The sequence below is a fragment of the Phytophthora infestans genome, genomic scaffold, assembly GCF_000142945.1.
Source record: "Phytophthora infestans T30-4 supercont1.7 genomic scaffold, whole genome shotgun sequence".
NCBI classification, from domain to species: Eukaryota; Oomycota; class Peronosporomycetes; order Peronosporales; family Peronosporaceae; genus Phytophthora; species Phytophthora infestans.
In genome coordinates, this window is record NW_003303752.1 from 1,945,096 (window position 1) to 2,016,129 (window position 71,034).

The window sequence follows — 71,034 nt, forward strand, 5'->3', positions numbered from 1 at the left end:
TAGTAGTCAAGTCTGTGAAAGCCATTAGCCACGTCAATTTAAGGGATCAGGCGGCAGCCCGTCTATCGTGCGATATCAGCACAAATATTTGCTCGTATATCGCTAGCAGAAAAACAAGTTGGATATGACACCCTAGTCGCGTTTTTGAAAAGGTTTGCAGTTTTGAATCCTGGATCGCGAGTTTGCTGCCAAATGGACAATAAATGTCTATTTTATCGAGGATTTATTGCGATCGGCTCTGTCATTTTTCGTATAAACAATTTGCTGCCTGTGTATAAGATCGATGGAACCCACATGAAGCACCCTCAGTATAATGAAGTTTGTCTGACTTTGATTGATATGGATGGAAACAAAGAAGATGTGCTCGTTGCGGCAGGCTTTGTACCAAAGGAAACGAAGTGGAATTTCGCCTGGTTTTTAGCAAACTGTATTGCGGCAGGGGTGAGTTTGGCCGACGTCGCGCTGTTCACAGACCGTGGCTTTCAGCTAGAAGCGCAAATGTTACTCTCCCAACTTGGCCTTCAGATACATCTAAAGTTCTGTGCGCTCTACATCGTATTTAACGTCTGCCATCGCTTTAAGATCACTGATCCTGACATTAAACGAGTTCAACCATTTGTTTTTAAGTTACAAGCTTGTAATTTCCGCCGTGGGTACGAGTCAGTACTCAGAGAGATTCGAAAAGAATTTCCTGTTCCCATTCACGCTCGCTGCGCTAAAGAGGAATATATATATACGATTACCTGCGCAAGATCCATCCCACAAGCTGGTCTCGGTTCGGTAACTTTAGTCATGATAAAGACGACATTGCTTATATTAAAAAGCATTGGAGCAAATCCCCTTCATATGGATCTCCAAAGCCATTGTGTGGCGTTCGCGGGAATTATCAAAAATCAGAGAGCTTATCTTTACATAACATAACAGTTGGGATACTAAAATAAGAGAAATAACACGCGCGATAGACGTACATGTATCTCTAGCTCAGCCACGTCCAGACGCGACAACTAACATTGTGGCTCTGCGTTGGGGTCTCCCTTTTGCTTGCCCTCACCTGCTTGTTCGGGCTTGCCGGTGCGATTCTACTGTCCAGTGCATGTGGAGCTTGGCGACGCGTTGACTATGGCTGAACCTCCTTTGGTTGTCCTTAACTGCTTGCCCGGACCGGCCGGTGCGGTCCAGTGCATGCGGAGCTTGGGGACGCGATGACTACGTAAAAAACGACTTTGCTTAGGTGATTACCCATTGGCTAAAACTAAACTTGAGGTGTTTACTGCAGCATTTGTTGATATTGAGTTTACTCCTGATAAATATCCTTCACTGAAAGCTTCCTTTTTGCTTACAATAATGTAGTGATTGGCGCACGCAAGTCAAATTATCAACCTTTGATCTAGCTCTATATTTTGTATGTGCTTTTGGTTTCAAAATTAGATCGTTGCAAGAAACGCTAATCCCAGTACACTGTCGATTAATTTTATTAATAAGTTAGGCTTGCTCCAAATGGCTATTTCAGCGATGTTTTATTCTGATTCTTTTTTTAGATTTTGATGTTTTATACCTAAATTTTAAGAGAAAAACTCAGATGCCTCGAATCGCTTCTTTTCAAATTGGCGGTAGACTTGTTTTTCACGAAATAGCTGTTATCGCTCAAAATAGAAAGATTATATGAATTAGCTATTTTTTTTTAGCGAAATCATGTTTATCAAGTTGAACGTGACCTTATCTTGTACTTCCTCCGGGACGAAATAAGTGCAACATTGTACTATCCAAACCTATAAGTGCCGCAGCAGCTTACCTTCCTTTAGCGCGTCGCGAATGACCGAACGAGACACACCCACCTCTTTTGCTTAACGGTCTTGGGTCATGTGGCGTCTGAAAAGGACGTCTGCTATCTACTCCAGCAGTGCGGAGCGGACCAAACACGGCTGATTGTGCTCTTGTCGACGCCAAAATGGTCAGATGCACGGGTCAAGCAACCCCAGTCAGGTTTCCCCCCGCACGCTGTGCATGAGGATGAAGAGAACGACATCCTGGCGTTCCCGGTTCGCTAGGTTTGGCCTCGAAGTGGCCCCAGTTGAGTCGGCTGCGTTGGTCATGCGGCTTAGAAATGGGCAGTGTCTGGTGTTAAACATGCTGAAAATTGTGAAATGGCAAGCTGCCTGCGGTACATTTCCGTCGATAACCCTGGCGTCTGAGCAGCGTTTTTCGCGCGCAAACCAGCGTTGAAAAGAGGAGATCACACTGCGACGATTCCGCCAATCAGCGCTTCTAAAGCGAGTCTGTAGGAAAAACCACGTTCTTGACTAGGAGACTGTTGCAATTATTACCAACGAGAGGAAGTAAGAACTGGCTGCGTTGCCTATCTCGTATTTAAATCGGCCGTGTTGTAGATATGAATCAACGACATTAGTAAATTCAAAGTAACGGCTCACCACCATCATAATTCTCAAGATAAGAGGACAGAAGTCACTTACATGGTAAGGATTTGCTCCGCTACGCTCCTGCGATAAAAAATTTCTCTCACCTGATGAGTGCAGTGCTCGGCTCACTGGATAGCTCGGCGCTGGTCCCGCCTCCGCAAATACCGCACGGGTTTGCTGCGGCTACGCGACCTCGCATCCGGTCGCCTCAGTTGGTCTTCTCCGTTTCGATTTGCGCTCAATTTCACCCCCTCCTTCACCAGCCGGAAACCACAGTCACTTTCTCGCACTTGCAAGACGAAGAGTCCTTACGTCCTGCAAGTGTGGAGCCGTGGCGACGTCCAGATAATTTGCTCGGGGTACTACTGTTCCAGTGTAGCCATTTCAGCTACACCCTCATTTCCGAGTCTGGTGCGAAAGCATACGCTTTTCCAGCCGTAAATATACACTTTTTGGTGAACGGTAGACATAATTTGACACGACCAAACACTTATGCCTCGAACTGACCGCTGGCATACACTTTTCTGACCACTAGCGAACACTTAGAGAAAAGACGTGGGATTTCACCTCTCTTACGTACAGCTGCTCTTTCCGCACGGAACCTGCACAAAACGGGCGAAACGCTCATAATTACCTGACTTTGTCAATTAATTGTGAACTGCCCGGTCATAACTACCGCTCCACAGTTCAGTGCAACCATTGAACATAATAATGCTAACCACCAAATCGATAGAAAAGGTATTAACTTTGCATGGAAAAATGTTTGGTGCTAAGCACAATTTTTATTTGTCTTAAAGAGCAGATTTATAGGGATATAAAAAACTTAAGCCCGCTTACGCTGAATTTGTCTCTACTACTCCGTATGGCGAATAATTCTGAACCTCAGCCTAAAGGGTCAGATACTCTCCTACCAGACCACCACCCAAACGTCTACACGATGCCCCCCAAACTCTTCTGGACCAAGCGTGCCGAGCTGCATGTCGAGTCCGACTTCGTCAAGTATCGATGGGATCATTTTTGCTGCTCGAGCCTTTTTTCAGTGAGAACAAAATGGTGCAGCATTTGCGCAGGCGACAACGAAATGGCCGAGCGCCGCCTGCAATGTAAGAGTCCGACTTGCGGAGGATCGGGGTTGCCGAAGAAATGTGCAGTGCAATGGAAAGTTCAACACTGCGAAGTCTCGTCGACGTGGGTCGTCCTCGAGAATACTTAATAGCATTCACGTGGCGATACGCCGTGTGCTGTAGGGCCACGCCCACGCGTTACTCCTGAAATGCGGGAGTACATCCAACGCATGGATGAGAGCACAGTACCACCACGCTTAATATGGAGTAATCTTCTGCGAGCACCGGAGATTCCTTCCCCAGCGCTAGGATTTCCATCGTGCGCCCAGGTCCAGCGAAACGTTCGTTACAATCGATGGCTGCACGGGTCAAAGAACTCAATACTTAAGACACGCGAGCTGGTCATTTCGAAAGCACTCAGAGCCGATATTGACCCAGAGTCGGCGTTCGTTTTTGGAAATCGATAGGACGAAGGGGGATTTCCGTTTGTGGGTAATGGCGAGGACGATGAACCTTTGATTTTGGGTATAACCAGTCTGAAACACATGCAAACTATTCTGGCGCTACCGCAGAAGGAGAACTTCTTGATTTTTTACCTCGATGCAACTTTCAAACTCAGTGAGCTGAGGTATCCAGTTATTACCTGTGGCTTTACTAACCGGCGAAGAATCTACCACCTAGCCAGTATGTTTATTGTGAGCCAGCGAACTGAGCGTGAGTACTATGAGGCTGTTGGTAGTTTCGTCAGGAGTTTTCGGGAGCGATTGGGTGTAGCACTGCGTATCGATGCTGTGATGGGAGCCGCGGAGAAGGCTCAAGTTAATGGACTAGTTGCTATCAGTGGGTTTGAGAACAACATTTACCTGATGTGCTTTTTCCACGTACTATACAACGTACGTAAGCGTATCCAGCACCTTGCCGCAGCCCTTCGAGCTGTTGTGTACCGCGGAGTTCTAAATATGCATTACACGCTTAGCAGGGACCATCTCTATCTGGAGTGGAATCGCATTTCTCAGGAATGGCTCCTGGACGGAAGACTAGAAACTTTCACGAACTATTTCTACAGTCAATGGAGCGCTAGTCGCTTCTGGCGGTGGCAGAATTTTCATTCGCCGGGGGCTTTTGCAACTACGAGCAATCCCTGTGAAGTTTTTAACGCAAGCATAAAGAGATACACACAACGCAAGGCGTGTGACACAAGGAGGTTGCTGATAAAACTTCTGACGATATCGGAAGACTACTCTGTATGCCTTCCCACGTCTGTAGTGGGCGATCGAATTACACCGCCCAAGGAGGCTACACGATTGGCAAAAGTATTGGTCTCAACGAGTCGAGTGGCTATCTACGCTACGCTCACGCCTTTGGTGGTACGCGTTTTATATGTTGGCGATGATCGAGAGATCCCTACAGAGGCGAATGACATCTCGCCGCTTTCAGACGACGTTCCTCTGAGCAGAGAGCGTCCCGGGTCGTTACTTTCCCCCGAGTGCCTTCAAGATGAGGAAAAACAAAAGGCGGCGAGACTTTACAGGTCTGCTGTTAAGTGGTCAGTGCGTCGGGCCCACCACGTTGGTATGCCCAGAGAGGGGTGGGTGGTGCGAACAGACTCCAACCAGTGCTTCTGCTACTACTATAAAACGTTTTTGTCTTGCGCGCACATTATTTGCGGTCGCGCTGCGTACGGTCTCAGCGTTCCTGGCGTCAACGGATACCAACTAAAATTTTAAGATCGACGGATTCGACGAAATGTACAAGGTCAGGGTAGGTCGGATTAAGAATTCGGTGCCAATGTACAGCGGGTATAGATGACATTGTTGGGAGGTTTACCCGCACTACCCTTAGCTATCCCGGATCATTTGAATTGCGGTCCGATACGCTATCCCTCGGGTCTTGTGCTAGATTCTTACGTTCCCAACCAGATTTGGAGTGGGAGTAAACCCCGAGACATGGGATACGCGCCTTCCGGGTAATTACCAGTACGATACGTGGAACATCACCCCTCAATACCCGACACCAACGGTGGCCCTGCCCTTGAGGCATACGCGTGGTAGACCTCCGCTAGCATCCCCCGCGCTAGATGTTCAATACGTACTACGCTGAGTTCAGCATACGAATAACATTTCCTTAGTTGAAATGACACACTGCTTTGAATTCTTTCGTGAAAAACTCTTGTACTAGCTGTAGTCTTACCTAAGCGTGGCATCACGCTCGATAAAAACAAACCTCTGTTACGAGTTGCTAGTCTACAAGTACATGTTGCCGTAAGGACAAGTAATTGTGAACTTCTAATGTTCACAATTAAGGTACATTGTTAAATAATTGTCAACATTAGAGCTCACAATTACGTGCCAGTGTCCCTTAATTGTGAACTCTCGGTCCACTATAAATTGACCAGATCGCATTATTGTGAGCCGCTGCCCATCTAGAACTTGACACATTATTTTAGCACTGTCATTTAGTTATGAGGAGCTTCATTGTGTGATAGTATTAGAAATTTAAAGTACTTAACCGAATAGGATCGGTCACTATAAAAAATCCTTCGGACCGGTTCACTTTAAAGAAACATTTAATTTCCTCACTTTCCCCCCCCCCTCGGCATCCCCTGAGCTAACGAAATGACCCAGAAGACGAGAGTTAGGGACCAGTGAGCGACCATTCAGTCCTGGAAGGGTCACCCCGAGTGGTCAACTGCGGATGCAGTGCGCCATCTCGGAATAGCCCGACCGCAGCTCCTTACTTGGAAGAGAAAATACTGGGACATGCTGGAGCCACCAGAGGAAGATGGCCAGTGCTATCGAGTGAAGGGAGCGGGGCGGCCGTACAAGTTGACAAGCTACGAGTTTCAGGCCTTGGAATACTACGACAGAAGTTTGCGGGAGGACGGAGTGGTGCACTACGCAGACTTCCTGCGATACCTAAGAACTATTCCTGAATTTGCCATAATACACAAGGAAACGCAGCGATCGCGAGGAAGACGCTTCATGAAACGATACGACCCCGGTAGCGAAGAGGCTGGGGCCGCAAGAGCTGCTGTGAATGCCGGTGATCCTAAGCTACACGTGGAAGCTGGTACAGTACAAGTGGAGATGCAAATGCAGACGGATCATACCCGTATCAGATGTCGCTCTCTGCGAACCAGGCGAAGGCCCTGACCCGGAATCAGTCGGAGATTCCGCTCCAATTCCATTCGATGCATCAGTTTTGGAATCAGACTTGAGCTCCCAGGACCAGTGGCTAGCGTTGAATCAGAGGTGGAATCAGAAAAGAGAAAAAAAGCCTCAAATTTGCCTTGAAAATCCAACTGGAGTTACCGACACCAAGGTCCTGCAACAGAGTGCCAGCTGCGGCCACGAAATAACCTACTTGCCCCTGTACGCATCTACCCCCACGCCGCAGGTAGGTCCACAGAGCTTGTCTCGATTCCACTCTTCGCTGATGATATCGCCAGCGTAAAGGAAGGAGCTCCGATTACTAGCTCCGTGGTGGACTATTGTATCTCTCGTTACACGAAACCCGAACCAGAGCTCATGTTACCTGCAATATCGGCTGTATTTTCCGCCATTAACTACGCCTACATCAAGCACTCGGGTCGGGAGTCCAGCGCCCCCGACACAATTGGTGATTTCGATTGGAGTGGATACAAATATGTATTACTGCCTGTGTGGTTTAACAACCACTGGAGCGTTGTAATTATCCAGAATGGCAGTGACGCAAAAAATATATATTATCACATCGACTCGCTTCACAATGGTCACGACAAGGAGTATATTTTCGCGTGTCTGGACTGGTGGTTTGCGGTTCTACACACGAGCCGTGGAAGATTCAAGGCAGCCAGGGGTTTTTCCTACACCTGCAAGCCCCGCCAGACTAATGCGGTAGATTGCGGCATATTTATGCTGCACTACCTTTACAAGGTCGCCCAGCATATCAAGCAGCACACGCCAAGTTCCATCCTGCTGCAGATTGAGACGCTCGTCAAGGGTGGCTTCTATGTCAGCAAGGCCAACCAAGCCAGGACGTCTCTGCTTTCTCATCTCACAAAGACTATGTAGAAGCTAGCTACTAGGACACAGTTTTACTGAATTAATTCATTAAAAATGACAATTTTTCTCTTCTCCGTTGATGTTCGGCTTGCGAAGGCTAGGTAGGTGTAACGGGGTACGTAGCACTAAGTGTACCCTGGTTACATGAAGTGTGACACTTCACACTTCAGGAGTATGACATGTCATACTCCGGGATATTTGGTACAAGGTACCAAGGTCATTCAAAACCAACCATTGGTTAAATGACATTGCATTTCTATAGGTAACTGATAGTTTGTATTAACCTCAAACTTAACCTACCTATAAATATACTCAGTTTACAATCTACCTTATTTAGGTCACTTCGCTCTCTTTAATTAAAGAGGGGACCTGTGAACTGCCGTTCACTGAGAGTTTGTATACTCTCGGAAGATAACTTCCTCTAGCGCAAGGTGCTGTGTGACCCCGTCACACTTGGTAGCACTTGTAGTCAATCCACGCCATCGCGGGTAGACTACCTGAACCTCCGAAGTTCGTTGCCATGGATAGGAACGACTTCTCCCATATGAACGACTCTCAGTTCGAGTCGGTTCGGAAGATGGCAGGCATCTTCGGGATGGAGGCCCTGCAGAGCCTGGTGGTATCAACACCGGCTGAGCAGCTCGAGCGCGTCAATGCATTCGACGCGTACGAGCAGGGCCTCATCGCGCATGTGCGGGAGAACCTGCAGGCTCCGGCGGCGGAAGCAAACCCGCCTCACCCGAAGCCAATACGGCTGAAGGTAAAGCCGTATGAAGGGAAGGAAGGCGAGAACCTTCACTTCTGGGTCCGAGAAGTAGAGCTCGCGATGGACGCGGCTCTGATCTCGACCGAGCAACTGCGTGTTGCTTTTGCACTCTCCAACCTTAGCGGTCGTGCTAAGAGTTGAGTGTACACTCGGGAAGCGACATCCCCTGGATGTTTCACATCCTGGGCTTAGCTGTGCGAACAGCTCCGAGCCGCGTTCCTCCCGGCGAACTACGAGTACCGCCAGCGTTCGCGCTTCCTCGCGTGTAAACAAGGAAGACGCGAACTGCACGAGTATGTGCAAGAGATACGGGAGCTCACGGCGTCCCTAGTGGGAAACCCACTCAATGAACACATCAAGATGACTGTGTTCATGGACGGCCTTCGAGTGGGCCCCGCACGCACTCAGCTGTTCCGGGTGCAGGCAAGCACCCTTGAAGAGGCGATTCAAGTGGCTCTTCAAGAAGAATACAGCCATCGCCAGGCGCGTACGCCGGCCTCAGCGTGGCCTGGGAGTTCCTTGTCGGCTCCCGGTCGAACAAGCCCCAACGGACCAGTTCCCATGGAACTCGGGTCCGCCGAACAGCGTGACATCCGCTGCTTCGGCTGTGGGAAGATGGGCCACTTCAAGCGCGACTGTCCCGCGGAAAGACTCCGCAGACGGTCCTTCCCCAAGCCCGTCCTCAAGGGTCGCTGGCAGAAGCCAGCATCCCGGGGACAGGGGAACGCAGGGAACCAGTAGGGGCGGGGCGCCCTACTGGGGAAGAACTAAGTCTTCGTGATGGGTGCGCGGGTGGCGCGTACCACGGGGACTTAGCCCCTGAGAGTCTTCGCACTCTCGAATCGGCGAAGAGCAGCGGCGGGTTGCTCGTAGTACACGGATGTGTACGGGGGTACGATCACCCCTTTAGAATCTTGATTGACTCTGGGGCGTCGAAGAATTTCGCACGCCGCCAGACGGTTGCTCGTAACAGCAACAAGTTGTCCGAAGCTTTGCGAGAAAGCAAGGGCAACGGGACGGTGTCAGTGCGACTGGCCGACGGGAAGGTCGTCACTGTCCCCAACGTCCAAGTGGATCTGGCTGTCAAGTTTGAAGACTTTGACAGCCTCGAACAGTTCACTGTTCTCGATATGGATCCATATGATATGATCCTGGGCATGCCCTGGCTTGAGAAGCACGAGCCCTGGATCGACTGGCGAGGCAAGGCAATCGGTGCCAGCCGCCCTGCGCAGTCCGACAGAGCATTGGTGAGTCATGTTCCCACCTCTGTCAGGACCCGGGGCGCCCGCGAGGGCTGCCAGGGTACCAAAGCATTCGGCAGATGCTTGGGAGTCGTCGACGTATATGACGACTCCGAGGATGTTTTGATGGTGGCCGCGCCCAGAAGAGGCGCCGGCCAAGTGGGTAACTTAGGTCCACAGGCGGGTAACTTAGTTCCGCAGACAGCTGCAGCTGTCATGAACACTGAGAACAGCGTGTTCAGAGTGGGTAACAGAGTTCCACTCACGGTCGCCCAGACCATAACTGAAGAGGAAGACGTCGGATACGCTTCCTGTGTGAGTAACACAGTGCCACACGCGGTCGCCCAGACCTTAACTGAAGAGGAAGGCGTTGAACACGCTTCCTGTGTGGGTAACACAGTGCCACACGCGGTCGCCCAGACCTTAACTGAAGAGGAAGGCGTTGAACACGCTTCCTGTGTGGGTACAACAGTACCACACGAGGCCACGAGTGCCTCGGATGTGGTAGCGACGACATCCCTAGACGTGGGCAGCAAAGCTCCCCGTCACAGAAGCCGTCGGCAAAGACGCCGCCGCCGCCTCAAGTCGGATCCGAACTTCGTTCCGATCGACGTCGCTTCAAGCGACTCGGAGTCCAGGGCCCGGGCTCCTCCGACAAGGCCGGTGGAAGAGTGTTATCACATCTTCGATAGCGAGACGGGTTTACCCGTCAAGGCATCTGGTGTCCACTTGGAACCGTTGCCAGAGGTTGCAGAGATACTGAACCTCGAGGAAATGACGGCTGAGTCTTTCCTGGCCAACCTCAAGGCTGGAGAGATCGCTGAGATGGTACTCATGAGACCTGAGACCACTCAGGAGGAGCTGAACTCCTCCTCTGTCTTGGACGAGAACGTCCTGGAGGACATGAACAAGCAGCGTCAGGCGCGCTTGGGTTCTGAGATTCTCAAGAACCCCAAGGATCCGGTGTATCCTTTGGTGACTGAGTATGCGGACGTGGTGAATAAACACCCACCGACCCAACTCCCACCGGATCGAGGCGTACGGCACGAGATTGATCTCGTGCTCGGCACAAAGTATTGTGTCACGAGGCAATGGCCTCTCCCGCGCGAACAGTGCGAGGTCATTGATGCCTTCTTCGCCGCGAAAGCGAAGGCAGGCATGGTGCGGGAGTCGAAATCCCCGCACTCGACGCCGACTTTCTGCGTTCGTAAGCCGAACGGAAAGTGGCGTCTGGTTCACGCTTATAACAAGCTGAACAACGCAACGGTGCCGGCCCAAACACCGATCCCACGAAAGGATGTGTTGTTGAACAACATGGCCGGGAGCGTACTGTACAGTGCGCTGGATTTGGTAGACGGATACTACCAAATCCTGATGCGAGAGAGTGACATCCCGCTCACCGCGGTAAGCACTCCAAGCGGCATGCTTTGGGAGTGGCTCGTCATGCCGCAGGGCTTGTCTAACGCCCCGGCGACGTTCAATCGCCTGGTGACGCAATTGTTCCGCCCTTTGCGTACCTTCGTACAGACGTACTTCGACGACATTTTCGTCCATAGCCGTGCCGAGGGAGGCAAGACGGCCATGGAGGTGCATCTAGGACACCTCCGTCGAGTGTTGGACGTGATGCGAGCGAACAAGCTCTACGCCAACATCGACAAGTGCGTTTTCGCGTCACCAGAGATCAAAGTTCTCGGTTGCTTCGTAAGCAACGTGGGCGTTCGGGCTGACCCAGACAAGGTCAAGGCCATAGCAGCATGGCCGACGCCCCGATCCCAGAAGGATCTTCGAAAGTGGTTGGGTTTGGCCAACTACCTTCACAAGTACAGCGCTGGGTACGCGGGCTTCGCTAAGCCCTTGTCGAGCCTCCTTCAGAAGGACGTCGACTGGCGCTGGGAGCAAGAGCACCAGGATGCTTTTGACAGCATCAAGGCCAGTCTCCAAGAGGCCCCTGTCCTGGCTCTGCCGGACGAGACGAAGCCGTTTAGCGTCGTCTGCGATGCCTCCGATTACGCCATCGGGTGTGCATTGCTGCAGGACGACACGGCTGGACAGGAACGAGTCATCTCATTCCAGTCCAGGCAGCTCAAAGCCGCCGAGCGGAACTACCCTGTCCATGACAAGGAGCTCCTGGCAATGAAATATGCCCTTGTGAAGTTCCGTGTTCACCTTCTGGGCTCTACGCCCTTTGTGATCTACACAGACCACGCGTCCTTGAGGACGGCGACTAACTCGCCTCACCTCTCCCAACGGATGGCGAGGTGGCTGTCCTTCTTCGCGGAATATAACTTCCGCGTCGAGTACAAGCCGGGCAAGCTCAACGTGCTTGCGGACGCCCTCTCTAGGCGTCCCGACTATGAGTTGGCCCACATCACGCGGGTGACAACGGATCTATATGATCGGATACGCATGGCGTATCGGGACGATGAGGCTGTCGCGCCTATCGTCAAGTTCCTTAAGGCCGGAACGAGCGCGAAGTCCGACTGGCTCTCGTCGCGACAGCGCTCACGGCTCCACCGATATGAGTTGAAGGAGGGCCTCCTCTATTATCGGGTGGAGCCCACTGATCTTCCACGGGTGGTCGTACCCAACGACGAGGATCTGAAGTTCGACATCCTCGCGGAGGCGCATGACGCGCCCTCCAGCGGCCACTTGGGCCGCGAGAAGACCTTTCTGTCGGTCTCTCAGTCCTTTTGGTGGACCCACATGTACAAGTGGGTCGCCCGGTACGTCAAGACATGTGAAACATGTCAGCGGGTTAGACCCGCAGGGCACTCTTCGGCTCCACTACAGAGCCTGCCCGTACCAGCTGATTGTTGGAAGTCGATGAGTCTTGACTTCATCTTTGGGCTTCCCGCCGACGGACACGGCAACACCGGAATTTTGGTGTTCGTGTGTCGGCTGAGCAAAGATGGTACATCTTGCTCCAGTTCCCGTCACTGTGACGGGCGAACAAACCGCAAGGTTGTTCGTCGATGGCGTGTTCCGCTATCACGGTCTCCCGGAGACGATTGTCTCGGACCGAGACCCGCGGTTCACTGCTGCGTTTTGGAAAACGCTGTTCCCTTAACTGGGAACTCGTCTGCAGATGTCCACTGCGGATCATCCGCAGACAGACGGCCAAACAGAGCGCGTCAATCGAGTGCTCGAGGACACTCTGCGCAGTGTGTGCGCGGCAGCGCCACATACGTGGTCGACGCAGCTTCCAGTTGTTGAGTTTGCGCTCAACAACGCGGTGCACGCGTCCACGGGGTTCACGCCGTTCTACTTGAACGGCTTCCGCCACCCCAGAGTGCCTCTCACTCTTCGAGGAAACACTGACTCCTCTATTCTAAGTGGGGGAGAGGCTCGGAAAGCCCTTTCCTCCCAGGTCTCGGATGTGAGGCCAGTTTCGCTGCGGAAACAGGTGGAATCCTTTATGGATACCAAGCTGAACATTGTCAGCAGGGTCCGCGATGCCATGGCAGCGGCCCAAGATAAACAAAAGGAGTACTCGGACAAACAAGGAAGAGGAAACTTAAGTATATTTGAGATTGGTGACTTAGTGTTACTAGACACGAGGAACCTACCTCTAGACACTGTTAGCTCTGTCGGCAGCAACAAGCTGAAGCACCGCTTCATCGGACCTTTTGCAGTCCTGGCCAGACATGGTGCGTCGTACACCATCGACCTTCCAAAGTCAATGACGACGCACCCGACGTTCTATGTCGGACGTCTTAAGCGGTACTTTGACCCGCAGGGGGTTGCTGACTCGCAGACCCCCCTTGACCCAGCTCCTCGAAGCGAGGGCCGGTCACAGTCGTCGACGAGGGCGTCGGAGCAGGCACCCAAGCCTCGGTCGGGACGGCAAGGCTGCGGTCAAGACCGTACGCCGGAGGGGCTCCATACGAACGGACCCCGGCGCCATACGCCGAGTACGCTGAGTACGCCGGGTACGCACCATACGCGTACGTCTGGGAGTGTGCCGCAGGCGGCTCCGGACGTGGCAACAAAGCCTCGATCCGTCGGATCATGCGAAAGGCCTCGTCCAGATCGGACGAAGAGGCCCGGCGGTCCACCCGCAGGTGCAGGCTCGCGACCTCTCGCTCCACCAGGTCCAGGCGACCCGCAAGACGAGCGAGCTCGCCCTGATTCCCGGCCTGGGCGGCAGCATTACCGCCAGTCCCAAGGCCAAGTGCAATCTCAAGCACGAGGAGACGTTGACGGAGGCGGTCAACCTCAGGGTCCCGTGTCGGACCCGCAGTCGGAGCACTCGAACGAGAGTGGCTCTCGGGAGGCGCCGAGTACTCGTACTCGTACGAGGGCACCTCCGCCCCTGCTTGACCGGAATGGAGAAGTCCACTTCCACGTGGAGCGGATCCTCCAGGAGCAACGGTGTCGCGGGAAGCGACAGCTCCTCGTGAAGTGGAGGGGTTATGCCCACTCCGAGAACTCGTGGGAGCCGATTGAACGGCTCCTGATTGACTGCCCGAAGGCTGTCGCAATCTGGGAACAGAAGCGGCGGCAGCTTCATAAGTAGTCCGGGGCTTCTTGCCCGAACGGGGTACGGATGATGAATACATACCGTACCCGCGCTCATCGTGAGCGCTAGAAGCCGCGCGCTTCAGGATGTCCCTTGGCAGCATACGCTTGCTGATCAAGTGGGCAAACCTCACACGAAGATCACGCTGGTCCAGGATGTGGGACAGCTGCTGATCTTCATGGAGTTCCCATAACTCCGTGGGCGAGTACTTGAGAGTCTCCACCCACGCCCAGAACATGTCCTCACAAGAACTCCATGTGGGACAGTTCTCGGGCATAACCCAGGGGTATCCCCAAACAGGATAGAGACCACCCCGGGTCTCGGGCTTCTTACGACAAGTCGTGAAGTCCTTAAGGGGAATGCGGTGTGGCGCGAGAAGCACACACCGAGCAGCCTCCACGTTGTCGACGAACAACTGTTCTTTCTGAACAAGGGCTCGCTCATAGATGCCCCTAGAAGTGTGGCCGCCCACAAGGCCACGAGGAGCGACGAGAAGCTCTAAGAAGAGGTCAGCCCCAGAGCTCTCCTCGGGAGGCCAATACCCTCTTGAGTTGATGGCAGCTCCCTGGCTGACGGGTGCCGCCACCGAACCCCCACGCACACGCTGGGCAGCTTGGAAATCCTCCTGCTGCTGGTCGAGGTCATTCGAGACCTCCCGGGGCTCAACAATGGCACCCTCCTCTTCCTCTTCTTCCTCCTTCTCCTCCTCTTCATCCGAGGAGCCGAAGAGACTCTGATAGGAGCGTCGTGTGGTGTAGGGATTTCCAGATTCGACCATACGCCGACCTACTTTAGGTCAAGAATCGGCTCGGTCTGATAACCCAGAGCTTAGGAGCCAAGGATCACGGTAAGTACTCGGCGATCTGTCCGGATATGCTATCCGGATAGCCGCTGAGCTCAACGGCCGCCGGAACTCAGCTGAAGAGTCGGTAGAGATCCGAAACGACTACATTTCACTAGATATTTGTATGAGAAGCATAGGATTAAATAGGAGGAGCCGAAAAGGCTCCCAGAAGATAACAGAGCAGAATTTTCCTAGTCCAAGACACGTGTACACTTTTCCGGTAAGTCCCTGCATAGGGCTGGATTATGCCTGCCGTCAATACTCGAGAGGCATAGCTTGTAGAGTATTGACTGGTAGCGCCAAGAGATTAGGTCGGTCCGGGTAGGACAAAGTCTCGCTACGTGCGAAAGAAAGTCCCGCATACTCAGCGGGCCGGTACGTCGGATAGCCCGGGTGCCGTAACACTTCTAGCTGAGCAGCCTCTGCGCTCGGTGACCTGTAAAAGCGCTCGCGCGCCGTCGTCCATCCTTTGGTGGAGGGCACAGGGTTGTGAACGAGCTCAGCCGAACCAAACTCGGCGGAGTCTCGGAAGTGATTTGACTTGGTTAGTCGGAACCGAGTGGAAGCGAGCCACTCGTCTGTCCCGGAAGGGCCGGGCCGCGAGGGGACCACCCTCTGCGCAGGCCATACAAACCGCCGACCTAACTCGGCGATTCGTTGTGGTTTGTGTAAGGAATCCACATCTGACGATATTTGTGTGTTCTACTACACCACAGTCGAGTCTCCTTCTCCTCGCGGAGTGGAGACTTAGAGGCGGTACGCTTCTTTGAGGGCTTGGCGCCTTCGGCTTTAGAGGCCTTAGCGCGCGCAAGACCCTCGGCAAGCGAGAGACGTTTGCGAGGACTCCCTTCCTCATCGCCACCGGCTTTGGGAGTGCCCTTAGCCTTAACGGCCGGACTCTCAGAGCGCACAGAGGTCCTGGGACTGTGATCACCGTGATCACTAGCGGACGACTGCACGCTGTCTTCTTTGTGCTCACTGGGCACTGGGCTGTGCCCTCCCACAGAGCCCGCAGGAGCATCATGAGTGCTCTCGGACTCGGCATCGTCCTCACTGCCCGAGTTGAACTCACGTTCTACGAACCGAGGGTTCGGACGATTGTCTGAAGACGAGGGCGACGGACTGCGGCGCCTGCTTGCGCGCTTGTCCGCAGCCGCGTCACCCGAGGATCCGATCGCCTCGGAGGCCACCTGAGTAGCCTCCTTAAGTGCAGAGCCTTTGCCGTGAGGCTTAGTGCTCTTGGCCTGCGCCTTACCGGCTGCAGCCTTGGAGCGTGTCTTAGCACCGCTCTTAGCAGTGCCACGAGGCATGTTAACGGTCGAAGTGGAGACCTTGACGAAGAGCGCACAGGTTGCTGCTCGAGGCTCTAACTGTAAAGTGAGCCTCCGCCGCGCTCGCGCGGCCGAGTCGATGGTTTTCGACTTTGAGAATGAGAGTTTGTGACGAACATCTCTTCATTCTGATTGGTCGGTAAACCGAACCTAAGTGGGGGAGGATGTAACGGGGTACGTAGCACTAAGTGTACCCTGGTTACATGAAGTGTGACACTTCACACTTCAGGAGTATGACATGTCATACTCCGGAATATTTGGTACAAGGTACCAAGGTCATTCAAAACCAACCATTGGTTAAATGACATTACATTTCTATAGGTAACTGATAGTTTGTATTAACCACAAACTTAACCTACCTATAAATATACTCAGTTTACAATCTACCTTATTTAGGTCACTTCGCTCTCTTTAATTAAAGAGGGGACCTGTGAACTGCCGTTCACTGAGAGTTTGTATACTCTCGGAAAAAACTTCCTCTAGCGCAAGGTGCTGTGTGACCCCGTCACAGTAGGCCTCTATGCCATGGAGTCCATGGACCATGGACCCGCGCTTAACTCGAGCAAATGAAGACACGCTGCGCACAGGAAACAAAAGCCATGATTTGCTATGCAGCAGCGTGCTCGGCGTCGTGCAAACGCGCACTGGCCCTTCTACGTGTGAAAGTGTATACTGGCGGCTATTTTGTGGTGTCTACTGAGGCCGAATCTCATTCTATTGTGGGCTTTCACACCTCATCCCCCCGTCTGGCCGAGTACACCAAGGAGATTCTACAGGGCGCCAGCTATAAATCCAGCAATAAACACATTGTTGCTCACCTACGCGAAGAATTGCGAAGAATTCCAAGCTACATCTATCCACGAGGACGACAACCTCTTTCTTGCAACCACAAAACATTCTATTATTACGAATTTCGTTTTAAATAGCATATTTAACTTAACTTTTCAACCCATCTATGCTTTTTAACTGTCGCACAACATTTTCACGAATAACGCGTTGGCGGTATGTCTCCATCACCTTCTTTCGCTGCTATTGAAGCCTCTCGGGCGTCTTCATCCACGCCACCACCTTCTCCACCTGCTGTGTCTTCGCCCACGCTACTCGTTCATTCGACTCCACCACCTTCACCACCTTCAGAAGACGCAGTAGACGCTTCCGACGTCACTGACTTGTCCCCTTCGTCCGATAGTGGCGACGATTCCGACTACTCTCCGCATTCTAGCGACAAGAAGAAGAAACTCAGGACAATAAAGAAATCCACAGCCAAGAGACGACGCTTAGTACGTGGAGACGACCGCAACAACTGCGAAAAATTCAGCACAACGCTGGAATCAGGTGTAGACTCAGATGAGCAAACCACCGTCTCCACGCCTTCCAAGCAGAGATCAAAGCAAGAGAGGAAGGCCGCAGCTGCCACATGGGCAGACGACGGCAGTTTGGATCTCTACAGACGTCGACTGCACGAGCTACGTCGAGAAATTAGAGATTCCGTGGCGGAAAATAGGAAAACATTTTACAGTAATCCACGACCTGAAGACTTTGTCGAAGAAGAAGAGACGAAAACTGGAAAACACGATGGAGAAGACGAGAAAGTTGAGACAGGACCCAAGTTTTATTATCCGTGGGACGTCACGGAGACGGCGTCGGGCCTCTTAGTGTCGAGCTTCGTACTAACTCAGCTGTTGCCGCATCAACGAGAGTGTCTCGAGTGGCTACACAAGCTGCACGAACGTGGAGTTGGAGGCATCTTAGGAGACGATATGGGGCTAGGGAAAACAGTGCAACTGGCGTCATTTTTGGGCTCTCTACATGCAGCGAGAAGGCTGCGGACGGTGCTGTTATTATGTCCAGCGTCAGTATTGCTACAGTGGGTTCGAGAGCTACACAAATGGGCGCCATGGATGCGTGTGGTGCTGCTACATGCGTCTGGAACAGGAGTTAGTGCGTCGTCCTCGAGTGAGTGCTATGAACAGCTGATCGAGGACGTATTTCGCTTTGACGACGACGAAGAGGAGGATGTGGGCGATCCTGGATTACGGCAAGACTCACCCACAGGCGGAGGCGTTGTGATCAGCACGTACGAGAACGTCCGACAGTATCAGAGTTTGTTCTTAACGCGAGAGTGGGACTACGTGGTGCTGGACGAAGGACATCGCATCCGCAATCCTGACGCGGAGACGACGTTGGTCTGCAAGCAATTGCGCACTGTGCATCGCATTATCCTGTCGGGTACACCCATCCAGAACAGGCTCCGTGAGCTGTGGTCTTTGTTCGACTTTGTGTATCCAGGACGTCTAGGTACACTGCCAACTTTTGACGACGAGTTTGTACTGCCCATTCGAGCTGGAGGATACGCCACTGCCACGAAGATGCAAGTGCTGATGGCCTACAAGTGTGCGCTGGCGCTGAAAGATTTAATCCAGCCGTTTCTACTGCGACGTACCAAGCAAGAAGTGATGGCCACGGATGCGAACAGCAGTATGTTGCCTGGAAAGCAGGAGCAGATCCTTTTCTGTCGACTGACGCAGCGTCAACGTGCGTTGTACAAGCGGTTCTTAGCCTCGCCCGAAGTGGCGTCTGTACTGCGTCGAGACCTCCGTCCGTTCCGAGCCATCTCTGTGTTGCGACATATCTGCAACCATCCAGATCTGCTGGCTACGTTTGGGGACGGGGGATTGGCAGACAAGAAGAGACAAAGCTACTTCAAGGAGGAGGAGGAGGAGGAGGAGGGAGAAGAAGGCTTTACAAACGTTGCTGGTCTGCTCGATGAAGACAAAGAAGAAGGAGAAAGCGATGAACCATTCGGCGCTGCGTCAGCTAGTGGGAAGATGATTGTGTTGCAGAAGGTATTGACCCTCTGGAAGGAACAGAAGCATCGAGTGCTCGTCTTCACGCAGACTCGCAGTATGTTGGATATCCTAGAGAGCTTCATGTCCAGACTGGGCCACGCGTGCACTCGTCTCGATGGCACAACGGGAGTGGCAGAGCGACAGCAGCGACTCGACGCGTTCAATGCGCCCGACAGTAACCTCTTCGCCTTCCTCCTGACAACACGCGCTGGCGGGATCGGCGTCAACTTGGTGGGTGCCGATCGTGTTGTAGTGTTTGATCCGGACTGGAATCCCTCCACAGACGTACAAGCTCGAGAGCGGGCGTGGCGTATTGGCCAGCAGAAACCAGTCACGGTGTATCGCCTTGTGACTGCCGGAACGATCGAGGAGAAGATCTACCACCGGCAGATTTTCAAGCAGTATCTCACGAGTAAAGTTCTGCACGATGCCAAGCGCAAACGCTGTTTTAACAAGCATTCGTTGCGAGATCTGTTCGTGTTAGCTGACGAGAAAGAAGGGGAAGACGGCGTTGCAGAGACGACGGAGTTGTTTGTAGCTGGGAATGTCGATAGACCCGCGGGCTTGGAAGACGGCGAGGAAGGCGACGCAGGAGAAGACAGTAGAAATGACGCGGATGGAGACAATGACGCAGTGTTGAAGCAGCTGTTCGACGGTGGCGATGTGCGAGGTGTTTTTGACCATTCAGCTGTGGAATCTGATGGCGTTCAGAATCAAGAAGCAGAGCTAGTGGAGATGGAGGCAACCAAGATTGCGAAGGGAGCGCTGAGTGCACTACGAGCCTCTGGAGCTCTTGTGAGGCAGCAACGCGAAACTATCTACACTCCAACATGGACAGGGCGCTCTGGTGCTGCTGGAGATCCGTCTCAACGTCGACCGCAGCCTGCAGCGCGGGGCAGAGGTCGAGGAAGAGCAAGAAGTGGAGTCTCGTCACGCGACATGCTGGCAAGGATCAAGCAGAGACGAGATGGAGTCGCACAGCAGACGACTCGACGTCAGCCTCGAGCTGGAGCTTCATCTTCGGGGCCATCTCAGTCACCAGTGCCTGCTACGTTAAGTGCAAGTGAGATGACGAAGCGTTTGCACGCGGTTCTTGTGGCGAATCCGGCGGGCGTCACGACTGAGCGGCTTCTGGAGAGTTTTGCCAGCGTCATTGCTCCCAAGGACAAGCTCGTGTTTCGACATGTACTGCGTGATATGGCTGTGTGCCGAGGACGCCGATGGACACTGAAGGCGTCTTACTCGGTTTCGGAGGCTTCTTCTGCTTTTACAAACTCTACTGCAGCCACTGTGCGTCGTCGAGGGATTTGGTAAGCTTAAATGTTAAGGTTAAATTCGTTCTCTTAAACCTCAGTACCACATCAACTGTATTAATAGTGCCTAGGTACGCTGAAAGATTTTCTCAAACTGGGAAAGCTCGAAAGTGGCGCTTGGTATTCTGGGCCTCAAAATGTACCCATAATCATCTCGAATGATCGACCTGCACGCGGAAGAAATTCTAAGAATTAAGCTTGCAGCCAATAAGCAGCAGAGCTTTTTCCAACGCGTCAATAGCACTCATCGGCCTTCTTTTGAACACGAATTTCATACCTGGTATAATATGTGATCGATGGCGTTGCGAAAAGTGCTTACATTTTTTATACATCTATTGGTGAGTCCAACCATTGAGGTCAAATATCTGAGGGTTAAAAATCATACGATAGATAATGTCGGCGATATGCAGTTATCCAGTGGCTTCGAAAGGAAGGACCGCGACGGACGATGCAGCGACCCATGACCCTGTTAATGTTAGCACTGCGAAATGTGCAATAACACTAAAAACATTTTTTAAAAATTAAAAAGTATGTATTTTCTGTACAGTTGATACCCTAATAAGTCGTGCGACCTAAATACCAGCCGCGTTCTTAAACCTAAGTTTGGGAAGAGGGAACATTGTTGCTATTTTTTCTAAAATGGCATAAAACTGAGCAAGTTATCACCATCTCTTCTCAGACTCACATTGCAGATTCGGGTGGATTAGAAAAATATGTCGACTTGCTGTAGACTTATACTATGTCGGGTGCATTATTCTTGTTCTAATGGGTCTTCCTTAGGATTGCCTGGCAGTGCGTGCGGCTTGCTGCTTGGCGAGAAGTGCATCGCAATGTCGCGAAAATGACCGAAGCCTGCCAGAATAATTATACATATTGAGCTAAAATGACACATTAGACAGGAGTCGTACCAGAGCGGGTAGTAAGCTTGCAGCTCCGTAAAAGTGAGCGATCTTGCGGATAAATGCCATATAGCTACACCCAAATATTCATGAGATGAATTAAACCACTCAGCAGCAACACACGTCGCACCAGTTGTTCACGACCAGCCCACATGCGCTAGCGTTGGGTGCAGGAGCTGTAGCGGGACTATTAAATAACACGACATATACACCGCAGAGTGACGTCAATATAAATGTGTAAGGTACTAAAGTGCAACATTCATATACCATAACATGCGACTGCAGCAACAGAGACCGATACCCAAGCGGAAGCTCGAGTAAATCACAGCTGCAGCAACCATTGGGGTTATCACTACAGAGACGACGATGATCTGTTGCTTGAAACATACTTTAGCAAGTGGCAATAAAGTCACACACATGTGCTGATTAGCCACGAACTTGATTGCGGGTGTGAAGCTTGAAAACCGGCAAAAACTGGGAAGCCACCATGACAAGTAGAAGCAACTGCGGCACAATAAGCAGCAGAATTCGTACAACATCGGTGCTTCGGGTCGTCTCAGCAATAAATTCCCATCCGCAAGCCACGACGGCCATCTAAAATATCCAGTGCGTCGTGAGTGCCAAATTCAGTACTAGTACGCAAACGACTTGTGTAGTTACTGCCACTGTCCGCGAAGGTACTAGGAGCTGCTCGTTGTATTGGGTTGCCGCGCTACCGAGGTCGACCGAGGTCAAGCGCAATAGAGTCAACATGCTCTTCGCTCCAAAGCCTAGTAAAAAGTGTTTTCTTATTTGGTCTCTGTTCTTTTTTTTAATGTAGCAAGTTAAAAATGTGAGCGTACAATTTGGACTTTCGGGAAAAAAGTAAAAAAGAAAGAGTTTCCCATTTAAAATACTCATTTATTTTTAAAATCTCGAACTGTATACTTCGAACGAGGCGATTGCAGGGCATTCTTTTTAGCCAATCCAGACGAGCTAAAACAGGTTAGAAAACGAGTTATTAATCAAAACGTCTAAGTTAGAGTATGAAGTTTAATAAATTAGACTACTTTTGCCTGTATTTTAAGAGTTGAAAGCACCGTACTCCTCCTACGTAAAAGATCTCTTTATTTTTCATTACAACTAAGGTACAATCACACCTGGCGCCTCAACCTATCCGATTCAGAATGTACCTGTGGCGGGTGGCACGATGAAAAATTTCCTTGTATGCTGCTACAGAGGATGGAAAGCGTATCGAATCGTTGTACGACGCTACACGGACGTCTATAAAACATTATCGCGATACAGTTTAGACCAGACATTCAAGCGTGACACTAACGACCGACATATCCCGCATCTTCAGGTGACACCAGCACGTATCGGTAAGCGTGGGCTTAAGCTGGGAACCAAGCCGAAACACAAGCTCGAAACGCTAGCTGAAAGAGACTAACCTTAGCCTGCTTTTCGCAGTAATTTGCGAAGCTTTCATCTAAAAATATTAATTTTCATTTTCCTTGTCCGATTTTATTTGCATTTATAGCAGAAAATCGGACAAATTTCTGTCCTTTTCAGCAGTCATATAAAAAAAAAATACTAACCCAGCAGTTCTCTTCACCGATACGCTGACAGGCTGCAGAAGAAATTCCGTGCGTGAAAGCGGAAAGTTGAAGGAAGAGATATATCTCTACAAACCGATCGCTAATAGTTAGCCGTCGGTAAATGTGCGATTTCTAATTTAGAAATAAAAAAGAAAAGATGAAGTCAAATTAGGCCAGCTCAAACTCATATTCAAGTGTTCCGTCGGCCGGCCACTCTAGCATTTACAATATCAACCGCTAATAAGAGGAAGAGGCATGTCAGAAACATGGAAAGTAGGCTCGATGACTTATTCTACCGGCTCACTATCGATCCTGTTGAAGTAGCCTCTAAACAGTATGATTTTATAAAAATAATATCTCTAAGATATTATGATGAGATTTAGGAGGTCCTGTTTAAGCCGTTATGACTGGCATTAACTACTAACACTAACGGCTATTAGTGGCTTCCAAAGACTACTTAAGCGCTCACTTCGGCTTTGACGCCTACAAATAACTTCTTCTTCTCTCTTCATCTTCTCTAACTGCCTACCGAGCCATAGGTTATGAGTCCAAGCCAAGCCTCAAGCGACGATTTCCCACGCCTCATCGGCGCCGAGAACTTCGATGTCTGCAAAACCCCTGTGTGCGCAGCACTAGATGGCAAGCACCTACTTGGCTACATGAAGCAGCCTGACTACGATAGTGTGTCTGAAGACGAGAGAGAACAGCGGCAGCGATATGTCTGACGCCAACGATGAACCGCATGACAACGCTACCAAGAACGTCGAAATCGACTCCGACGCTGTGGACTACGACGAGAGCGACGACGACCTCGGACTAGGACGAAGACTCTGGAGCCAGCTCCGATACGTCAATCAAGAGGAAGGACCTCCCGGTTGGTCGACCCTTTAACCAGCACGAGGATCGACGTGCACGCAAACGCGCCAAGAGAGAGAAGCGCCAGTCTCTTAGCCAGCGCGAACGCCGTCGACAAGAAGCCAAAGCCAAAGCCTTTTTGATGAAAACGATGGACAAGATGTACGTGCGGCTGGTCAAGAATATCACGGCATCCTACGAGATATTCGACTTCATCTGCCAGAAGCACGAGGGAGCAGCCTTTCATGGTGATCCGTACCTCATTCAACACTACTTGATGGAGCTCAAGTATTAGGAAGGCTCCGACTTAACCGAGTTCTTTATCAAGCTTGAGAACGCGATGTAAGCCATGCCAGAAGCAACAGAATCGGTGATGACCGAGGGACAGAAGTCTGTGGTGTTGGAATTCCCACGTGAACTCTAGATACAAAGGTAGTTAGGACGTTCCCACAACAATACGTCTACTAGGATAGTAAACGATCGTTCGGGCGGACCTGAAAACCCCAGTTCTACCCTTGCACCGGGACAAACTGGACCTTGTAAACTACTTACATAGGCCAACTAGTAAAAATAAGAACACGCTACTAGCACGAGCAAAGCTAGTAGGTGTTATGAATCCTCGTGGTCCCAACAGCAGAAGGGTACCAGGCACGGGTAAGCCTTTTACGAGATCACCGAGTGTTGAACACTCGGTAGGAAGAATAAAAGGGATGCAATACAAGCACTCCCAGTCGTGCAAATAGGCAACAATACGCCGTCACGTAAAAAACTCCCGATAGTAATCGGCCAATACACAAAGTCTCTTGGCCTTGCCGGATGAACCCTCGCTACAGAGCTTCGAGTTCACCGACAGGCATAACACATTCAAACAAGCTTGACCAGACGCTTACCTCGAAGCCGGACGTCGCTCTGTGTGCTTGAGTGGAAATTCTGTTCTGTATTTAAGCTTACCCTTTCGGGTCTATTCCTAATAAGAAGTCCTAATCAAGTATACAAATACCAAGTGAACAATGATCCGTTATGGATCTTCTTGCACGCCAAGCGTCGTCTGCACCGTCACATGATCATCTTTAACAGCTCTCGCCCTGTCCCAGACGGTGAACGTGCCTTCAAAGGTTCGCGGAGTCTCCGCGAACTCATCCCAACCGCCACTGATGGTTCGTACCGTAGATGGTCCGCTGAATGCGAATCCGGCCAGTCCATTATTAATAATAAGGACAGCCTGGATTCAGTGACATATGAACCGTATCCAATATCCGTTGAGAGTTCGGTATTGACGCCGTCGAGTCCCTTGCACCTTGGCGTCACCGTACATCACATGACCGAGGGTTCGTCGCTTGAACATCTTGGGCGGTGTCACGTCTATGTCGACGGGTGATAATCCGCAACTACGGAGAAATCACTACACCACAACTGCGTTATGGATCTTCTTGCACGCCAAGCGTCGTCTGCACCGTCGCATGAGTATCTTTAACGGTCCGCGTCCTGTCCCAGACGGTGAACGTGCCTTCCAAGGGTCGCTGAGTCTCCGCAAACTCATCCCAACCGCCCCTGAGGGTTCGTACCGTAGATGGTCCGCTGAATGCAAATCCGGCCAGTCCATTATTAATAATAAGGACAGCCTGGATTCAGTGACATATGAACCGTATCCAATATCCGTTGAGAGTTCGGTAGTGACATCGTCCAGGCTCTTGCACCTTGGCGTCACCGTACATCACATGACCGAGGGTTCGTCGCTTGAACATCTTGGGCGGTGTCACGTCTATGCCGACGGGTGATAATCCGCAACTACGGAGAAATCACTACACCACAACTGCCCCTGTCGCAATGGAAGCCACGGTACTGGTGCCCGTTGTGACATTTTTCTTCCTCCAATTCACCATCCAGCCACCGTATGTCCAAGCGTTTGAATCGAGCCGTGTCCGACGCGTTTCAGCATCTCAACCCTCGCCGACGTCGCGAACGTGAACAGCTGGAGGTACGTCAGCTCATCCTTCTCTTGAATCATCAGCGCCTTGCTCATCACCATGCATTACTCGTCTTGTACTTTAGGAGGGCAAGACCGAGGTTTCGAGCGCCCCTCAGCCTGCTGCACTTCCTCCGACAGCGGTGTCATCAGCCGGTCCTCCGGCACTTCCTGCCTCGGATTCTTCACCTCCTGCGGTAGCTCCTGCGGCACTCCCTGTCGCCGCTGAATCCGCGGAGATGGTTCCTGCTGCTCCTCCTGCGCTGGCTGGTGGTCCACCACCACTCACCGAGGATTCGCTGCGCGCCATGCTGGCTGAAAGTACGGAGGCATCGGTCGATCACATGATGACCTCGATAATTCCGTACTTGACTGCAATGTCTCGTCACCAAGTGCAGCTCAGCGCTGCGCCTCCTCTCCAAGGCGATGTCCACGCTCAACGTCGCCTCGAGACTGCTGTTGGTTTCGATGATGTCCTCGCTGCAAGACAACCTATCCCTGACGCGCTGTCGGCATTACCCGAACGATTTGCCAACTTAGAGTGTCAGTTGCGGTTTGCTCAGTCCGAGGTTGCTGCCGCCGTACGTTCGGTGGCACCCGAAATCATGGATCGTGAGAACGCAGAGGCGTTCTTCAAGGCTGCCAACACTGAGCTCGAAGCCCTTCACCAGAACGTCAAGTTTCTCCGCGAGTCGAACGCCAAGAACGATGCCATGCTCCGCTCGCCAGTGTTCAAGCCACCATGGAGCGACACGCGGAAGACTTAGATCGGCTGCACTGCGAGGTCCAAGCTCGGGACGTTTTCATCACCACGTTGCACAAGAAGCTGGCTCGCCAACGCGAAGTGTACAAGTCATCCATTGGATCGAATACCGAGCAGACTCGGAAGGTTCATCTCCTTCTGGTCAAGCTTGCCCAGGCAAGTATGTTGATAACGACACGCTCAAGGTCCTTGAGAACCAGCAAGACCGTAACACTCGCCTCCTCCAAGTGAATCGCACCCTCCGTGCACACGTGAGTCTGGCCGGGATGGATCCCGAGGTACTTCGTCTGGCCGTTGATGGTACGTTCCTAATGTTGTTCTTTCCACCGTGTGTTCAGCAACTAACGTCCGTTCACAATCCTTCATGATAGGTCTGACTGCGGGTGAGCTGGACCTGGACGCCCTGGACCTGGATCAAGAGACGTTGGTCGCTTTGCAGCGCATACAGTCTGCTGCCGCGTCTTCGGACGATCCGCAAGCTCTCCCTGCAGCTTTGGCCAAGGCCGCTCACCAAGTGGCTCATGGGAAGTCCCACAAGCGCCTTCGACAAGGTGGCGAGGATTCAGACGACGAGCCGGACGACTCTGACGAAGGCAAGGCCCCCATCCCGACGGACAAGGCCAGTACTTCGATGGCAGCTGCTGGTCTCGGTGATGCGCCACCTGCCGACACCTCAACTCCGAAGTCGGCTCGTAGGTCGCTATTTGGTCCGAAGGCGTGAAAGCAAGCGGCCCAGAAGAAGCGCAAGAAGACTCGTCCTCGCTCTCCCGCCAAGTCGCCCCGACGTCATATGAAGACTCGGTCCAAGTGTGTACCATCTTCGCCAAGCTCATGGTCGCCACCTCCTACACCAGCGTCTTCCTCGACTCCCGCCGTGGTCGACCTCAGTGGCGACCAGAGTGACGTGGACATGGGAATTGCTGATCCAAGTAGCGTCCCTTCGGTTCAAGAAACTGCTACAGAGCCTTCGGGTAAAGATGTGACCCCTGGGGATCACGACGATGTTCCCGATTCTCCTGACGCGCCTTCGCCCCCGCCTCAGGGTTCTCCCGATGTGGCCAAGCCTTCAGCTTCAACGATCTCTCCTTCTCCAGCCGACATACGTGCCGCTGAAGAAGCTCTGCGTGAGGCCGAGCAATTTCGACTCATGTTCGGCTCAAGTGATGAAGGTGAAGAGTCGGACCACACTGTCCCACAAGGTAAGTCTGCTTCGTCGTCTGTTGCGACGTCCAAGACAGTTGAAGTCTCGGGAGTGGTTTCTACAGCAGGGTCTGCCCCTGTTGAAGCTGCTCCACCAGCCTCCGTGTCTTCAAAGCCGGCTCCGATTATTCCGACAGCTGTCGTACCAAGCGTGTCTTCGCCCGACTTTTCGATGGAGATTGATGACGATGGAGTGCTGATGACGATCGTGGAGATGACGTGGATGGCAATGAACTTTCGGTGGATAATTCGCCTGACGCCCCCAGTGGTGGCGGCGATGTTCCGTCACCTACCGACCATTCGAGCACACTCGATGACGAAGACGTCGAAGATTCCGACGGCAACTGGAGCAATCTTGGCCTCGCTCGAAACCCTTCTTGGCACCTGCGTCAGTAAACTCCATGTCCAAGTACGGAAGAACCCACGGTGGCAAGGTGGACGAAGCCGGCACCGTAGGGCGAGCACCAGGCAACACTCGGTGAGGCAACGGCTCAACCGACGGTGCACCACCGCGACGTGGCACCGAAGTGTAGGTGGCCGTGATCGTGCGCCCAGGTCCAGCATCGAGAGTCCAAGAAGACGGACGAGGAGACACCGGAACAGGAGGTGAAGATGGTGGTGCTTGGTGACTTGCCGGTGACGAAGGAGGCGGACCGCCAACTATGATTGGAGAAGTAGCCATCGGCGAAGGATTTGGCCGAGGTGGAGTCGGAGGACGAGCTGGACTTTTAAGCATGACCCTCCCCGAATTAACTGGTGAGGTGACCGTCCGTACGACGTTGGAGGGTCTCCAAGCGTTCTTTGACTATTCGCATCCTGATCATCCGTACCAGCAACTTCGGAAGCTTTACCCTCTTCAAGCGTGTCCCTTCGACACCGTAGGTTTCGATCCAGCGTCCCCAACTCAAAGCGTGCTCCGATTGAGACTCGTCTCAAGATGATCTGGGCGGACTTTCGGGGTGACGGCGGTAAGCAAGGTGACCTCGGGTTCGCGTTGTGGGAGCGTCTCCACTGGCTTCCGTTGGCTGGTATTGAGCGAAGTCTCGTTGAAGAAGCTAAAAAGGTTGGCCACGACAAGGAGCGCTTGAAGGAACTGAGAGCTCTGTTGAAGAAGCGCTTCAGTGAGCGCGACCGTCGTGCCGATCGTCTCCGTAACAAGTACCGTGAACAGTACATGGCGTGGAGTCGTGACTCGGTTTCCTCTGGTACCTCCGGCGCGCCGTTCATTCGTCCTGAGTTGCTTTTGGAGCCGTCAAAGCCATGGTACCCGATCGAGAACTTGCCGTTTGCACCTCGGACTCCGGACTGGCTTTCCGAAGTTCCGGCTCTCGATGCTCGCCAACCCTGGCGTACTGGATGGATGAATGCGCCGCATCAGCACTCGTACAACACCACGTACTTCCCGTGCCAGTGTAATCCGGAGCTCTTCAATCCTCGTGGTACGCGTTTCGTGGATGTGTACCGAAGCGTGCTCGTTGACCCGTCTCTGGATTCTACTGAAGTTATTCCGACCTGGCGTTCGTTGTTTGACTCGCCACCGGTTACTCCACGTCCCGCTCTGGCTGCTGCTCCTGTTGAAGCTGGAGCCGATAATTCGCAGGGTCCGGCTGCAGCTCCAGATGCCGAGGATCAGGCTCCTGATGAAGAGGAGAAGAAGAGTGGGGACCAACTTCGTTGGCACTCTTGGCTACCGCCGCCAGGCAATTGGATTCACTTTGAAACCTCGCTGCATCTTCCACGACGATCTCCAGCATCTCAGCTAACTGTTGAGGGGTCCAGAGAAGTTTCGTTTTCAGTGGTCGCTCCCCGATCGGCATTCATGTGTTCTTATTCTTAATCCACTTCCAGAGCGTAATCATGTCCATGTTGTTCTTCAAATGCATATACAATTTGTTGTTGCAGTAGCGTTTTTCCTGTGTTACCACAGGCTGCATCGCCGTGTGGACAGCTCACACGTGATCCAGTCACGCTAGTCTTCGTCCGCCACTTGCGCCATCTGTAGCCGATTCTCGCTCTTCTTGGCTCGCAAATAGTCGTACAGCAGACCTCCACATGATAAGTTGGATGCTGGTTCCCAAGTTGGGTCTTCGTAGCCCACCCACTTGACTTTGAACTCGCGTACAGCACGCTCCGTGCTCGTCGACATTGGTGTTCTATCGTCAAGGATGGCCTCGACTTCATATTCACCGGCAACTTGATCTGGTCCCCAGCTGTCTTCAGGCAACAGTTCCTCATCGAAGTCGAGTCTTGCTTCATTAGTCGCGTCTAATACCAACCGAGTGTTCGGTCGACCGTTGAATTTGTTGACAGCCTTGAGTTTCGACACATGCACTACTGGGTAGAAGCGATACCCACTTCGGTCTGGTAGTTCCAGCTCGTACGCAAACTCTTCCACCTTGGGCTTGATCCGAAAAGGTCCATGCCACCGATGAGCTAACTTCTTCGTCAAGCCCGGTTTGACGCGTTCCATGTACAGCCACGCCCGGCTCCCAATCTCAAAAAGAGATCTCGGTGGGGCTCTTGCAGGATCTTCTATCTCTTCCGAAGCTTCTGGAGGGTCCACCGAGTGTTCGTTTCCACTTAGTTGAGGTACAGCGCCTTTTTTCCAGTCGAATCAGGGCATCATTATGCTTTTTTGCTCGTCGCTTCTTTTCGACAGTTTGATAATCTTTGGCCATAGTGAGGGCGATCTCGTCTTGTCGATTAATCTCACGCCGCCACGCCAGTGTGTCAGACTGCTTGCCGAATCCTCGTTTGAGTGATGACGACATCGCCCGCAACGTCGACTGCGCATCCCAACCATGAACGAGGGAGAACGGTGTTTCCTTCCTTGTAGTGTCCTGAGAAGTATTAATAGCAAACACCAGCTTCTCTGCGATCTCGTCCCAATCTTGCTGTAGAGGGTCTTCCGCGTACACCCGTACGGAACCCATCACCGACTTCACCGAGCGTTCCTGCTGTCCATTAGCCTGTGACCAATAGCTCAAAGTCGCTCGTGATCTTGACGGCATCATCTCTGCAAATGCTTGGAACACCTCGCTCATGAAGTGTGGGTCGCGGTCGTGCCTTATCAGTGATGGGGCTCCGAACCGTCGGTACACACATTCTTCGAACACTTGGGCAACACTCAGTGCAGTCGTATCCGACAAGCCTTGGCAATAACGAATCCCGTGAACGATCACTGAAATAGGAGCAACGCCGTGTTGCCCCTGCGAGATTTCGGTAGTGGGATCACAAGATCCATCGAGACGATCTGGAAAGGTCGTTCGGCTAGTACGTTGCCAGGTGAGTATCCACGAAGTGCGGACGGCTTTTACTCGAACTGCAATCTGGACATGACTTCACATGCTTCTCCACGTCAGCGTACAAGCCGATCCAATAATAATCGGACCTAGCGCGATGGAACGTTCTCACCACACCTTGATGTCCTCCTTCCAGCGAGTCGTGACAGTTCTGCAAGACCTCTTGAATCATCGTTGTCGGTACCACAAGCCGCAGCTTTGTCTCTTCTTGCCAACCGTGGTCGTACCGACGATTCAATCCAAGATAGCGAAGCACGCCGTCTTCTGATAACACAAACCGGTCAGCATACTTCCAGGCATCTCGAGCTTCCTTGTAACTCAGCTCTTCTGCTTGGCCCTGAAGCACCTTCTTGATGTTAGACCACTTCTGCTCCTCGTCTCGTATCACCATTGTTCGTCTGCGTCGTTCCCGCTGTATCGCTACCGGTTCAACATCTTCCGCGTCGGGAAATGCCGCTGGTATAGTTTTGTGAGGATGGTCTGGCAAATCTTCGCCGATTGAATCTTCGGTGGACGTCTCTCGTCGTTCTTCATGCTATTCTTGAGCCTTTGAGTCCCCCTCCGAGTGTTCATCTGCAAACCTGACGCGTTTTTTTGTTTTCGTCTGTCGCCGAGTCATCACTGCCATATTACCATAATCACACTCTGGTAAGCTGTAATCAACCACGAAATTTTTGAAAGCTTTCCACTTTAAAGACTCGGTGCCTGACCGTACATGTACTTGACGCTCTGATCCACGTGACGAAACATCTACCGAGTCTTCATCCGGCTCGTAGATCATTTCCTGGATGCGATTCAGCGACGCCAATTCCGACTTGCGCGTTTCAGCTAGGATGACACGGCTGACCTTTTTATTCCAGAGCTTCAGTGGCTAACGAATCCGCGGCAGCGTTGTATTCTCGTACAACGTGAATATATTTAACAGGGTCGAAGCTTGGCCGTGAGTTCCTTGTGAGTATTCAGCAGCGCTAGCAAAGTTTCCTTCCTGCATGCGATCACCCCTAGTGATTGTTGAATCGCGATCCTTGAGTCACCAACGATGACTAAATCCTCGGCACCGTGGGCAATAGCAGCATTGATACCGTTTATCATACCTGTATACTCTGCTTCATTCACCGTGGTGGCCGAGAGGTAAGCGTTTGCAGCAATCACTATCTTCCACTCAGGAAGGATCAACAGCACCCATGAACAACTCCCGTAGCCACCATACTTCTCTGTCTTCGCTGATCCGTCAAAAGACATGACAAATCCGCTGTAATTACGGGGAAGCCTGGGGTACAGCAACGCTGGGTCCATTCGAATAGTCGGGGAACCCTTTTTTGGAGGTGCCACCGGCGCGAGCGAGGCTTCCAGGTCGACGAAGCTCGTGATGCTTGACTGCAGTAGCTGCGCGAAGGCAACATCTATCTCCTTCACGCGCTGCACCTTCAAATGCCACTGCGAAAACAGTACGGCGAACTGGACCGCGCGTCCGAAGAGAGACTTCGACTTGTGCACCCACTCTAACGTCGAGAATCGTGTATAGACATGTAGCGTCTTTCCTGCCAGCTGGACGTAACAGATCTTCAACAGCGGAAGTAACGCCAAACCTTCATTCTCGGCAGGATGGTAGTTCATCTCGGACTCCTTGAGCACACGACCGAGGAACCGTACGGGGTGTAACTTGCCTTCATGTTCTTGCATTAGCGTAGTGCTCAACGCCCATTCATTCGCAAAGAGCATGACGTGAACTGCCTTCGACCGATCGAAGTGCCTGAGGATGGGTGAATGTGAAACACTCGCCTTCAATTTCTCGAAGGAACGACGTGCCACAGAAATGCCACCTTCAACGGCAAAGTCGTCATCCTTGAGCGTCGCCAGGCAGCTGTCGAAATCCTCGCCACCGAAGCAAATATCATCCACAAACGACCGTCGACCATACACAGGTACCAGCGATGATTCGTCCGGTTCCCCGTTCGTAAACATGTCAGCGACGGGGCTGTTGACGAGTTGTAGTACAGGGTCGGTCTCCATCGGTGCTTCGCGGTCTGCCGCTAACTTCGTTTGAAACGAACCCTCGGCGCTTGGCCCACGACGTTCCTTGGCTTGTTCTTCAGCTAAATGCATCTTTTCCGAGTATTCAAACCAACCTCTTTTAGGTTGAACGAACCCCCAGAGTGCGTTGTCAAGTATACGCTGATAGATCATTGGCGCATTCGCTAACCCGAAGGGCATGCGTAACCACTCGAAATGTCCGAGTGCGCAGACAAACGCCGACACTTTACGTGCTCGCAAGGTCATCATGACCGCCTAGAAGCCGCTTGCTGCATCCAGCGAGCAGAACCATAGGTAGCACTCGAGATCGGTTAACAGGTCGTCGACTAGCGGCATTGCATACTCCACGATCGCGGTGATAGCATTCACTATCTTGTAATCAATGCAGAGCCGGATGTCCAGCCCGTTCTTTTTCATCACAATCACGATCGGCGATGCCCATGGAATGTCTGAAAAGACGATCAGTCCTGCTCGCAACAAAGCGCGCAGCAACTCGTACAGTTTGCCGAGAAATCGTAGCGGCACGCGCCGGGCACGCTGTTTAATTGGGGCGTGCCCCTGTGTGTCGATAGCGCATACCGCGCCGTAGGCTGGCGGCGGCAGTGCGTTACTACTAGCAATCAGGATGTGCTCGTGGTTCTTCAGCGTCGCGACCAGACGTTCTCGGCGATCGGTCGACAGCTGAGGATCAGCGACATTGGACGCAGTGTAGTCTATTTTCGTGTTGATCTCTTCGGTCAGGTCCGGCAAAAAAGCCAGCTCCTTCGCGTAGTCTTCCAAGCCATTGTTGTTAGCTGGGTGCTCGTAGAAGTCATTTCTCGTATCTTCCGGTGCTTCATTTCCTTCGGTTGTTAATACTCGAGCAACCTAGATGTACGTTCCGTCCAAAGTCGCTACAGATTCCTCTCTTGACTCAACATCGGTATTCGCTTTGATTTCAACAGTCGGTACTGGGTCCATCTTCTTCCCATCCTGGTTTCCCATCTCTGGGCCATCTGCCGAGTCGTTGTTCGCAATATTGAATGCGCGAGCCACCGACATATTGGGCTGTTGACTTTTGTTCAGCGCTTCGGATGGCCGTTGTCTTGACAGTTCGGGATTCGCACCAATCTGGCAATGAACACTCGGTGCCGTACTCAACTCCTTCAGTGCGATGCCTGCATCCTCTGGATCAACCACCGATGTCTCGTTCGCAGATTTGGCCGCACATAAAGCCGGGACAACTTCGCCAAAACTGATGACTCCATTTAATCCAGTGCCGTTACTTGCTGCTTCTGTGGTCACCCCAGACTTGACACGAACACGCGTTGGCGGGTGTACAACGTTTACCGGGCTCAGTAGTTCGTGTGTACGCGCTACCGAGGCTCCGTTTGCAATATTGCCCCCGCCGTAAGTTGTCGAGTAAGTGTCCAAAGGTTCTTCGGAAGGCTGACCGTCGGCCGAGCCCCCGGCTGTCACCCCAGACGCCAGACAGGCCTCCGCTCGTTCACGCTCCTCCATGATCAGTGCTTAGCGCTCTGCACACGTCAGACGATCACTAGAGTCCACTAGCGAATCTTCTAGAGGCCGTGCTAGCACCCGACTGGGTTCTGAATAGTACGGTCTCTCAACTGCCGAAGGCTGAGTTGCAAGCCATTGCTCATAGATTTCACATTCACGCTGAAAGAGCTCGCGGTCTCTGCATCCTTCGTAGGCCAACACTTGCCAGTCTTGGTACTTCTTGGAATCTAGACGCACATAGCCGTCACCTCGCGGCAATCCCCATCTGGAATCCACATCGCGATCGAGGCGTGTGTTGGTAGGAACACAGTTCGGTCAGACACGTTGGCAACCGAATGCTCTGAGGCCGTCCACGTCGAAACCTCGTCACTGACGGGATTAATTTGTTCGTTCGACAAACCCACAGTACGTGTTCTTCCAGCCCGGCTTGACGCTTCGCTATTAGATATTCTCGCCATTCGTGCGCTTGAATGTCCAAACGCTCAGGTGGCCCGGCGTTAGCATGGGAGCCGCTGTCGATCATGTTCTTGGTCTTGATCAGTGGGATTTGAACTTCGTGCGCTAATTGCGCCGCGCCGTGAAACAGGTCCAACCGGATCCCAGCTGGGATCATAAAGTCGATCCCGAGTACCACGTCGACGCCTGCACTATGCGCCATTACCCACATCTCAAACTCGTACACCATCTCCCATCCGAGCGTAATCTTGACGCACGCTCGTCGCGTCGTAGACACCTTGCCTTCGTTAATTCCTTGAATGCCAATGCTGCGTCCGTGATCGGGTACATCTCGGAGCCGCAACTTCTTGGCAAAGGCGACAGTGATCACACTAACATTCGCTCCTGTGTCGAGGAGGATCCTCGCTCGCTGGTCGTTCACAGCGCCTCGCACCAGAGCTCTCATTCTGATCCGTCGGTCGATTATCTTGGCCGACCACCACCCCTGTCTCTCGCCAGGGTTCAACTTCACCATCTTGGAGTGACCCTTAGGCTCGTCTCGCGTTGCACTCAAAATCAAGCCGAACGAACCCTCGCTGGTGCCCTCATCAGCATCAGCACACTCCACTCTCTCTCCAACACCTCCACCGAGGATTCTTCTCCTCTCCTTTTCATTTTCCGTCGCGTTCACACTTGTTACGTAATTATCAGGCCATTCACTCTGCCCCATGAAAGCAAAGATACACTCTCCTTCCATTGAAGGCTCTGTTAGCTGTGGCAGCCCGATAGGGACCAACCCAGTTGTAGTTGGCGGGCTGCCTAGTTTAAATGACGTTCTTGAACGACGGCCTTGAGCTCTGGCGGAAGTTCCTCCTTCGTGCCTTTAGTGCGCACGAATTTGGCAAGGTCTTGGAAGTTGCGGAAAAGTTCGCATTGTCCAGCATCGTGGAGTTGTTTGCAGAACTTGCATCGCTTGTTACAGTAGTGGGCGGAGTGACTCATGCCGCCGTCACCGCGCATGGTCCGTACTGTGGGCGTCGGTTGTCGCAATTGAAGTCACGGCGACTGCGTTGGTCCTTATTGAACCCACGGTCACCGCCTCGGCGATCTTGATTGAAGCCATTCTCGCGATCAAGCGTGTTTCCACACGGTTGACGGTTGTCTGAACGTGCGTAGGTGCCTTCAGCAGCTGCACGGCGCTCATTTTCGTTAGCAGCGGCGAGGTATCGGTCATTTTCATCCAATGAGAAATCACCGTCCGTATTATCGGGCTGAAAGTCGTTGTACTCGTCTTGGACATCGTTGTAAGCGTTCGGATCTTCGTTTGAATACTCGGTGCCCCCTTGAGCAGCTTGACGACCTTCTAATTCAGCTAGTAGGTCATCCACCGTGGCTTCAATGAGCGTCACTCTAGGTTTGTTGCGGCTGTCATCCCGGCGACGGTCATCACGCCGATTGTTGCGGCCGTACCCATCGTCGCGTCGCGCGTCACGACTCTTGGAGTATCGGTACTCACTGTCACGCTTGGCCATTCTCTCCTTGCCCTTGAGAACATCTTCGATGATCTCTTCGAGCTCGTGAATGGCGGCAACGCGAGCGTGGTAGAGACTCTCCGCCAGCTTGTCATCATCGCATGTTGCCAGGAACTGCTGTACGTGTTCTTTCGCGTCGCGACCACTCTTCGCGAAGTGTAGACGGGCGGTCCGAGCGTAGCCATTCAGCCTGTTTATGCAGTCGCACAGATGTTCGTTACGTTCCCGCTTTGCAGAGTAGTAACGTGACAGTGCCGTCTGTGTGAACTGCGAGCAGTAGTAGCGGATGAACGCATCGCTCAGCAGCTTCCACTTGCGCTTCGTCTTCTTCGGAAGTTACCGGAACCACTGAATGGCTCCGTCCCGAAGACTTAGCTCAAATGGAATGCACCATTTGTCGGCATCTGTGTGGGTTCCAGTCATTTCATAGACGAACCCACGGAGCCACTGCATAAAGTTCTCGCTCTTGTTGCGAGAGCCTGAGAACGGCGTGATGCGATCCAACGGTCGGTGCGAAGCCATTTCAATCCTCGGTGTCGGGCCCACGTCGTTCCGCGTCGCCAGCACATATATCTGACGCATCAACTCGACTTAAGGAGCTTCCTCGTCGAATGTACGCACCAAAATGTCATCGTCACTGGACGAACCATCGCTGTCGACTTGACGACGTCCGGCACCACCTTTGGGAGCTCGCGCACCGCCTCGGCGACCGAACGAACCTTCGTTACTAGCGTAAATACGTTGCATACGGCTCTCCGAACGTGGCGTAACCATGTGCGAGTCTTGAAAGTACGGTGAAGCTTCGGTAGTGCCAAAGGCACCACGCTCAGCTCCACGCTTCGTCGGAGGAGTACGAACGAGTCGTTGGGGTGTCGGCGGCAGTGGAAGCGTGGACGGATCTTCATCTTGAACGATCGTTCGACTCATAGGCTGCTTTCCGGCGTTGATGCCAACAGCGCCAAACGCCTTCCGAAGCTTCTTCTTCCATTTCTGGAGAGCAGCTCCGGCTTCATGTGGACTCCAATCTTGGAGCGACATCGTCGATGGGTACGTCTCGTTCTCGAAGCCCAACGACAACAGTAGCAAGACTGAATCCTCGGAAACTTGGCTAGTCGATACCGAGATGACTGGGTATTGAAGTTCCTGCGCAAGCGCAGGCCAGTCGGCATTTCTCTTGGGGATGGGCTTGAACAGCTGCATCCACTCATCATTCTGCATCAGCGCTTGTACGCGATCGAAAACGCGCTTGGCGGCCGGTGTATCACCGTTGATAGGTGGGCGAGGTGCCTTCAGCAGTGCTGAATACTTTACGCTCGCCACCGAAGGTTTAGAGCCCTCGGTCCCATCGTCATAATCTTCATAGGCAGGTTCCGGTCCCGCAACATCATCGAGCTCGTCGGCGAGGCTCCTCGAAAGAAACCTGGTCGCCCCGCTCAGCCCCGATGATAGCGTGGCCTTCTCCGGCGTCGCTGCGCCTGGCTCTGGAGCCGGCGTCTTGTCTTCGTAATCTTCATAATCGTGGGCGCCAGGACCGATGCCCGCTTCTTCGTCGAAGCTCACTGAAAGCTCGGTGGCGGCTGCAAAGCACGCAGCCGGGCTTGAACTGTCGTTGCGAGCCCCGCCAGACTTGGCAGGTGTAACTGGTACCGTCGGTTGTTCTTTCGCTATGTTTCTTGTTTTCGTTTTCTTGTTCTTCTTCTCTTGGTAGCTCGTAAACTGGAAGACCATACAACAGCTCACAATGGTCACAATCTGTTCCCGGGTCGCGGCACCAGTTGTGGTGTTGGAATTCCCACGTGAACTCTAGATACAAATGTAGTTAGGACGCTCCCACAACAATACGTCTACTAGGATAGTAAACGATCGTTCGGGCGGACCTGAAAACCCCAGTTCTACCCTTGCACCGGGACAAACTGGACCTTGTAAACTACTCACATAGGCCAACTAGTAAAAATAAGAACACGCGAGCAAAGCTAGTAGGTGTTATGAATCCTCGTGTTCCCAACAGCAGAAGGGTACCAGGCACGGGTAAGCCTTTTACGAGATCACTGAGTGTTCAACACTCGGTAGGAAGAATAAAAGGGATGCAATACAAGCACTCCCAGTCGTGCAAATAGGCAACAATAAGCCGTCACGTAAAAAACTCCCGATAGTAATCGGCCAAAATACTCAGTCTCTTGGCCTTGCCGGATGAACCCTCGCTACAGAGCTTCGAGTTCACCGACAGGCATAACACACTCAAACAAGCTTGACCAGACGCTTACCTCGAAGCCGGACGTCGCTCTGTGTGCTTGAGTGGAAATTCTGTTCTGTATTTAAGCTTACCCTTTCGGGTCTATTCCTAATAAGAAGTCCTAATCAAGTATACAAATACCAAGTGAACAATGATCCGTTATGGATCTTCTTGCACGCCAAGCGTCGTCTGCACCGTCACATGATCATCTTTAACAGCTCTCGCCCTGTCCCAGACGGTGAACGTGCCTTCAAAGGTTCGCGGAGTCTCCGCGAACTCATCCCAACCGCCACTGATGGTTCGTACCGTAGATGGTCCGCTGAATGCGAATCCGGCCAGTCCATTATTAATAATAAGGACAGCCTGGATTCAGTGGCGTATGGGCCGTATCCAATACTCGTTGAAAGTTCGGAAGTGACGCCGTCAAGTCCCTTGCACCTTGGCGTCTCCGTATATCACATGACCGAGGGTTATCGCTTAAGCCTCTTGGGCGGTGTCACGTCTTTGTCGACGGGTGATAATCCACAACTACGGACAAATCACTACACCACAAGTCTATTGACCTGTTACACTCGATGCTCAAGTCGTGGAAGGACGATCTCCGCATCTGGAAGGGCCAGCGGAAGTATATCCCGTATGAAGACCTTAAGCAGAACATTGGAGGCAAGGTTCGTGACCTTAAAGCTCAAGAGCGCTACACCTTGGCCAAGGGCACACCAGAGACCTCTGCAACTAAGGGTAAAAGAGCTGTAGTGGTTACCGGACCTCCTGTGTCACACGCTCAAGGTCGTGACAACGCCAATGTCTTCTCCTACTGCCATCGCCCACGCCACAACATTTGTCAATGCCGAGGCCTTCAAAACGATTTGCGAGATGGATGAGTGAAGGATGGGACAGTGCTTCCTGCTAACTTCGCCTTCAAGGGTAACTCGAAACATGATCACGCGTACCAGAGCTCGAACAAAGGTGGCAATGGACGACACGGCAACCGCGACCTCAAGGGCAACAATAGTAGTAGCAAGAACAAGCATGGAAATGGTGGCAAACAACGCGGCCAAGATCGCTACAAGGACCGCCCTCTTGAGTCAGACAATGACGAGGAAGATGATGACGACAGTTATTCTTGAAACAACCGCAAGGTAGCTCGCCAAGGACGTCGTGACACCGGTTTCATCGCCGCTGCTACCGCAGTCAATCTTCCGTTTAGCCTCACGGCTCAAGCCAAGGTAGAACCCGACCCCACCTCGACGATCGACTCTGGCTGCACTCGCCACGTCACCCATAAATCTCAGGGTTCACCGACATCATCTCCGGTGGTGGCTCAACTCCGGTTGGTGGTAATAACCAAATTCCCATCGAAGACATTGAATGGGTTGATCTGGAAGTCACTGACTCCAAGGGCACTATGCAGAAGCTTATCCTTCATGGCGTTCTGTATGCTCCCAAGCTCCAATTCAGTCTGCTATCAATTCCAGCAGCTGTGAAGCGCGACTTTTGCTTCAACTTTGACCGCATTCAGTGCTATAAGCAAACTGACCAGCGTTTCAAGATCAAAGCGCTCACGGATGTGTATCAGTTCCAAGCCAAACCAGCGGCACCTCCAACGGCTCTTATTGCCTCAGGTAAGCAACGTTACTTTCTGCTCTTACATAAACGCCTTGGACACCCTTACGTTCGTGTCTTGAATAACCTATCTAGTAGGCAAGCCATACATGACCTCGATGGATCTATACCTCTAGGTCCAAAGACGATTTATTTTGCGTTGCCAGCACGTTAGCGAAGTCACACCGGCCCCCTTTTTACTCTAATATAGCTGTTAAACGTGCTACAACACCTTTGTCAAACGTTCATTCAGATATCTGTGGTCCACTACCTGTGCCTAGCCTTACTGGTTGTCGTTACTTCTTGATCTTCATTGATGCTTTTTCGCGATTCATGCTCACTTATGCATTAAGGACCGTAGCGAGTTGTATGACTGCTACGACGAATTCCGGAAGAACGCCCTGAGTATTTTCAGACAAGATATATCTGCCATTGAGTACACGTTCAGTGTTGAAGACAATGCAAACCAGGGCAACTTTGAGATTCAGTGGCTTCAAGCTGACAATCACTAAAGGGTACGAGAAGCTTGGCCGCATCATATTTAAAAAGTATGGAGCTCACGCCCAGTTTACCAATGTATACACACCTCAGCAGAATAATGCTGCAGAACGCCGCATGCGTACCATCATGGAGCGTGTCCGAGCCCTTCTACTTGACGGCAAGCTACCCAAGCAGTTATGGGCCGAGTGTGTCTGTCATGTGACCACTCTCATCAACATGACTTTTAGCTCCAATACAGATGGACGAACCCCGTACGAGCTTTGGCACAACTGTATTTCATCCATGCAGTACATCAAAGTACTCGGATGTAGCGGATATGTCCACATCACGGAGCAATACCGAGACAAACTCGACGCTAGAGCCCCTTTGTGTATGTATCTTGGTGTGCCTGACCATAAGAAAGGCTACCGTCTGATGGACATCGATACTCATGCTATTATCTACAGTCGTGATGTAGTCTTTATAGGGGACGAATTTCCCTTTCCCACTGATCTCGCTTCTATCCAGAGCCCACACAGCACACGAATAGGCAGCAATCTACCGCTGCACCTGCACCTGTACCTCTGCCACCTGTAACCGCTACTACAGTAGCACCGGAGCCTGAACATGTGTCATAACCAGTGACAACACCGTCTCCCACCTCAGACCCTGCAATGACAACAGCGCCAGGTACAGTGAACCAGTGTGTACTGCCCTCACTGCGGGAGGCTGTTGATCGAACAGCCATACATTATTCTTTTCGAACCGAGGCGGACTCTAATTCTCCGCATCATTCGACTACTAAGCGACCCCGCCTCTTTGAGGAAGCTATTGATAGCTCCGAGGAAGCCAATGACGTAACCCTCAACGCTGAGGATGACATACACGAACAGGAGCAACGTCAGCCTTTACTGAACACATTACTAGCTATTCGGTATGTACTACGTATCGCAAAGCAATGAAGTCTTTCCACGCTAACCAGTGGCATAAAGCAGCTAAATCGGAATACAAGTCCCTCATGGACACTCACACCTGGGCGTTGGCCTCCCCTCCTAAAGAAAGGAAGATTTTAAGTAGCCGATGGATCTTTGTTGTGAAGTATACCAGCACTGGCAAAATCGACCGCTTTAAAGCGCGTCTTATGATCTAAGGATTCCTTCAGGAATATGGCATCGACTACAACGAGATATTCTCTCCTGTCATCAGGATGGAGGTACTTAGACTAGTTTTAACTATTGCAGCTCTTCTCGACTTTGAAGTTCACCAAATAGATGTTAAGACTGCATTCCTGAGTGGCTATTTGGAAGAGGAGATCTACATGGCTCAACCGGAAGGTTTCGAAATCCCGGGCAAGGAGCACCTAGTATGTAAACTTCTTAAGAGCGTATACGGGCTGAAACCCTGACTGCCTTCCTAGAGACTCTTGGGTTCTGAAACTTATTAAAGATCGATGTGTCTTTCGACGCACAATTGGTGACATCACCTGTTACATTGCATTGTACGTCGATGACTTCCTGATCATTGCGCCAACACCAGCACTCGTCAATGAGCTGAAATAAGCGTGCAAAAGCGATTTTCCATATCAGATTTAGGGGAGGTGAAGTACTTACTCGGTTGGTCCATTCAACGGACCGCAAGAATCGAACGATATTTATCCACCAGTACAAGTACGCTACGAAGGTCGTTGACCGCTTCAGCGGCTACATTCCGTGCCCTATTGCAACACCAGCAGAACGGAACGCCAAACTCTCCGTAAGCAGCCAGCCTAGTAGTGAGCAAGAGAAAGATGCGATGAAATCGATTCCGTATCGCCAAGCCGTAGGCAGTATCATGTACTTAATGGTCGGCACTTAACCCGACATGGCATTTTACATGCGAGAGGTCAGCCAATTCCAAGCAAATCCAGGTATGATTCACTGGAAAGCAGTCATCCGTGGTCTAAAGTATCTATCCGAAACGAAAGAAAACGGTCTTCTTCTGGAGGCTCGACCGATATTACCTCGGAAAACCTAGCCGATCAACTGATTGCCTACAGTGACTCTGACTACGCCAACTGCCCCGACACGAGACGCTCCGTTGGAGGATACGTGGCAATGCTTACAGGCAGTCATATCTCATGGCTTCCACGAAAGCATCATAATGTAGTTCTCTCTACAACAGAGACAGAATATATCGCCATATGCCACTGTATGGAAGAGATGATATTCCTCAAACTTCTCCTCAAAGAACTTGGTTTTGCTACAACACAGGCTAACCCTATATTCGAGGATAATGAGAGCTGAATCAAAATCTGCTGCAACCCCGAACTTCACGGACGATCAAAACATATAACGTACGATACTGTTTCGTACAAGAAAAAGTAGAGCGGCATGAATTCAATGTCAACTACTGCAATACGAAAGAGATGATAGCTGACATCTTTACGATACTGTTTCGTACAAGAAAAAAGTAGAGCGGCATGAATGAAACGTCACCTACTGTTATACGAAAGATATGATAGCTGACATCTTTACTAACAAGCACCAGTTCAGAGAGCTAAAAGCCAAGCTCAGGAAAGGGCTCTGTTTCCACCGAAACAGCCTCTGTCGATGCTAATATAGCGTTTAAACCTTCTGGTGCAGCTTCAGAAGCTGGTCGCCCACTCTCAGAGACTGCTTCAGCCTCTAGAACGGCCTGAGATGTTGTAGTAAACGATGCGACCGTCGCAGTGTGCGTGACAGCAGCTTCTTTCGAGCACGCAGTCGCCTTGCTGTTGTGTTAATCTTCTTCATGTGCGAGGGAGCCTGCTTCGTAGCAGCGGCAGGTACAGACGACACATTGGGCTCAATCCTTGAGTTCCTACAAGGCGTGTCGCTTATCGTCCTTCTTCCCTAGCAGAAAACTGCAGGGTAAAGTCGGATCGGTTTGCCTAAGCGACTTCCTTGGCGGCTTTTCAAGGACTGAGGAATGTCCTTTAAAAAACGTTTACCTCTCTTATAGCATAGAATTGTAAGTTTATAAAATATGTTCATAGGCAGGGAGGCTGTTGAAGTAGCCTCTAAACAGTATGATTACCTTGAAATAATCTCTCTAAGATATTATAATGAGATTTAGGAGGTCCTGTTTAAGCCGTTACGACTGGATTAAACTATACTAACACTAATGGCTGGTGTGTAGCTATTAGTGGCTTCCTAAGACTAATTAAGTGTTCACTTCGTCTTTTGACGCCTACAAGTAACTTTTTCCTCTCTCTTCACCTTCTCTAACTACCTACCGAGCCATAAATTCCAACATTACGAACAGCCAACAAGAACCAAAGAAGCCAGAACGTTGATCGATGTGATGCGCAGCAGCGGTGGTCTATTTGCCAGTAATCGATCAAGACGAGGTCGAGGAGAACGATGGTTTGACGTCGAAAAGGTGTACGCAAAACGCTGGGTGAAATGTTTTTAGTTTTGTCTTATTTAATGGGTACATACTAAGTATGAAGACAGATTAAAACTCACTATCTACGGCTGAAGGCTGTTTTCAATAATCCGCGCGCTACGTAGTTCGCGATGCTTTCATCCTCTTGTAGTCTGATACAGCCAGACGAGTCTCTGTCTCGAAATCCACTTTCAGCTTCCAGGCGAGGTTGTGGGCAGGTTACTGTTAACAGTCAGCAAACTTATTTTGTTTTACAGACCTGGTGGACAGATCCAGTACATATGTTTTATATCATGGAAATTCCTCCTCAAAAATCCCCTTTTGATGAGGCCTTTCTGCTTCAGCTCTCGCGTTTCGGATCTGACATACAACCCTCACAGCGTGCTTCGTGGCTAATCGAACTTTGTTCTTACAGTGCAAGATAACTCGAATTCACATGCTTAACTGGTTGAGGGGCAGTCTGCAGTCGAACATCTACTGTAGTAGTTCATTTCCTAACTTGCATCCATCCACCCAAGCCCAGTGCCTACGAATTATCAGAAGAATGCGCCTGATTGCTTGCATCGGGTATGGCAGCAACGTTGTCCGCGGTGAGAGCGAGAATCAAAACCTTGCCGAACGAAAGGTGGCAATTGAAGCGGACAGTGCCGGTGTATCGGACCCGACCATTCATACTACAAAGGTTAAAAAAAAATCCAAAACAGCACTATGAGCGCCAATGATGATGATGAAATGGAGTAGTCAAAGACAAGAGAAGAAAAAAAAATTAAACTCTCAAAGTCTTGGTCAATGACAAGAGAAAAAATATATATTATTTTTGACTTTCAAAGTCTAATATCTGGTCAGAGAATACCGATGATCAAATTGCTAATAACGATACTTTCTTAATGTGTGTGACGGGATCACACAGCACCTTGCACATAGGAAGTTAAGGGTATTTACTACCCGAGTGTGCGCTAGTTCACGTACTCCCGGCCTCAAAGGGAACGGATTGCTACTTAAAAGAGTAGATGCTCAGTAAATGCTGTCACTTCCGGTACTGGTACAATCAAACGCCCTGATATTGTCGATACAATCATTTTAGGAAGGGTCCTGTAGCATCGCATTTTGGCTGGTATCTCTCTACGCCAGTCATCGGTAGCCTTCTGCGCGTTCGATTGCATTCTGCAGTACTCACCCAGCGCGCCACAACTGAATTTGATCTGGACAGCAGATATAGGGAGCTGGATGAAGATCGAGCACAAAAGCGGTCTCATCAAGAAAGCAAACGATCGCCCTGACAGGACGCAAGAGTTGGCTGCGTGGGCCAAAGTCACGAACAGATTTAAGCGGTCGCCTGCCCAGACTACTATCTCCGATATACCTAAAAACGCTACCAGGATCATGAGCAAGGACTACGATGATAGTATGCGACGTAATCCACTGCGAATTGCCTCATCTAGGCTAGAAGTCCAGCTAGGAGTGGATTTAGAAGGTTGGAGCTGTGTGTGAACGTCTGTCACGGGAATCTGAAGGTAAGTCTACGATCCAGAACTGCTTCCGGCGCACAGGTATATTTTTTAAATCGTAGACGAAAGGTGCAAGACCTTTCAGCTCTCCAGCTACGGGGATGATATCGATGTAGAGGACATTCTAATCCGCGTTGGTAAGTTGACACTGTAAAACGCTTCCAAATATTATGTCAAATCCTATGATAGGGGCGGACCACGATACCAGAAGTGAGAGAATTTATTTTATTGTGCTTTGCAGATGAAATGTCCATCCGTTTTATAGCCTATATTGAGCATGGCGGATCCTAAAACCACGCGTAAAAATGCTATGGGAAGAGGTAAGCATAGTTTTGTTTTATCTCTGGTCATATTACCATTTCCAAACGGCAAAAAAGGGTCGATTTACAAGATATCGATGTGGGTTTGGTGATTGATCGATCCCGAGCGATCGATTTGACTGCCGTATCTCGATTTATCAGCCAGTCTAGCTGGATCAATTTGTACTTTTATAGACCTCGATTTAACAAAACGACCTTTATTTTTTTAAGCGAGCATCAGACTAAGTGAAAAGGACAAAAGCATTGACATGCACAATAAGACTTTTGTATCTATAAGTAAGCTTAGCTTGGGCTTATTACAAACAAGAAGCTACCTATAGTGGAGCTATGTAGTCATGCCCTGGCTGGCTCCTAGAACACCTGGTACCGTGTACCCCGTTACTTTTTTTCCCACTGAACTGGGAACCATCTGATTTTCAATCCGAAGTGAGAGAATTAATACACCCAAAGGTAAATTCTCACACTGAGCAGTCACGAGACTGTCGTGGCTCTCAGTCACACCCACAGTGACTTGTGCTCTGAAAGCACACTGGGATCTGCTTGCTTTTCTCACAACTGTGTTGGCCGCAAAGCCTACACTTAGAGTTCCCGTAGCTCCTGCGCTAGCGCGCGTACAGCGCTTTGGCACAGGGTGCAATAGCATCCGAACGTGTGGCATTCACCCATAGTTCGCACCAAACCGAGCCAAGGCCACGACAGTCCTCGTGAACGCGGCCGGAGCATGGTGTCTTCCGCGAGGGACGGAACCGAGTAGGGCAACACTTGCCCCAGCATTAGAGGGAGCTCTCAGCTCACCTCGGGCCATGTCTTTGGCTTCAGCAAGGATCCATCCTTGCGGCCGGAACTTCTGCTACTTCTCTTTGCGTCTTGGTCGTCTAACCAACGGCGCGTAGGTGTCCTTCATCGACACCGTGTACCGTGATGTTACTCAGTCGTGGTGCAGGTGTTTCCCATCGACACCATGTACCTTCCAGTACTATCCTTTGGTGCGGCACGCCCACCATAAGGTTGTCATGTTTGGCGTTCGCAGCTTCTGCTGTGCTGTCGCCTGATCGGATTCATGGCCAGTACTCGCATCATGACTGTTTGAATTACCACCGTTGGGTTCCGCCTCGCAATCGTCGCTTAACAGTGATCAGTTGACGGAGCCATTGGAAAGTCAAAATGCGTGTGCTCTTCCACCGAGAGACGACTCGATTACATCTACATATACAACCACGGGATCCCCCGCAGCTTCCACGACTTCACCATCCGTCGCTACTGCTGCTGCTGTAATGATGTTCACCGAGAATATGTCAGAATGCCCCCCGACACCCTTATTCACTGCAGCCTCTTTTCCTCCATTAACTCAGCGGACCGACGCCTCGGCAGCTACAGCTGCTCAGCTCGACCAAATGCACTGTGATACGGCGCAAAAGGGCTGTAATTTGCTCAATTATGCGTTTACGTTTCCGCTTCTCTGAAACGTTACCACAAGTGGTCAATCAAGTCCATGCGCAGCTGCACATGACTTGATTGATTTTCGACTGCATTAATTCATGATGTCAACTCTCCACGAGATCGAGGTCTGTATCTAAGGGGCTGCGTTACACGAAAGCTGTACAAACATCGGTTTTCTTCGTCATCATCAAACCGATAACCATGTTCGTCGACACTTGAAAGTCGGTTTTCTTCACAGATCATATTGATAAGTATTATGCAAGCTCGCATGACCTTCCTCATATCTAACCGCGAATGAAGTTTGCACGGTTAAGCAACAGATCTCCAACGTGCTTGAAGAGCTCCGAACGCACACTCCACATCCTTTCTTCTAGCTTCCTGTAGTTTGGCATAAACGTTTTGCTTTTTTCCACGTGGTTCCGACAAAGTTTTCACAAAAAGCCTAGCCTGGGTAAATACCGTCCGCAAGGCAATAGGCCATGCCGTAAACATGACGATTAACCCCTCGAATCCCAACGTCGTAAAATACGACATCATGAAATCATTAAGTCGTGTATTACGACGTACGAAGAATAACAATAGAATTGGGCTCAAAATATTTTGCCAGTACTTTAATCAAGTCATTTCTAAAAAATAAGGCCCCGCAGGTTTTTTATGAAACCCCAGAAACGAGGTGCACGAAAAATGTAGGGGAGGGGGATCAATTTTGGATCTGGATCAGTGGCATGTCAACCGCCCATTCCAGATTTTGCCTAATGGCGCGTATCCGGTCCAGTCGTCGAGGGAAGGCCGCCGTAACTGCCGCAGCCACCGCGCGTGATATAGACTTTGACCACTTCTGACGCCAGCTCCGCGCTACTGGTTGGACGAACGCGAAAACGCCTAGTGGTCTGCAGACTGAGTGGAGTTACTCAAGCCCTGGTGGCACTAACGTGCTGGTTGGAGAAGATGCCGCAGTGGAGTATGCTCTGGAGTCCGGACATCCGGTCGAAAATGATACAAGGGAGAGCAACAACGATGCAGACGCCCTGAATGAGAGCAGCTTGGATATGTGCACTAGAGCCTCGCAAATTGACACCAGTATCCAGCTATCGCAACGTACCAAGAAATAAATATTTGACTCATCGAGTGAGTCAGAGGCTGATCTGTCACAGTCAGCAGTCACTCGGGCATTCGATTTTCCACCGGGGGGTCTATTACTGCACGCTTCGCAACTTGAAGAAGCCGCGGCTGGTTTGCAATTGTTGTCGGGTGCGTCTGGAGCAGAGACCGGTGCCGAAGCAGACAACGAGCCCCCCCCCCCCCCCGCCGATGAACCAAGACGGACGCGCCGGCGTCAATTTTTCACAGAAGACAAGAATATCAACGTCGTACCTGAGAATGAAACTCAAGCACGTTTGAAAGCTTCAGCTCGGATGAGAGCGACGGCGTGGCCTACGAAGAAGCAGACGACAGTGATGATGTCATCTCCGATGACAACGCCGTGGAGATGGATGAGACTTTTATCGCCTCACTTCAGTTGGACACTGAGGCATCCGATTGACGCAGTTTGAAGAAGCGCGAAGACGCCTTGTGTGCAATGAAGTGAACGTCTATGTCGTCTTCTTTTGAGTCGAATGTAGAGGCGTATTCAGGACTTACTACGGAGCGAGCTGCGCAATGTCTCCCACTCGCCACTTCTGACCATGCTTTATTTTATGCCAAAGTCGATGTGGGTGATGACCCACCAAGAGACCATCCTTTACGCACTTTAGCAGGTAGACAGTCGAATTCAAGCTATTCATGCTAGGCAAGCCAAGCAACCTGTTCGTCGGCAGGAAACACTGAAGAATATACGGCGCCTTTGAAAACTAAGCCAGCGTACCAGGTTCACGAGATCCTACATGCCCTCGGTTTGCTCGTTGCACGCATGCTCTGGCCGCAGAAGAGCTTCGTGGTGCACTGGTCGATGGTCGACGACGGCGCGGTTCCTGCCGGCAACTTCGGCCGCTTTATGAGTCGCAACCGCTACCAGGATATTCTTCGAGATCTTCACTTCGTCGACACTCGGGGCGAACGGAACAGGGACAAGCGGTGGGAAATATTGCCCAGTAAGTATCTAGATTCAGTAGTGGTTCCTGGAGGGCTGGTCGCTGCCCGCCGTATTTTCTTTTGATGACGGTGTACTGCCAGCCACGTATAAGCGGAACATGGCCAGAATGTTTATGCCTGATAAATCGCATCGATATGGGTCGAAGATATTCATGACGTGCGACGCGAGGACGGCCTCCTGTCACAGGTAACTATTTGGATGTCGTTCTCTACATCCTCGACGATTCTGACCGACTTTTAATGCCTTATGTTACCAAATTCGAAATGTATGCTGGTAAGCGTACTTCAGAGGCAGCTGACAGCACCTCATTCGACCACAAGACAGGAGCAGCGGCTGTGGTCAGGAACCTGATGATCGTACTTGGAGAAAGTAAGCGATAGCGATGACACGCGGTTGTTGTAGACAGATAGTACCTATCTATTGTCCTCGCAATCGAACTGTTGAAGATGAACGTGTACGTCATTGGTACTATCATGGTCAATTGGCTCGGGCTGGACAATAGCCTCAGAGTGAAGAGCGCGACGCGCCCGGCAAGCATTCCACGCTGGCACGTTCACCTTCTCGCGCTCGGTTACCATTCCATCCATGATTGTTTTCCGCTGGTGGGACCGCAAGCAGGTCCACAACCTGTGTACAGGTGCAGCGATGACGAGGTCAGCGATTGAGCGAAAGGTGAAACAAGTTGGTGCAATAACGGTGCCATATCCAGCCGCCGTAAGCGACTACCAAGGCTGGATGGGTGGAGCTGATGTGCACGATCAACCCCGCCTCCCAGCCCACTCGCTCCAGACATCTACCAAGCTCAAGAAATACTATAAAAAGCCTATTTTAGGCATTGTCGACCTCGTGTTAGTCAGCGTCTACATATCACACACTGAGGCAGCGAATATTACTGGTATATCTGCAATGAAACGTTGTGTGTGGTATGGCGTTCTGCAATACCAGCTCCTCCAACTACAGGCTGAAGATTTCACCGGTGTAATCACAACACCACTTCCTACAGCACCGAAGCATAAGCGTAACCCGCGGCTTACGCATGTTCTGGAGCAGTGTGGGGATTAGGTGACGGTCGCCAATGTACAGAAGCGTCGCCAACGATCCTGCAAGGTGTGTGCGTTGCTGAGAAAAGACAGCAAGAAGAAACTATACGCGACGGCCTTCTTTTGTGAGCGCTATTCGATCGATGATGCCAAGTGTTGGCTCTGCAACAAGACCTAGCGAGAATAGAAAGAGTTGGCGAAGACGTGCTTTGAAATCTGGCACGGCGACTTGATGTCAGCCAGAGCATACCGTCGAGCTTTGGGAAGAGGGTTGTGCTTGCGGCTCCCGGGGCAAGGAGCCAATAAACGACAGAAGACTCGCTGAGAGCTTCAGCTGCGTGGTGACGAAGCCGATGATGAGGCTATGTTATATAGCAAATATGATTGAGAGTTTGATGAGCCCACTGGGTTGTAAGCTCGTAATGCATCATACATTGAATCAATGTTTCTTCTATGCATCGTGTTTGCAAATGACAGGCCTATGATCGGACTTTCTTTTTATACGCTGTGCTAGCTCGTGGTATGTTACGACATAAACTGCTGAACAATAATAGCAAAGCTGCACAAATTACGTCACTGTTTGAAGAACCTGTTGACAATGTATACCCCGTCCCCTAGGTTTTTTTGCTCTATACTATTGTGTAGTCTCAGCACTAAGCCGTAAGATACGACATGCAATTAGCGGTCCGGTGTCCTCATTCCTGGGAGTCGAGGGGTTAAGCTCAAAATGCACCTTAGGAGCTTCGTCATTCATCAAATTATCGAATACAGAATATGTATTAAGCATTTTCATATTATTCAGCGACCCTGGCCACCCAAAGCTTGCGTGCCATATCCATAAGTCATTGTCTGCACATACTTCTAAACCGACAGTAGTCTTAAGCTGTCCAACCCATCCGAATAGACAGTTCTTCTGCTCCCAATGCATGCAATTGATGCTGCACCACATACCCACGAATCCACGGCGAGCATTCGACTCCAGTAGAAGCCCCATGTCTGACTCACGTGACGCCCGGTATTATTCTTCACCAATCCGCTCATCAACAGCTTCAATAAAGTGTTTGACATTATTGTATACAACGGTGCTAGACATTTCACGATCATCATCAAGAGAATCTGCAGACGCCGCGTACGCAAGCACTCGCAATACTGATGTTATCTTCATAAATGGATGTATACCCAAACGCTTCGTAGCATCAGGGCGCTGCTCGAAATAAGCGCCATCAATCTCAAGTACACCCTGCAAGACTCGATAAAAAGTGACTTGCTCATCCGATTGCGCACCCCGAAGTCGTCCTCATCGTTGACCGGCATTGGAGCAAAATGCTGTTGCTGGAAAAGCGCTCATAACGCCGCTGAAAGTTTCGTTCTTTGTTTGTCTGTTTGCCATGATTTGATCTACCCCGCCGCGGTTTTCTTCTTGTTCAACAGGAATCGGATATAATATATGGTGCGCTAGAATGTCGTCTTCCTCTTCATCATCGTCAAGGTCAACGAAGTTTGAGAAGTCACCTGACGTAGGCACTCCGAAAGGATTTACCGAGATGTCTTGGATTGTTTGAAGGAGTCGCTTTGCTTGATGCTGCGAAGATATCGCTTTTGAGTTGTCCAGGCGAGTGCAGAAATGAAATTGACCAAATTTAAGCCCATTATATTTAACCAGTTTGAGTTATATTTCGCTTCTTTTTTTTTGCCACAACGGAAGGAGGGCATTATCAGGTAGCGACATGTGTTCTGTGCTTCAGAATTGGCTAGGGCTTTCTGCTTGCTTTATTTTGTGTTGGCAGCTTTGATAATATGTGCTGTGGTTGTCCACGTAAAATCTGCCTTCTTTGCCAGCTATTGACTGCGCCATTTTCCAATGTACCACCAGTACACTTCAATTTCGATCCACCGTGTGTGCTGTCTGCTGTTGTAGGTTGAACGGCATCATGGGCGGACCTTACCAACCAGGGGCGGATCTAGCCCGATATTTATGGGGGGGGCAGAGGGGGGGGTACTTTTGCCATGTTTCTATAGAAATAGCCAGAAATCGGCTAATTTCCGTAAAAATAGGGGGAGGGCGTACCCCCTCCATTTATACCAAAGATCTGTTCCTGTCACCAACCACTATGTGGCATCGCTCATTTGCCGCGCGGCCCCTGTCGCTGCCGAGGGCACTGTGTAGGTGCGAGCTTCCGGGCTGGAATTCAAGCGATGTAACGGGGTAAGAGATACCGTCACTAGCTTACACTATAGTGTGGAGGAAGCTCGCAATAGTAAAACCAAGTCTTAGGCCTGTGTCAAATTCAACTCCGATTTATTTAGGACCAGGGCGGCTACCCCTGGCCTCGTGTGAACCACTCAAACACATGTCTATATCTGATTGGTCAATAAGTGAGTCTGGCGCCTCACTATCAACCAATCAGATGATGACACCTTGGCACACGCTACCCGTGTGCCACTTTACCTACTTATGTAATAACTAAAGAAATATCTACCTACTTATGTAATTGGAGTTGGGCCCATTTCATCGCCCTCCTCTCTAAGTTGCGCTTACGCAACATAAGCGCACGGAACACATTTGAAGAAAACTCGAAAACCCAACAAGGCGGAGACATCGGAGACAGCGCGAAGGGCGGCGGCGCCAGCGCGTCGCTGGCGGTGGTAACAAGGGCAAGCCCAGGGTCGACAGGTGCGCCATAAGCTCTGGATGTACTGCGAGGACCGTCACTGCGCGCCTCGGCTCCCAGGACACACATCGACGAAGTGCCCAGCGTACATGCGACTTAGAAGACTCCGAGCTGGGGGCACTTGGATCATGGACACGAGTAACCTCACGAAGCCGACTTCGTGGCGCAATGGTCATTGCATGGGGCTTCCAATCAGAACGCCAGGGTTCGATTCCCACCAGGCGCATTCACTCACGCACACGCGAGTGATGTTTTGCTGCCAGAAAGGAATAGCTTCGAGCATCTCGAAGACATGAGACTTGTCGACGGAAGTCAACCACTTGAGCAACCCAAGTGAGCATCACGCTGTCACCACTGGTGTCACCAAAATCAGGTACTTGTTGGCCACCGTGTCGCCGCTGGTAATCGAAGTCGTTTCGGCGCCGTTGTAGCGTGTCGGGTTGACAACCCACGGGTCACCCGTTCGATGTCGCCGGTGGTTTCTTGTATTCATTCTTGCACTGACAAGTTGTGTCAGTTTTCGCCGCGGCTCACGCCGACGTTGCACGCGTCGGAGCGCGGCGTCGTTGTCGCCTCCTCGTGCGGGTCGTTCTCGTGGCCGTTCTCGATATCGTTCACGGTCTCCGCGGGGTGACCCGCGGAATTCTTCTTCTCAAGCTGCATGGTCTTGGACCACGTCCGGAACGTCGCGGAGAAGATTGGCGCGGGGCTCCCACGTATCATGCTCTGGGGGATAACCGATCCAACGTACCAAATAGCGGCGCGCGGTTGGAACCGCGCGAGGGACACGACTACGGACGTTACGTTTGTCGGTCGAGCTGTGGGGATCCTCGTGGTCAACGATACGCGCCACAATCCAGCGCGCATCACCCACCGAGTCAATTATTGGTGGTGGGCCTTCACGATGATACGGCGTACGCCCTGTACGTTCAGGGCGAGGTGGAGACTGTTTCGAACCGCTCGTTGGACACTCAGATTGGATCTGAGCGGGCGGAAGATCGTGCCTGGCAGACGCGTCAGGCTCGTGGGGCTGGCCGCCCGACGCATGCTCCGTCTGCTGGCTCGGGTCAGGAATCGTCGCAGGGAAGTACCGCTTCAGTCGCCCGACGTAAAAAATCGGGTGGAGTCTAAGTGACGACGGGATGTCCAGGGTGTAGGCGTCGCCTACAGACTTGGCTTCTAGAAAAGGACCGATGAAGCGTGGAGCAAGTTTGTTGGCGCCGAGGTTGGTTATTACAGAAGCTCGGATTCCCTCGGTCGATAGGAGAACGCGATCTCCTATCTTGAATACATTCACGTTCTTTCGACCGTGCTTATCAGCTTGTTCCTTTTGCTTGTTCACTGCATTCTGCATGCGTCGCGGACGAACCTTGAGATGGATTGCCTTTGCATGACGAATTCCGCAACTGCCGAGCGATCGGCAGGAAGCATCGAGGGTTTCGGTGTATAATTGGCCGTGGTAACTTCTTGCTCACGAATCTTGCTGCCTGGATCGATCAAGTTCTACGACGTCCATCTCGTTATCGGAGATGCAGTATGCCGAGGAGGCTCGATGGACTGCTTGGACGGAGAGAGAGTCAGGGCGTTCGCACTGGCTACACCCGAAGATAACCCGGAAGTCGAGTGCGCCGGCAGGCCTGTTGACACCGGTGAGGCTACCGGTGCGTGCTGAGACACCGGTTCACGTACCGGTGATGACCACGACACGGACACGTTGTCCGTAATGCTGACCGCAGCTTCAGCATCCATGTCGACCGAAAGAGGTTCCCCCACCAAGGGTGGATCCGCCAGCATCCGTGGGGTGACCCACGGCGAGAAGTGCCGGAACACGTGGGTGTCGAGCGTTGTTCACGAAGAACGGCGGCATACCCGTCGAGGGGTGCTCGGCGTTGTTGAGTGCGAACTCGGCTAGCGGTAGGAACGAGCTCCAGCTCGTGTACGAAGTTGCATAGCTGCGGAGAACGTCTTCAAGGACGCTGTTGACGCGTTCGGTTTGTCCATCCGTCTCCGGACGTGCCGCAGTCGACATTAGCAATTTGGCTCCCAAGAGCTCGAAGAGGCGTGACCAGAACGCGGATGTAAACCGCGGGTCGCGGTCGGACACGATGGACTCACGCAGACCGTGGTGACGAAAAATCACGTCGACGAAGTGGGCCGCGGACTCTTCAGCGGTGATTGAGGCTGCCACCTGAACGAGATGGACCATCTTGCTGAAACGATCGACGAACACAAGTACACCCGTGCGCCCGGCTGTATCGGGCGGAAGACCGAAGATGAAGTCCATCGAAATGGAGCGTCAGGCTTCCGTGGCGACCGGAAGAGGGCGCAATGGGGCCTGAGACGTCGAAGACGGTTTGACTCGCTGGCAAGTTTCCAATGTGCGGACCCACTTGCGTACCCACTTGTACATGTTCTAGTCGATATCGATCGATCTGATTTTGCGTGGGCTTTGACAGGGCACTTAGCGTGTCACTACTAGGAGCACGCAGGTGTTTCATGATGGCACCGTATATAGGGTCATCATCGTACGCTGTAGCAATCTCGTCGCCCAGCGGGAGCGTGGGCGTGGTCAACGTCAAGTTGATGCCTGACGACACGCAGACCGCACATTCGTCGTCGACCTCATCAGCCCGCTGATGTCCTAGCGCTTCACGGAGATCGTAGTCCGGACGCCGAGACAGCGCGTCGGCGAGAATGTTATTCTTGCCCGGCTTGTAGTGAACAACGAAGTTGTACTCGAAGAAGAAGGACAGCCGACGGGCCATCCGTTGCGACAAGTGAGGGATCTTCATCGCTGTCCGCAGCGATGCGTGATCAGTGTAAACCGCAAACGGCTGTTCACCGAGCAAGTACACTCTGAATTTGATCAGAGCGTACTGCATTGCCAGGAGCTCCTTGTCGTGGACTGGGTAATTCTTCTCGGCTGGCTTCAGTTGGCGCGACTGATAGCTGATAACGCGCTCGTGTTCGTCATCATCGAACTGCATCAGCGCACAGCCGATGGCAAAATCGCTCGCGTCGCAGACGACGTGGAATGGCTTTGAGTCATCAGCAAGCTTCAGGATCGGCGCAGACGCCAAGCTCTTCTTCACCGAGTCGAATGCAGCTTGGTGGTCCGATTTCCACTCCTAGATCACGTCTTTCTTCAGCAGCGAGGACAGCGGATGGATCAACCCAGCGTAATTCTTCGTGTACTTGTGCAAGTAATTGGCCATGCCAAGCCACTGACGCAACTCAGTGGGGCTTGTCGGCGTTGGCCAAGCACAGATAGACGATACCTTCTCGGGATCTGCGCGCACACCGTTCTTGCTCACGTAGCATCCCAACACCGGAATCTCCGGTGCGCAGAAGACACATTTCTTCAGGTTTGCGTAGAGCTTGTTCTCTCGCATCACCTGGAAGACTTGTCTCAGGTGTTTCAGATGTACTTCCACGGCACTGAGGTTGCCCTCAGCTCGGCTGTGCACGAAGATGTCGTCGGAGTAGCTCGGCGCGAAGTCTCGAAGCGGGCGAAGCACATGGGAGACCATGCGATTGAAGGTGGCAGGCGCGTTCTTGAGACCCTGTGGCATCACGAGCCACTACCAGAGCATCCCGCTCGGTGTACTTACGGCGGTGAGAGGCACATCAGATGCTCTCATCAGGATCTGATAGAATCCATCGGTCAGGTCGATGGCGCTGTAGATGACGCTGCCAGCCATGGAGTCCAGTACCGTGTCCTTCCGAGGAATCGGAGTCTGCGCGGGGATGGTGGCATCATTCAACTTGTTGAATGCGTGAACAATACGCCATCCCCCTGTAGCTTTCTTCACACAGAACGTTGGACTGGAATGGGGAGAGGTACTCTCACGTACGTGACCCGCCTTTCGGCGGCCCTCGAAGAAGTCATCGATCGCTTTCACTTGATCACGAGGAAGTGGCCATTGTCTGGTGACGCAGTGCTTCGTACCTGGCGCGAGGTCGATCTCATGCTGAACCCCGCGATCCGCCGGTAGCTCGGCGGGGATCTCATCCGGAAAGACGTCGGCGTACTCACAGGCGGTGTCGTATACGGGATTCGCTGACCCCCCCAAAGCCTCCCAGGACTGCGTTTGGAATCGTTCCTCTCGAGCAGACTTAGGTTCAGCACCTAGCGGACGTGGGCGTTCACTATCCGTTGCGACCGCATTTGCTGACTCATCCACCGAGACTGCCTCGGTGACCAAGCATACTTGCTCGACGTCTCCAGCCTTGAGGTCCCGAACAAAGTTCTTTCAGGACAAGCCTGGAAGGCGTGTGATCGCCGCCGCTTCGCGCGGCGGACTCGCGATTGCGATGCTGCGCGACCGATTCGGGCCTCCTTCCACGTACTCCAGCGCGCTGACCGATTCCACCGGCGGGCTATCGCTGGTCGTGGAGTCTCGACGAGGTTTCAGGCGTCGTCTCTTCGACTTCTTCTTCGTCTTCCTCGAGCTTACGCTCGAGTCTGACGCACTGCTACTCGACGATGCATCACCCTCCTCTAGGCGCGGGAGACCGTACTCGACCGGGCCGGGAACACGCGGGAGCCCCTGCTCTACCGCCGTCTCGTTGTGTGGGAGCCCCTGCTCGACCACTGTCTCGTATTGTGGGAGTCCCTGCTCGACCATCATCTCGTGTAGTGGGAGCCCCTGCTCGACCACCGTCTTGTACTGTGGGAGCCTCTGCTCAACCACTTCATCATCTACCTCGCGGAACCGCGAGGGCTCGTCGTCCAACAACGTAGCACAAGCCATGCAGAGAGGGCCATCGCTCGCTCTGTGCACTGCCTGTGTCGTTGCTGTTTTGTCCACGACTTTGACGTGGGGCCAGTCTCTTGGCGCCACCAAGAGGTGTGTGAAGACCTCACTTACGTCGAATCCACGTCGTCGCTTGACTGATTGGGCCAGCCAGTCAATCTCTGGCTGATATCGCGCAAGCCAAGGGATGCCCAGGATGCAGTCAAACGCGTAGTTCATCTCGATCACCAAGAAGTCGTCCTTGCTACGGAAGCCGTCGAACGTGTACGACAAGGACACGTCACGCCGCGCAACGCGGCGAGTTTGACTTGGATCTCGCCCGGACCATTCCGGACGCGGACGTTCTTGGGTAGTACCGACAAACACGACGCGCGAAAGAAGTTGTTGGTCGCTCCTGAGTCAAGGAGCGCGCGCAGTGGTCGCCGGGCACCGGTGACGTGGAGGCTGACAATGATCAGTCTCGAGTCGCCCGGCGTAGTGGTGGCATTGGTGTGTGCTTGGAGCACGGGAGGGCTCGAAGGTTGGGCTGCTACCGGAGGGCCCGGTCCTTCGTTAAAGCCAGTAGGGCGCCCCGCACCTACTGGTCCTGGTCGTTTATTGAATGAGCGACCGAGGAGTGTTCCGCATCGACGTGAGAGACGACGGGAGCTGGCGCGCGGCACTCCGCCGCGCGGTGACCCTTCTTCCCACAGCGGAAGCAAATGAGGGAACGATTGCTTCGCCCAGCGCTGCCGCGGTAGGACCCGCGACGTTGATCGCTCGACGCGTTGATGGCGTTGATCTCCATGGGCTCGGGGGTAGACTCTCGGGCTTCCTCAGGTATGGCTGCGGCGTACGATGTAGCGACCATGTAATCCTCGCGAATCGCGAGTGCAAACGCCTCCTCGAGAGAGGAGAGCTCAGCTCTGGTGAGGCAGTAGCGGGTCATACCCTCGCGCATGCCGAACACAAATACGTGGACTTGCGAGGCCATGTCGATTGGCTTGGTCACGATGCATGACGCCAGATGTCGCGTCTTCTGGACTTAATCACGCATGGACATCTGCCCTTTCCGAAGAGCGAAGAACTCTGCGCGAACGCGAGACTCATCTTGCGAAGGCTCGAACGCGAGGCGCAAGTCGTTCTGGAGAGTTTCCAGAGTCGGGAAAGCCTCGGGGTCGACAACCAGCTTCCCGAGGGCCCATTCTTTGGCCTTCCCGGTTAACCGGGAGAGGAGGAAGTTCATCTTGGCGGATGACGCCTCGATGCGTCGCGAGGCGATAGCGATGTCGATCTCGCGGAACCACCGGTTTAGCGGGAGCCGGTTTTCACCGGCGCCAGAATACGTAGACGTCTCCATCTTGACGACGTCATTCTAAGATGGGCGCGAGGGAGTTGACACCCGCCGATTCGCATCGGCGAGCTCGCGCTCCATGAACTCTTGTGCTGCAAAACGTTGCTGGTCGGGCGTCGCTGAGCTCAGCAGCGATGCGACAACAGCGTCTCCGGACACCGCCACGAGGCGGTGAAGCGCTTCCCACTCCACGCGAGTGAGATGGGGAAATGCAGCACGCTCCAGGGTCGCCCCGGAGATCTGGACTTGGCTCATCGTAGACTTGGTCGTTGGAAGGACTACGAGGTGCTACCAGGTGTAACGGGGTAAGAGATACCGTCACTAGCTTACACAATAGTGTGGAGGAAGCTCGCAATGGTAAAACCAAGTCTTAGGCTTGTGTCAAATTCAATTCCGATTTATTTAGGACCAGGGCGGCTACCCCTGGCCTCGTGTGAACCACTCAAACACATGTCTATATCTGATTGGTCAATAAGTGAGTCTGGCGCCTCACTATCAACCAATCAGATGATGACACCTTGGCACACGCTACCCGTGTGCCACTTTACCTACTTATGTAATAACTAAAGAAATATCTACCTACTTATGTAATTGGAGTTGGGCCCATTACAAGCGACCAGTTTTGCCGGGCAAAAAACTGCTTTCTTTTTTTCTAGCACAATTCTTCCCTCGCTAGAACACCTCTGGTTGGTGTTCTGGAAAACTCCATCCTGGAACACGAGCGAGCAAAACATATACAGGAGCGTCGTAGCTATTAGCCAGTCAAATTGCTTCAATTTTTCGGCACTGAACATGCTCTCCCTCCTCTCCATTTTAAACCAGGGCCAAATATTAATAGCAGTAGCAGTACAAGTTGATTTTACAAGTATTAATGCTGCCCCAGCTGTATCTATTTTTTAATACTTCTTTTCTATAGAAAGCGAATAGAAACTGTAAACGTCAATGGCTCGTTCCAGAGACGATTCTCGGCGCAGTCGCTCTTGCTCACGAGAGCGCCGCCGCTCGCCCCGCTCCTCCCAAAGACGCAGCCGAAGTCGCAGTAGGTCTCAACTGCGCCGTCGTCGTAGTCGCAGCTTCAGTAGAAACTCCAACCTGTCGCGCTGTTCCCAGCACTCTCGGCGCAACCCGGATGGACTGTTCGCGCTTCAATCTCGCGACTCTGAGCGAGATTCCAGCCGCTCTCGCGTGTCTCTATTAGGTCTAGACAAACTAGCAGCCGAAAAGCGCCAAGAAGGTGGAATTCGCAGCTCGGAAAGCTCCAAGACAGCTTCAAACCGACCTCCGTTGGAGACTTCCAGTACCTCATCACTGTCGCGCTCAGAACGCGGTACAGGGCTCAACGCCAGTGAATGGGACGCTCCGGAACGTCTTCGGAGTGTAGAGAATCCTCGGGATCTTTCGGATCAGTCAGAGACGCCCAAAACAAGTGAGGGAAGCAGATATAGCAGATCCAGCAGCTCTAGAAGGGAACGAGACGACCGTCGCAGCAGAAGTAGCAGTGCCAGTACGTGGAGAGGACAGAGAGGCTCTCCACCGCCTACTAGAGACCCCTATAGACGCAGAGAGAAGCTGGAAGCCCCCAAAAAGCAGTACGACGACCAAGTGGAGGAGGAGTTCGACCGAGAGTTCTACTTAAATGACGATGCTGGGGGCATCGAGGCTCACGAGGGCCACGTGTTTCTTGGTAGTGAGGAGAAGTTCAAGGCTCTGGAGCAGCAGCTGGAGCAAACGCGAGCGAGAGGAGACAACAAACTCAAGGGCATGTCAGCCAGAGCCTCGGCTTTGTCAGCTGATCAAGAGGCGTGGGAGAAGAACCGACTGCTGACCAGCGGCGTCGTGGCGTCTGGACGAGTTGACACTGATTTCGACGACGAACTGGACTCGAGAGTGCAAATTATGGTCCACAGCACCAAACCCCCTTTTCTGGACGGACGGGTGGCGTTCACGACGCAAGTGGAGATGGTGGCGACTGTGAAAGACCCGACGTCGGACATGGCGGTGTGTGCGAGGAAAGGGAGCGAGTTGCTGCGTGAAGTGAGGGAGCAAAGAGAGCGCAACAAGATGAGGAAAAGGTTCTGGGAGGTCGGAGGGTCACGGATGGGCGACGCTATTGGCATCAAGAAAGACGCTGGCTCGGATGACGAGGAAGAGGAGAAACGAGAAGAAGAATCGGAGAATTACAAGCAGGACTCGCAGTTCTCCACCCATCTGAAGAAGCAAAAGGCGGTCAGTGTGTTCGCCAAGACGCGTACGCTGCGTCAGCAACGAGAGTTTCTGCCTATTTTCCAGTGTCGAGAGGAGTTGCTGCAGGTGATTCGAGAGAATCAGATCGTCGTGATTGTCGGAGAAACGGGGTCCGGGAAGACCACGCAACTGACTCAGTACTTGCACGAAGAAGGATACTCGGAGTTTGGCATGATCGGATGTACCCAACCACGTCGTGTGGCTGCCATGTCGGTGGCTCAGCGTGTCAGTGAAGAGATGGAGGTTACGCTCGGGGAAGAAGTGGGTTACGCTATTCGATTCGAGGACCTGACGTCGGACAAGACCATCATCAAGTACATGACGGAAGGAGTGTTGTTACGCGAGTCTCTGCGTGAGTCCGACCTTGACTCGTACTCGTGTGTGATCATGGACGAGGCCCACGAACGAGCGTTGAACACTGACGTGCTCTTCGGTATCTTACGTAAGGTGGTTCAACGTCGCAGCGACTTCAAACTGATCGTGACGTCTGCGACGTTAGATGCAGACAAGTTCGCCAACTTCTTTGGCGGTGTACCCATGTTCACGATCCCTGGTCGGACGTTCCATGTGGATACACGCTATGCCAAGTCTTCGAGCGAAGACTACGTCGATGCAGCAGTGAAGCAAGTGATGCAGATCCACTTATCGCACCCTCCAGGGGACGTCCTGGTGTTCATGACAGGCCAAGAAGACATTGAAGCGACGTGCTACGTGCTGGCAGATCGGATGGGGAAGCTGGACGGCGCGCCTCCACTTATGGTGCTGCCCATGTACTCCCAGCTTCCAGCTGATCTGCAGGCCAAGATCTTTGACGCTTCAGACATCCGCAAGTGTATCGTATCGACGAATATCGCCGAGACGTCGTTGACGGTGGACGGCATCAAGTACGTCATCGACACGGGATTCTGCAAGGTGAAAGTGTACAACCCCAAGATCGGCATGGACGCGCTGCAGGTGAGTCCCATCAGTCAGCAGAACGCCAATCAACGTGCCGGTCGAGCTGGTCGCACTGGTCCTGGTGTAGCTTATCGCCTGTACACTCAGCGACAGTTCGTCAACGAGCTCCTGGAAGCGCAGATTCCAGAGATCCAGCGAACGAATCTGGGCTACGTTGTGCTACTGCTCAAGTCTCTGGGCGTTTCTAACTTACTAGAGTTCGATTTCATGGATCCACCGCCACAAGACAACATCACCAACTCCATGTACCAGTTGTGGGTGTTGGGAGCGTTGGATAATACGGGCGAGCTGACTGAAATCGGCAAGAAGATGGTCGTGTTCCCTCTGGATCCGCCCCTAGCGAAGATGTTGCTGTTCAGTGAACAACTGGGGTGTACAACTGAGGTTCTCATCGTGGTGAGTATGCTGTCAGTCCCCAGTGTGTTCTTCCGTCCTAAAGATCGAGAGGAAGAGAGTGACGCTGCACGAGAGAAGTTCTTTGTCCCAGAAAGTGACCACCTTACCCTGCTGAATGTGTATCAACAATGGGAGTCCAACCGCCACTCCGCTCAATGGTGTTCTAATCACTTCATCCATGCCAAAGGCCTGCGAAAAGCGCGTGAGGTGCGGGAGCAGCTGGCCGATATTATGAAGCAGCAACGTGTGCGTCTCCGATCGTGTGAAGGACGTTGGGATGTGGTCCGGAAGGCCATTTGCTCGGCGTATTTCTACAATTCGGCGCAGATCAAGGGCATCGGCGAGTATGTCAACATGCTGACGGGTATGCCTTGTAATTTGCATCCTAGTGCTGCGTTGTTTGGCCTCGGATACACGCCAGACTTTGTCGTGTACCATGAACTTATCTACACCAGCAAAGAGTACATGCAGTGTGCTACAGCAGTGGAAGGAGAGTGGCTGGCAGAGCTCGGCCCCATGTTTTTCAGTGTGAAGGAGTCGTTCCAGTCACGATTACTCAAACGGATGAAGGAAAAGGAGGAAGCGGCAGAGATGGAGAGCGAAATGGAGGCGTCTCGACATGCCAAAGAGGAGGAAGCCAAAGAGGAATTAGAAAAGAAACTCGCGACAAATCGTCAAAACAAGAAGCAACGGATGACCGTGGCGGGTCCTGGACGCTCCGACCCGCCTGCCAGTTTTGCCAAGACAACGAGACGGCCACCTCGTCCTCGTCGCTTTGGGTTTTAGAGCTTAAAACTTCAAGCGAATTTCCAGAGTAAATGCGCTAGCGCAGTAGCGTTGGGTCTGCTTTGAGGGTCGAAGGAGCACATGCGCGTGACCAGATTCCATTGGCTGCCTGTGAACCCATTCGGTCTTGGCGGCATCTTCCTCTTCTGGACAACATTAGCCACCACCGCTGCGTCCTGCATAGTCTTCCCCCATGGGAAATCCCCACTGATCACTTCGATCATGCACATAGCAAACGAGTAAATATCCGACGCCAGAGTTGGTCCTGACCCTGCCAGGCATTCTGGAGCCTTCCACCGAAACGCGCCAAGTGCACCTCCAGAGTCCCCAGCCTTGGCAAAGACACTCAACCCAAAATCTGCTAGCTTGGCAGTTCCATCGCAAACGAGTATGTTATTCCCCTTGAGATCACCATGGACAATCCCTAGTTCGTGAAGATATTCCAGTCCTTTTGCTGCTTCCCAGATCGCTCTCCAAGTGGGGAATTGTATGCGGTCTTGACTGTAGCTGATCAACGTTCCTTCATCACAGACGAAGAACGGCTGACCTTCGGGACACGCGCCATAGAGTTTAATCAGGTTGTCGTGGTTCAGAGACGCCCAGAGGTTCACTTCGTGGAAAAACTGGCGGCGGTTCTCCCTATCCGCTTGATTCGTCAGCACTTGCTTCACTACCTCGTCCGTGTTGAACCATTTACCCAGATACACGGCACCAAAAGATCCGTCTGCGAGGTGCTGTCCCAGCTCGATCTGGTGCGGAGGAATGAACCATCTCGGGACGTGCGACGTGTCTCCAGTGTGGCTCATAGCCTCATACTGTAGCAGCGCCATTGCCGCTGTCTTGCTGTCTTCTACATGTACTCCATCCAAGAATGACTCGGGGTTGTCCATACACTTTTAAAGAGCCTCCTGTTGCCATTGCAGTGTTTGCTTCCAGCTGGGCTGCCAATGATGGATAGATTCGTTGCTCTGGAGATATTCGGTGCTGAGAATGAGGCGGTCGACGTCGTGGTGGAGCCCGTAATTGCGGTTAGCAATAGTGTTTGCAGCACAAAGCGTGGCGACGGAGCTGTAGTCGCCTGGCGATCGCGCATCAAGACGAAGGAAAAGCGCCACAAGATCGACCCAAAGTCCTCCACTAATGTCAACGGCAGTGCGTTACTTACAGCAACAAGTTGGTCGTACACATCGACCAATCGCCTGTACACGGGGCGATTTATAGCGGCGAAGTCGTCCAGTTGATCGCACAATTCGCCGGCATCTTGAAGGACGTCGCTGATAGTAAGACCGGAATCTGGCAGAATGTATGCATCGACATTGTCGACTGCTGCTTGTCGACAAGACCCAAAATCTTCCTCGTCGCTCCACGTGTCCTGACCAGATTGACTAAGAATGGATCCGAGACTGTGTGCGACTTCAATCATGCTAGTTCTCTCAGTGGGATCGTCCTCACACATTCCTAGCAGCAGATTTCATTGCTCTTCGTTGAAGAAGCTTGGTCGAGACTCTGGAAGTCGCTGGGTTCGCTTAAACTCCTCAAGTTCTGAGTCGTCTCGGCTGAAAAAGTCCACGAGAAACTCAAACATGATGCCGCCAAAGGCCCACACGTCTGCTTCGACGGATAATTTTCCTTCAATCCGCGTCAAGCCAAGACCAGACAGCATCCCCTTAAAGTCGTACAGCGACTGGAGATTGTCGAAACTCAATTTCTCATGAACGAGACCACGCTCATGCACGTATTTCAAGCCAAGAGAGCAGCCATACATGTAGAACCAGGGGCCAATATTTGGGTAGCGTGACACTGTCAGCTCATGTATCACGTACGGGCTACCAACATGGCACGCTCCATAAAACTTTCGAACATGAGGATGGTGGAGTGGAGCCCACGTACGCACGTGCCTCAAGCAAGACTCTTCTCCTGCAATGAAAGTTTTATCCGAACGAGACCAACCGCGCTTATCTGTCGCAAACCAGTCCGGAATCACGCCCACCACGATGTTCGAGCTAAGAACCAACGCATCAAACACTTGAGCGATCAGATCCAGCTCCAGTGGCGACAAGACGTCCCCGAACTCCTCGACCCCGTGCTTCATCAGCGTCAGCAGCTCCAGTTGCTGCTCAGTGTCGCCCATTTCACTCTCAAACTGGCTTCTGTTGTTGAATAAACGCCTGTACATTTCCACTCGCTGCTTGCGCTCCCGCTGCAGCTCCATCTTCCACTCATTCTCAAAGTCCGTATCGACAATCCCCAGGACATCCAGCATCGTCTCGATTCCTCGTTCCAGCTCTTGAATCACCTTCCCAGTGCTCGCCAACTTGGCCAGCAAACGACTTTCTAGCTCGTAACCTGCCAGGCGCTCGTGGATATCACGACCCCATTCAGCAATGACTTCGTCGTCCTTAAAGCGGCGACTGGCGGTCCGCAGCTGCGTCACCAGGAAGTCTCCGATCCGGTCGGAGGTTTGCAACACATGGTCGTGACGCGAGTGCCAGCGACTGGAATTGTCGACTTTAGAGTCGACTAGGTTGGCCCATGAACGCCACGGGTCGGTCATTATTATCGACGATGGCTTGAAGCTGATTTACGCAGATGGCTACAGTGTGTCACGAAAGAATGTGGCCCACCCCAAGCACGTCAGACGACTTGTTCAGCCAATCACATCGCGCCGTCGCTGAATGCGAATAGTTGTGAGGAAAAACTGCAACTTCATTCATTCAGCATTTTGCCAGCTTCGGGTGCAAGGTGACAGATAGAGCAAGCAGCCAGTCAAATGACGCACATTATCGCGTACAAAGCCAACGTGGTGCACTCTGTAGCTCTCGGAGAGCTGCAAGTTCTTCAGCCTGGACTCGTAGGCGTCAATGAGCACGGAAAGATCGTGTTCGTGCTGGACTTGAGCCAGTCGCCACTCGTCACGCGCCACTTCGACGAGCTCGTGGACTTGGGCGAGCAGCTGCTGCTTCCTGGCTTCATTGACGGCCATGCACATGCTCCTCAGTACTCGTTTATCGGAGTGGGGATGCACCTGCCGCTGCTACAGTGGCTAGAGACATACACGTTCCCATACGAATCCAAGTTCCAGAATCTGGACTACGCTAGAGCTGTGTACGAGAAGGCAGTGCAACGCCATCTCAGTAGCGGCACAACTACATGTTCGTACTTCGCTACAGTGCATCTGGAAGCGTGTAAAGTGCTGGCCGATGTATTAGAGCAAGCTGGACAACGTGGATACGTGGGGAAAGTCAACATGGACCGGAATGGGTCCTCTGGGCTACAGGAAGAGACCCAAACGTCCATTGATGACACGAGAGAGTTTGTGCTATACGTGCAGAGTAAAAGAAACGAGCTAGTAACTCCTGTTATCACGCCGAGGTTCGTTCCGAGCTGCACATCGAAGCTTATGAAAGCTTTGGCCGAGATATCGAGGGAGCACCAACCCAAGTTGCCCGTGCAGTCACACCTGGGGGAGAACCGAGACGAGATCAGCTGGGTCAAGAGTCTCCATCCAGAGAGCGAGACGTACACAGGAGTGTATGACGACCATGGACTCCTGCACGATCGCTCGTATATGGCACATTGTATCTGGTGCAGCAAAAGTGAACGAGAGTTGCTACGTGAGAAGAAGACGGCCGTGATCCACTGTCCTAATTCCAATTTCTCCCTCTCCAGTGGCGTCCTAAATGTGCGTCGATTATTGCAAGAAGGAATCAAAGTCGGACTGGGCACGGACGTGTCTGGAGGATACTCTCCGTCCATGTTGGACGCCATTCGCCAAGCTGTCATCGCGTCCAAGCTCGTCTCGATCGGCAATGGCAGCTCCGGCGACGAAGACACTGGTGAGTCTCAACACGAGCCGCTCTCATTTGCCGAAGCTTTTCATCTTGCTACCGTCGGCAGCGCAGAGGCTCTGGGCCTCGGTGATAGAGTAGGCAACTTTATGGTCGACAAGGACTTCGACGCGCTTGTCGTTGACCCATACGCCCCCAACAGCCCCATCGACGAGGCCCATGACCCAGTTGAAGCTGCCGATGTGCTTCACACATTCCAGAAGTTTCTATTCCTCGGTGACGACCGCAACATCGTCTCCATCTTTGTTGGTGGAAGGCAAGTCAAGAATGCAGCGCCTAAACTCAAGTCCACTGATGTAACCAGCTCCCCACTAACTCCTGGCAGTGTACACCCCAGTATCCAGCCTCTTTCCTTGGCGACTGGTTAGTAGACCACAATATACATGCCAAAAATTCAACGTACACATGTCAAACCGGGCTAACATACTTTATTATCCCGCATACCTCATCCCCTCCATCTCAAGAGGATCGGAGGATGCCTCATTAGCGTCCCAAGTGACTCCAATTAAGCTGATGCGGGTCTTGGCTGGTCAAATACCCTCAAATAGCCTCCAGGAGGCGTCTAAGTTGAGGAAGAAATCTACTCGAGCTTGCCGAGGATGTCCTCGTCGCGGAACAGGAATAGCTCCTTGTCGCCAAGCTTGACGGAGCTGCCACCGTACTCAGGCAGCAGAACCTTGTCGCCCACAGCGCTCTGAGCCGGGATGAGCGTTCCATCGGGTGCGCGGGCACCTGGGCCCACGGCAACGACCTCACCCTCGTTCTGCTGCTTGTTCTCGGCGTCCGGCAGGTAGATGCCACTGGCCGTCTTGGCCGCCGCCTCGAAGCGCTTGACCAGCACGCGGTTACCGAAGGGAATCAACTTGCGGAGGGAGCTCTGTAGCATTCACAGTAAAGAGATCGTAGTAATATACTGAATGTCAGTAAGGGCTTGTGACATGGGTTATAATAAATATACGAGAGAAGAAGACTGCATTCAGCAGAAGACGAAACCGCACCATAGTATCGATGTGTGGAATTGCGGGCGAAATGCGAATTGATCGCCGCCACTGAAGGATCGATGTGCGGTCGCTGTTGAGGCAACCTTCAGACGACATATATCATTCATAATCTGGCTTTGAGTAATTTCAATGATTATAAAAAACTGGAGCTGTAAATACTGGAGCTAATTTTGTAGATACTGGAAGATAGACCACCTTCGCGCGACCTACATCGTCTCAATCGATTGTTCCAGAACGGCCCGCGGTCAGCTTCAATGTCAAAAGCTCAGCACCTCTGACGTTCCCATCACTAAGACCCAGAAAAGCATGCTGGAGCTGGAGCGAATTGGGGTGCTGCTGCCTTAAAAACACCTCAAATCATCAAGCCACCTCTATTTTGGCAAGCTTCGTGTGGACCAGCTAGGAGTCTAACAGGAAGATTTTTAAACAGGTTACTCGCAAATCTGGTATTTTTTGGTCACGCCTAAATTTACGTGGGCTAGAGTGAAAATTGGGACCAAAGATTGACCCTGCACAAAATCACATTATTTAATACCTCAAATATTTTATATGAAAAGAGAAATCATTATATTATTTATAAGAGGTTTCGCAAGACGCCAGCAAGTATCGATGTTTCTGGCAATTCAGATAAACACAACAGGAACTTTCCAGCGTCGTAGCTTTGATGCTCAGTGTGGGGCACCCTCGATATTTGTGAAGGCTCACATACAGTAAAATTAAGTTTAAAAGCGTCTACATGCTTCGTAGCTGTGAATGCATCAACACAGAAATGGAACAAAAATCTCCGATCGAAGATCCCATTCTCACATAGATTTCACCACTGCCATGGAAGCCCTACCGTCGATAGTATCGATCCGTTTCCGAGGCTCTTTGTCAACATTAAGAAATATTTACAGGTGATAGGCTCCACACACTTTTCGGCTCTGGTGCGCTGTTTTGGTACAGCAATCGCGAGATATTGAGTTGCGCGCATTGTCTTCATATAGGTCGTTCAGAGTCTGAATGCCAGGCATACTGCAGTATTGTAGGCATATTCCATGAATAATACTCATTATATACTAACAAGTCTTAGGCGAAGAGTTGTTTTGGTTTAAAAAAGGACAAACAATAAGAAAGATGGGTTTCAATAACTTCTCATAACACTCCACTCACTCACGCTACCTTAAAAAAAGGAAAAGGCGACAGCGGGCGCTCATCAATGAGGGAGACCGAGTCCAAGAAAGGACCCAGTGCTGCAGCCACCGACATCCCGAGTCAATGAATGAAGTAAACTACAACCATCAAGGGTTAGCTGCCGACAAAATGTTATTTCTGATTTTTTCGTTTTTTGTGCCATTGTGTGCACAGCACGAAACCGCAAAAATCGGTTAAGACGTCAGCTTTACCGTAATATTTGGTTTCAAGTTCCTGGTCGAGGCGGCGAAAGCTTTTGGATCTTCAAATTTTTCCAAGATATCAGCTCAAACGGCCACATTACTGGTAACAACGGCTCGAAACGAAGGAAATAGCAGACAATCGATTGGTGAAACGAGCCAGAAGAAATGAAATGGCTAAATCTGCATTTTGAACAACCAAAGCGATACTTAGAGCTGGACAAATGGTTATACATGTACAGTATTGCATACAACAGCTGGACGCACGACTCAAGCGATGGATGCTACATGTACAGTATCACTTGGACACCATTCATCGCTCCCACCACCTGCAAATATCCCTGGAAGAGAACCGCGTGGGGATGTCCCCTCCTTTCGGATTTGTTTAAAGTGTTGCTGTTTCTACAAGTGAACTATTAGGTGGTATTCACTCCTGGAGTGATATTACACGAGTGTATAACTTAAGACTACTGATGCACTTGAGAAGCCTGGCTAGAAGAGAAGTTTTCGGGGAGTGACAGGTTCGTATTTGAAGCGGGTGAAACCACAATCTGCTGTCCCGACAAGAATACCGTAGAAATTACGATGACTCACTATATGACCACACGAATAGACTGAAATAGCAGCGGTAGTACTCGTTCTCCTCCTCCTGTACATCCCCAAAATATCATTGCACCTCTCATTATCATCGGTGTGAGAACGTGTGAGCTAGTCGATTATGTTGGCGCAGAAGCTCAAGTCGAAGACTCAGTCAACAGGAACGATTATCCGCATTCTCCCTCAACAGTCAAACAGAAATCAGCACATCGCAGGTCCGAGAGATGCAATAGCTACGAGACCAGACAGCTTCTTGGAAGCCTACGGGCCAATCGGTATCTTGCTCTTCCTCGCTGCTGGCGTCTCGGTGTGCTGGACTGTGTGGCTGATCGTGCTAAACGTCCGACCGAAAGAGACTGCAAATTATCTCATGGACACCAGAGACTTCGACGATGGTCACTTTTGGCTTATTATTGACCCCGAAGCTGAGATCACAACGTTGAACGCTGTTACTCTCGCTGCTCTCGCTGCCAGCTACGTCCATGTGTTGTTGAAGATGA

General features: G+C 51.8%; 7 protein-coding genes across 7 annotated transcripts in view; 4 read left to right on the forward strand and 3 right to left on the reverse strand.

The window, feature by feature from the left end:
* Window positions 1-17,229: 17,229 nt before the first annotated feature.
* Window positions 17,230-20,388, forward strand: PITG_05259 (DNA excision repair protein ERCC-6; the record flags this gene model as incomplete). The annotated part of the gene is made up of 1 exon (XM_002998887.1): window positions 17,230-20,388. The coding sequence occupies one exon, from the start codon at window positions 17,230-17,232 to the stop codon at window positions 20,386-20,388; it is 3,159 nt and encodes a 1,052-aa protein (XP_002998933.1).
* Window positions 20,389-60,274: 39,886 nt separating this feature from the next.
* PITG_05260 (pre-mRNA-splicing factor ATP-dependent RNA helicase PRP16) lies at window positions 60,275-63,715 on the forward strand (the record flags this gene model as incomplete). The annotated part of the gene is made up of 1 exon (XM_002998888.1): window positions 60,275-63,715. One exon carries the CDS (start codon window positions 60,275-60,277, stop codon window positions 63,713-63,715), a length of 3,441 nt encoding a protein of 1,146 aa, XP_002998934.1.
* An 11-nt stretch (window positions 63,716-63,726) lies between these two features.
* PITG_05261 (uncharacterized protein) lies at window positions 63,727-64,408 on the reverse strand (the record flags this gene model as incomplete). The annotated part of the gene is made up of 3 exons (XM_002998889.1): window positions 63,727-64,184; window positions 64,245-64,325; window positions 64,378-64,408. 3 exons carry the CDS (start codon window positions 64,406-64,408, stop codon window positions 63,727-63,729), a joined length of 570 nt encoding a protein of 189 aa, XP_002998935.1.
* A 778-nt stretch (window positions 64,409-65,186) lies between these two features.
* On the reverse strand, window positions 65,187-65,807 carry PITG_05262 (uncharacterized protein; the record flags this gene model as incomplete). Its single annotated transcript, XM_002998890.1, has 1 exon — window positions 65,187-65,807. The coding sequence occupies one exon, from the start codon at window positions 65,805-65,807 to the stop codon at window positions 65,187-65,189; it is 621 nt and encodes a 206-aa protein (XP_002998936.1).
* Window positions 65,808-66,462: 655 nt separating this feature from the next.
* On the forward strand, window positions 66,463-67,948 carry PITG_05263 (guanine deaminase, putative; the record flags this gene model as incomplete). The annotated part of the gene is made up of 1 exon (XM_002998891.1): window positions 66,463-67,948. One exon carries the CDS (start codon window positions 66,486-66,488, stop codon window positions 67,929-67,931), a length of 1,446 nt encoding a protein of 481 aa, XP_002998937.1.
* A 19-nt stretch (window positions 67,949-67,967) lies between these two features.
* Window positions 67,968-68,586, reverse strand: PITG_05264 (10 kDa chaperonin; the record flags this gene model as incomplete). The annotated part of the gene is made up of 2 exons (XM_002998892.1): window positions 67,968-68,440; window positions 68,562-68,586. The coding sequence occupies 2 exons, from the start codon at window positions 68,562-68,564 to the stop codon at window positions 68,144-68,146; spliced, it is 300 nt and encodes a 99-aa protein (XP_002998938.1).
* Window positions 68,587-70,655: 2,069 nt separating this feature from the next.
* Window positions 70,656-71,034, forward strand: part of PITG_05265 (uncharacterized protein) — a gene marked incomplete at both ends in the record, with an annotated part of 558 nt that continues 179 nt past the window's right edge. The window contains one exon of the mRNA XM_002998893.1: window positions 70,656-71,034. This exon is cut by the window's right edge and continues 29 nt beyond it. Coding sequence (XP_002998939.1) covers window positions 70,656-71,034 — 379 coding nt within the window.